The following is a 72,089-nucleotide window of genomic DNA, read 5'->3' as shown; positions in this document are numbered from 1 at the left end:
TTGGAAAGATAATATATGAGCTATTGATTTTTTATTTAATGTTTATATTGCTCAAACTCTATGTTGTAGAGTTCTTTTAGAACTCTAGAGGATCCAAACACTAGCCTTACTCAACTGAACCAAGATAATTTAGTATTCCAAAAAAAATTATTAAGGAGATTTTTTTTTGTTACAGCAAAATTTAAAATCTATAGCGATATGATGAAAAAATTAGAGTATGATTTTACAAAAACAACCTTAGAATATTATAGAGAGCTCCACCAAAACATGACATGTTATTCTTTTTAATGTTAATTTTTTTAAAAAAAAATAGTGTTTAACATAGATATAATTACATATAAGGTGTTTCAATAAGTGAAGATTGCATTCTGATTGTGAATAAAAAACCTAAATTATTGAACTATGTAAACTGAATATAGCTTTTGCTACATAATTCGCAATATATAATTTTTTTTTTACCATTGATAGTGTTTAGAATATTTTTTGAAATAAGTTTCATATACAATATAATTTTACAACATGAAAATATGTTTATTTAGATGAACAAATACGTATTATTTATTATTTATTGTAAATACATATAAAATTAACTATAAAAATAGCGTATTATATGTAACAATAGCAATTATGCTTTTCAAGATCATACTTTTAAAAAATGAGTTATATAAAGATAAAAAATACAAACATATAGTTTTGAACCTATAGCATAGCATGATACATTACATGAAGAATCAAATGGAAGTTTGTGAACTACATTGCAGAGGTATTAGGCAATTGACTAATTATTTTATTCCTAGAATATTTTTTATATATATAATTATTTATGTTTTTATTTTTCATATACCTATATGTCATTTCTTATTCTTTTATCAACGAACTTAATTCTACTAAGACTAATTGAGAAATCAAGGTTCGAGTTTCTAGACTATTTGAGGTCATAGATCATAAAAGAGGGGAAGTTTGATAAGTATTGATATGGTCATGATTGATGTGTATATCTTTTCTCTTAAATAGTATTTTTATTAATAAAGGTTAGTTCTATATTTAATTTAATTTATTCATGATACCATAATTATGATCTTCTTTTTTGCTTTCCCGTCTTCTATTTTATATGCATTAGTATTTTTGTGCTAATAACTAGAGGTTAAAGTTGTGGCAAACACTCATATTTTTTCTCTATTTTTTTCGTCCTGCATTTACTAATTTTTACCCTCTACTTTATTCAAATATCATTCGGGTATTTTTCATGTTAAAAATGTGTTGACTATTGTTAGTCATACCAATTATTGGGATACTATTTAATAATAGACTTAGCTACAATATTCAACTGAACATTAAAAATATAAAAGTTATATATCACAATAACAAATCTAGAAATTAAAGCATAACAACAAATACTTTTTTTGTCTTTTTCTAATGCAACAATGAGTTCGGGCATGGTTTGTAAGAAAATAAAAAAAGGGTAGTAGCATAGAGGTTTAAAGTAGAGTAGGGGATAAGTTAATCCTTAATAAAGTAAACGCAACTTTATGAGGCAATTTGAGTAATTAATGATGGTTTTATTAACATAAAGTAAAAACGATGTTGTCAACTATAGTTGCTTTTTTAACCAAAAATAAAGTGCAGATAGATGAAACTACTCAAAGTGGTAATTATTGCAATAGAAAAAGAATAGAGAACTTATTAACAATTGGGTTGAAATATCTCATTTCACATCAATAAAAAATCAACAATGTTAGCAAAAAAATTACAAAAATAAAATAAACAATAATCCGTGCAATGCATGGACTTCCAAACTAGTATTAACAATTAGTAAATAAAGATTGGCATACAAGTAACACAAATTGCAAGACATTTTTTTATTCAATTTCACACACATGAACGACACATAAAAAAAAAGGAAAAGAAGCAAGGATCAGGGAGTAGACAAAAGCCCAAAACATGTGTTTGTATGCCTTCTTAGGCAAGGCAAATGAACATCAAACGGTTGAAGCATAGTCCATTGGACCATAAGGCTCAAACATCTCGGCCCACAATCCTTTCTTTCTCTTTGGGTTTAAGCCCATATCCTTGCAAAGCTGATCATTGTACCAAATGTGCAGTGCTCCAATGCAAGATCTCCTGTAGTACTGGCCAGAGTATCTCTTCATGAATTTGTCCCATTCTAAAACATCTTTCTCCATTTTTTGAACGTTTGGCAATTTAAATTTCCCATCAAGCAATTCAAATAACCAACGGCACCTTAATTCTGAAGTGTATAAGTTTGCAATGCTCTCTGAAAATCCAATCACCGCTACTTGTGGAATCCGTGGATGGATACATTCTCTATAAGTAGATTTCATTATAAACTTCGGTAAGTTGAATTATTAAACTATATATGTGCGTACATATATATAAAAATCTAATAAAGTTTCGGTGCTAGCTTGTTTATTGAAATATATATTATCGTACCATCTCCTTATTCCAAAATATCCTTATAATATAGTAATATACTCTTCCGGTCCGTTTGATAGTCGTTAATAAATTGTGGTAATGAGAATAAATTTAAAGTGTAATTTTATTAGAGAAGCACCCTTAAAATCTCTTCTCCTTGGAGACAAAAACTCAAGTTTACGGGTAAGATTGCTTACCCATGAAGAAAAAATGCCTCTCCATGGGCAAGCAATCTTACCCCTAAACTTGAGTTTTTGTCTCCAAGGAGAAGCAATTTTCATTATCACTCATTACCACCTACAAGGTGGTATTGGATGGGAATGAAAATTCAAGAAGGAAAGTGGATACTTTAGGATAAATTAGCATTACCATAGGAATAGATAATGATATTCTTCACAAATTTACACACAAATTCATTTCCATTACCACTATTTATAACCAACTACCAAACGGGTCGTTGGAGTTTTAGAGTGTCTCAATGATATGCTTATCGATTTATCGTTATTTCTTTGCCAATTTTTTTCACTATAACCAAAAAAACTACTGAAAATGTGTAGCATACCTGTATAAAGGAACTGCATTGTTAGAAGAGCCGAAAATGTAATCCTGAAATTTGGGAGATGCAAAGATGTCTTTAAGCTTCTGATCTCCCCTAAATCCAGTAGCAAAAATAACCAAATCACTCTTAATAGGCTCTTTTGTTCCAACTCTATCATCAAGTAAAACACCTTCGTTGCAAAAAGTAAACGTTGGAGATCTTTTCAAAATGATGCTTCCTTTCTCAGCATTATCATAAAATCCTTGTGGAACAGTTGAAATTAAACAAGAATTCATCTCTTGTAAGAAGCTATGTTCCGGTACCATGCCGAATTTCTCGAGTTGATGCTTCTTCTTAATATCACTCTCCACAAATTTACTAATTCCCCATCTCTGTTTTTGAATAATAACATAATTATCATAAAATCACATATTAGTGCTGAATGCATCAAAATAACCTTGAATAATCCGCAAATTGAGAACATATTATATACAATAATTATCAGTTTTGATAAGTGAAAAGAATTTATTACTCAGTAGATTAATCATTGATTCAATCCAGTTCAGTAAAATTCATCGAAAAGAACGTACCAAAGGTGAAAGTAGCGAGGCTACGAGCCCGAGTAGAGCGCCTTCTCCAGGCTTATGAACCAGGAATTCAGAGAAGCGATTCAAATACAAGTTTGCAAGAGGAAATCCCCAAGGAAAATAGTCTGGTACATTCCAATGTGGAGTCCTACATATTACTGTACATGGATTTTCTACTCCTGTATCACATCATTCAAATATATGTATAAATACAAAGATGTAAAATGGAAAATATCAACTTAGTGAATAATGCATTACAACTGATATAGGTCATATAGATAGGTGCGTTACCATTGGCAATTGAACACTCCATAGCAATATCAAGTGCAGATTTTTGGAAGCCGACCACGGTAACTTGCTTTCCCTTAACCAAATTTCTAGCACTTTCAAAGTCCATGGCTGAATAATCCATAGAATGCATCACCTCACCTGCAAATACTTCTGGCCCTTTTCCCGAGGGGAACTCTGGCATTTTTGGTACATCACTGAATCGTCCCAAACACAAGATCACGAAATCTACTTGCATCACCTGTGTCATTTTTTTTTTGACATGATTATATATGTTATATAAAATACAGGCATTGTATACAAATTCATCTAAAAGTTTATGATTCTAGTTTCATAGTGCTAACTATTCCATTATGCACCATATAAGAAGTAAAGAAGGGTGAAAAATAAAGCAAATGAAGAGATCCCAATTTAGAATTACTTGACATAGTTGTAAGGGATACTGGGTGATGAGATTCGAACCCGTATACTCTATCACGCCCCCTCACGCAAGAGCTCTTTGGGCTTGAAGTGTGGATGCAGGGGGTGATGAGATTCGAACCCGTGACCTTTATGTCACACTGGCTCTTGATACCATGTCAAGGGACCAACTCAACCAAAAGCTTAACCTGATGGTTAAAGCCCCAGGAATAGATTTTATACTCTATCAGATACCACTTATATATGATCACATTATAAGGTATTCGGATCAAATTTCAATAGATACTATATGTCATTGTCATCTTGTAGAAAAAAGCAAGTTCATAATGATTATACCTGAGACCAAGCCAAAATAGAGCGTGTGAAATCAGTACATGTACATACATATCTGTGATATCTCTATGTAGTTCTAAATCTTGTAAAGCATGATTTTCTTATCCACTATCCCAACTCCCAAGGTTATAGACAAGTTTTGAACATTATGCACACGTGGTACTAAATTTAAATTTAGGCCAACATTACTATTTGCTTGACACTTGTGTCATTAGGTTCCTGTTAGTCCATTCGCTGGAGATAGTGGGAAAACTCTTCATAGTAAGACGCAAAAATTATTAGCTTCCTATTTATAAATTTTACAACTACAAACATCAAATATTATTTACCAAAATTAGGAGATAAGAGTAGTGATTGTTATTTCCATCTAGTGTGTGTAGCCTACTAGTTCGTGGATGTCATCTAGCTTAGTTTAAAGCATTTTGGGAGTGATATCCAAACCCTGAAATCGAATCCCATCTATATCATTACGATTAGTCGTTCATTTACACCAAAAAAAAAAAAAAACTGCGGATATAGCCTACTAGCCTGGAGAGGTTCAACTTTAGGCTTCACAAATAAGTTTCCATTAAGGCCTTAATAATATGAGTTATGAAATTTCAATGATCTATAATACCAAAACTTCAACATAAAAGTTTTCTTAATTTAAAGACCTTTTTGTTGGAATTAGAGACCTATTAAAATGGTCATTTTATTCAAAAAGATTTAATACGAATTTTTTTTTTGAAAATGATCTATTATAACAATACTTTTTATTATTACTTGAGACCAACTCAATGTTTTTTGGCATTGACTTTTTTACCCCTACCTTTCTTATTGATTGGAACAAACCTATGTTTATTTATCCTAATCCCCTAACTCTACTACACCGTTTTCTCTTGCTTCCTATTTTAAGGGAATAGGATAGGAAAAAAAAGAGGTTGGTCTCATCTAATAAGAAAGGGAAGGGAGGAAAAAGTCAATGTTGGAAAATCGACTTTTTAACCAGCAAAGATTGAGTTGTTTTTTAAGTAATGAAGGTAATTATTATAATAGGTTTTTTTTACCAATTTTTGTTTTTATTTTCCAATAAACTATTCTCTCTGTTTTGTATTCTACTCTAATGGTGCACGTTTGTCAGTGCGCTTCTTTGACCTTAAATATCTTCTATTATGTATTAATAAAAATTATAGCAATTGAATATTACTAAAGTATTCGTTAGGATGAATATGATTATATTTTTAAATATATAATAAAAAGAATTTAGAAGGTTCTATCTATACAAATATGACGCTCTCCCTAAGAAGTTTTAGTTCATGTAATCCATGTACAATAAAAAAATTAAGAAATTGCATAGTATAGGTTTGATCCCAAGACCTCAAGTACATATATACTCCCTCCGTTTCCTAAAGATCTTCCCTCTTTTCGTTTAAGGGTGTTTCCAAAAGATCTTCCCTCTTTTGCTTTATTCCTTATTTGGTAAAACAAATTTTCCTATATATCATCTCATGTCACTATCATATGGTCCACCATTACATTATTAATTCAATTTTACTCCCTTTCTCTCTCCTACTTTAACCCCTTTTTATTTGTTTATTTATCTTAACCCCTTTCTCTCTCCTACTTTACTCACACCATGCCCCCACACAACTTGATTTTCCTTGGTATCTGTAGGAACAGTAAGTGGGAAGATCTTTAGGAAACGGAGGGAGTATACAACAGTTTTAACCACTAGGCTAAGTTATATTTAGTGATATTATCATAAAGTATTATATTGATAAATGAATTTTTTCTTACCCGAGGCATAGCCCGGACCTAATAACTGGTTTAATATGTTAAATGGTGTCAAGATTGGAAGGAAAAAAAAAACAAAAGAAGTACCTAAAAATAACCAAATATAAAATGAAACTTCCTTGCTTACCATGAAAAGTTTACTATAAAACAGAGGAAATAAGAAGTGAAATTGCCGAACAAAAGTAAAATTACCTCAGTTGATTGGTTCTTAAGATCTTGGGTAGTAACAACCCATTTACCCTTATTACCAAAGGGGTCACCATTGCCACCCCAAAGCGCCCAAGATTGGATCTCTTCATCAGAAGGACCTTCATACTTAATACTCACAACCTTAGTATTAAATCTGATATGCTTAAGCAAATCAAAATGATTAGCATAAGATTTAAGATAATCAAATACTTGGTTTTGGTCAGGAAAAACAGTTTCTACAGAAGAAGGCCAAGGGAAATCAGAGAATTCATAAAGTGGTTTAGGAGTTTGGAGTTTAGTAGTTTCCACAGTTTTGGTCCAAACACCACCAATGGTGCTTCGTGACTCAAAAACTATGGGATGGTAACCCTTAGCAAGGGCATATTTGCATGCTAATAGACCACTAATACCTGCTCCTATTATCCCCACTTTCCTTTCCATTGTTTATTTTACTTCTTATCACTTTCCTAATTGAGGTCCCTACTCTATATATACTATTTATGTATGTATGTGGCACCGCCCAAAACGGTCTAACCAATGATTTATTAATGTATATATCATATGTAGGATTAACTTTATATTAGAACCAACTGGGGTTGGCGTGAGTGGTTAAGGGCCTCTCGCTCCTTAACCAAGGTCTCGGATTCGAGCTTTGGGTATGGAAAAAATCCCAGCTGGGAGGGATGCTGCCCTTTGAAGTACCCATGCAAACTCCCGCGGGAGATTAGTCCACTCGCCAAAGGCGGTGGGAAACTCCTCGTAGTAGGACCAAAAAAAAAAAAAAACTTTATATTAGTACTAACCTAATAATTATATGTCAAAACCAATTACAGTGTATATTAAATTAAAACATAATCTGTATTTATTAGTTCATTTTTTTTCAAGATTTAAGAGTAAATAGATTTAAATTAGTCATATTTATATAAATCATTTCTATTATAAAATATAGTAATAAATCATCATAAAAATTACTATATGTAGTTTCTATGATCTTTGTTTTTTATTTTTAACTTTATAAATAAAAATTTAAATCCCTTAAAAAAGAAAAATACTATGGTATGTCGCTAACTCGCAATAAGTAGATCTAGCCCACCTAATAACAAAAGTGAGAAGTGCTGACCAATTAAGCTTACGTAGCTCCAAAAAAAAAAAAACAAAGGGAAAAATGACACAAACATTTCCAGATTTGGTCGATTCACTTTAAAAGGTCTCAACTTTTCTCATACTAGTCTCAACTTTGCAGATTCTCTTCTTTTCAGCTTAGTTACTTCACTAAATCGATTGTAATGCTTTAAATTCTCTATTAGACAGATAGCTCGCTTCCTTTAGTAATTAGGAAGGTAATACACTAAGAATTGTGTGTCATCCGCTATTAACATTTGTTAATTTAAATAATGTGTCAATGAGTGTCATATGTTTAATTAACTAACTAGTTCTTATCCCGGATTATACACCCCGGATTATTTACCAACGTGTATTTGAAATCTTTAAAAATAGAAATAGTATCTTGTCTTTAAATCATTTTATCCCTTACAAAGACCAACATGAGTATTGTAGTAAAGTTGGTTAATGCATTAGCATATCAAATGAGAGGTCATGGGTTCGAGTCTTGAAACAAATATTTTTATTGCTTAATGTCTCATTTGATTGTGTGGGGGAGGGGAGATTACATGTATCAGTATGGCATTTGTTTCTTCTTGATCTTGGTACCATGACAACGGCTACCTATAACGCTACTTATGACTCCAGTATTCTCATCACCATTCATGGACTCACCCATAACCTCGATTGCAGAGTCCTCTGTACTTTGGCTATTCAACTCCATACTGAAATCGTAATAACTTAGCTCATTATTCTGATTTAAGTTGTCAACCACATTCGAATCATCCACATTCTTGTCTTTGCATGCCTCTTTGCTCTTAACTTCACCATCTGAACTGATGACTACCCTTATAATCATCATAGTGCTAGACCTAAAGTTGAAGTACTGAATAGACTTTTCCTTCCTTAATACGTGATAATCTTTCCTTAAAATGGGAATAAAAGAGCCCGACCTCCTTCGATTAGCAAACCGATACTTGGGCTCTGCCATATTATTATTTTCAAATTTGAGAATGTTCTCAACATCCTTCATTCTTTCTCCCCTCACCTCTTCCCTCATCTCAATTGAAATTTTTTCCCCTTGCGCACTTAAACAAGTTTGTGCTCCTATGTCTTCTATAGCAAATAAATCATTTGCTCCATTACCATCGAAACCCAAATAAGGGTCATTCCCTTGCACATTGTCTTGCTCAAAATTATCATTCTTCTCCATACATATTTTTACCTTCTTACTTATGAAAGAAAGTCCTATTCCTAAACTTGTTGGGATGTCATTCTGAAGATGCATTTTTTAATTCCCCTTGAAAAGAAAGCTTTTGGTCTCTTCGAGTTTCATGCATACATTTCTAGGTGCAATGTTGGCAGCCATCAACAAGTCCTAATATGCCCAATCCCTTTTTCCTAGTTCTATAGCAGCCATATCTCTTCTAAACAAAGCTTTAACATTATTTAGGTCGAAATCCAAGACGATTGAACAAATTCGACCTACTTGCTGCAACTCCTTTTTTTTTGCTAAAAGAAGCTCCAGAGTTTAAGAGAACGCAAATAGCCAACTCAAAACATTCAACCATCTCCATTTCTTCTACATTCATAACAAGCAAGAATGACCGCTACATATCCATATTTCTCCAAGGCATCATCGGTTTTCTTTTGCTTAAAAAGTGAATTACCTTCCTCCTTTAATTCTTTTGCAAGACAAAAAGAACACCCTACGAATTATTTGAACTGGCAATTAAATCAAACAAAAATTCATCTTCATCCTATAGTTTGTCCCCCTCGGTGAGGAGTTGATTAATTTCCCCCTTAAGTCTCTTATAAGCTTCCAAGGAAAACATCTAAAAGACTCAATCTAACCAAAACACTAGACAAACTAGAAATCACAAACGAGCAAAAGTATAAACTCAAGATGCTGAGTGTTTAATTGACTTAGCACAAACAAACTCAACACATAAACTTACAGGAATAACCAATAGGAATGTACTTAGATCAAGCTGGAAAATACCAATATAACCACCTTGAATTGCCCAAAGAAGATAACCATCCAAATAAAAGATAGTTATGGTTTATTCATACGTCTCGGTTGATGCAAAGTTGCTACGAAAGAGAAACACCGACTTCTAATTGTAGTGTTAAAGACAAGAAGCCTCTGGAGATAAAGGCTCGCTGGAGACCAGAGGGCAGGTTCGGTTGCTGGTGGCCTAGAGGATGTGATCATTGGTGGGTACTTGTGGGAGCCTGGGAGGGGAGAGGTTTCGAGAGAGAACTTGTTTCTAGTAGGTTGTTTTTGTGAACATTATTCATTACTTAGTTTTATTCATATTGGTGGAGTTGGTCTTAACTCTTAAGGAATCATAAAAAAATAAAACATTGAATCATCCATGTGTCTCTTTTATTCTTTTTTTCGTGATTTTTTATGAAACAAAAAAGATGAATGACAATTATTGGGTGATTTTTTAAATCTAAAAAATTATCGGAATATGTAATAAAGACACACATAGGATTTGTTCTTGCCAACTTATTTAACTTATTAGAACTTATCTACACTTAATTATTATACCATTATTGTGCGTGTGTCAAACGTTCACTAGTACATAATTGTCAATTTGCGTCGGCTTATTTGCGTCGCACCCTTGAAGAATTGACACAAATTTCCAATTTGCATCGAATACTATTAACATTCTGATGAAAATACCATAAGCACATGAATAGGATAAGGATTTGCATCGCATGGTGAACGAAAGCCGACACACATGTGTCAAGTATTTGGTTTTTGGATCCCAACATATGCGTTGGACCTTGAGGCCAAACGACGCAGAAGCTTCGGATACAAGTATGTGTGTCGGACTCGAGACCCATCCGACGCATATACTTGTCACTAGCCTCCAACCTCATATCAGCTATATGCATCTCGTACACCATTCATAGGACGCGAAACTTGACAGCCTACTCACCTCAGCTATATGCGTCGGATCCGCCTCTTATCCAATGCACATGGTTATTACTTAAATTTACACCCAACCTGGTTGCCTACGAAGCACTATCCGCGTCGAACTTAACTTACATGCGACGCATATACCTTATGTGCGTCGCATGTAACGTCGCATCCGACGCAGATACCTTATATATGTGCGTTGCATGTAACGTTGCATCCGACTCAGATAACCTGGGCCCAACCTCTTTTATCCAACGGGCACAAACACGAAGCCCCACTAAACAAACCCTCTCTCACTCGCACTCGTCTCTCCCTCTCTCATGTGTATTCGTCAAACCCCCTAACACTCGCACGTCTCTGTCACAACCACCCATCTCCCTTGCCGGCGAATTCTCCGGCACCCATCTCCCTTGTTGGCAAATCTACACTCGCACTTCACTTTTTTTCCGTTGCACCCATCTTTCTCTCCCTCTCGTTTCTTTGCGCAAAGCCTCTTCCTCTCGTTTCTTTGCGACAAAGCACAACCACTGACACTCCCTCTCTGCACTCGGATCTCACAATTCGCTGCACTCGACTCTCTCTCTCACAGTTTGTTTCTTTGCAGAGAAGCACAACCATCGGTGGTTTGCACTCATCTCTCTTAGTTATTAGTGGCAGTTTCCGTCGGTGTCCCGTGAATTTTTACAGGTATTTTTCTTATTCAATCACTTCTTCTATTTGTGATTTTCAGTTGATTTTTGCTTAGAGTTATTTGAGCTTCAAAAGTGTTATGTAATTTAAATTTTGACATTAACGTGAAAGTTAGTGTTACTTTGCTTTTCTATGCATTCATTTTGATATGAATGTCTGAATGTGAAAACTTTTGTGCTTTGAATTTGTAAATTAATTCAGAGTTTGACATCATTATGGTGATTGTTGTTAGTTTGCCCTGTTCTAAGGTTGAAGGTGAAATTTGATTGTAATGGTGGGACTACAATGTAGTGTTGGGATTTTTGTAAATGGTGGGAATATTTGTTCAAATTTTAGTCTATTCATGTATATAATCTTTGATAAATTTTGTTTCTTTGTGATTAGTTTAATAAGAGTATATTCTCCAACCCTACTAGGTTTACTTTCTAATTGAAATTATAGTTTTCGATTATGAGTTAGATTTTTTGAATGCTCACTTTAGAATTTCAAACTTATATGAATTTATGTTATAGTTTTCTATTTACCCTAAATTTGTGAAATTTAGTGATATGTTGAGTGAAAATCCAAACTCATCTAGTCTTTTAGTGATATATTGTGTGACGATCCAAACTCATCATAGAATGGGTCAATCCCTTCATCCTTTAACATGTCTTTGGTCGGTATTTGTATTTGGTTTGAGGTGTACTGATGGAATATGAGATAATGCATGATGCATCCGATGATTTTTGGCAGCCACGTTCTTAGGCCGAGATTACTGATGGAGCTAGTAGGAAGAAAAGAGCGAGCAAGCCTAGAGGTCCTAAAAAAGGGATAGGTTCCAAAATCGAGGTCCAAATAGTACTTTGTGGGATCATTTGATACGTCCGACGATTGGGGAGCATGCTGGTGTGTACAAGACACATTGCGGCAAAATCAATAGAAGCAAAGTATATATCTTGCACGATAGTTGGGATGATGTTCCACAAGGTATAAACAATACTTTATGGGAAGATGTTAAACTAAGTAACCTAGGTATTTTTAAAACCATTATTTTAATTTCATTGAGATCTTGTTCATTATACTAATCGTGTATTATTGGTGTATTTTGTGTATTGAAGAGAGAGTTGGGAATACAAGAGGATGAGAGGATGAAACGAGATGTGTTGACTACTTATGATAAGCAGTGGAGAGATTTCAAGTCAAAATTGGTGAGTCGATGGATCACAAAAACAAGGGGCCTAACAATGATACACAATTGTACGTGCTCTATCCTTTCATCATGCAAGCTAGAGATTTGAGACCAATTTGTGACAAAGGGTAGCCATGAGTTTAAGCTATATGATATGTACGTTACAATCACATAATATATTATAATCAAATTTTTTTTGAATATTAACTAGTTACTTGTTTTCATATTAGGCTAAAAGTGAAAGAGGCAGAAAGTCTCAGACTGCCAACATTCGTCCTCATTTATTAGGTCAAAAGTCATATGCAGAGATTATTCCCATTTGGAAACAAAAAGATTATATCCCTTCATCCTCTATAGCATCATCTGTTGACTCATCTCTATCATTAGTAATTTCCTCCTTGGCGGATCAAACTTTGCCATGGCTTCTCGCGAGATCGAAAAAAGATAAGGAAGAAAATCTTTTCTTGCCTAATGAAGAAACACAAAAGATAAAAGAAACCATTGTAAGCATTCTTCAAATTTTGTGATATTTTTTTGTCTAATTACTCGTATTCTACTAATCATATGATTTTTTTTAATTGTACACAACATGATTGGAAAAGAAAAGAAAAGGAAGGAGAGTTTGTTCCTGGTAAGATGGATGATGCTCTATCACATTCTCTACATAGCAAAGACCGTCCTGGGCATGTGTTAACAGCTGGGCATAGCATGGGGATTACATCTGTTTGGGGATATCTTGATCGGAGTAGTACTACTCGAAAGGGTAGGGGCATGGATGATCAGGAGATGGAGGAGTTCGAGGCTAGAGTGAGCCAAAGAGTTAGAGAACTGACGATTTAGGAGATGAATACAAAGATAGATGCATTAGTTCAAGAAATGTTCATGGCTTTTACGGCGCAATTAGATCTTCAAGTACCAAATTAAACAAGGAAAGATGCGTTGGTCCGAAGTCCTCACACTCAAGTTGATCCTAGTAGCTGTCACTAGGGGGGCAATGATCCATTTGTGAACTTTCAGGTATATATTCATTTTATATCTTCTAAAATTATGATATTATGCTTCTAAGACATTATTAATGACATTGTATTCTCATTAGATGTTAAGAGTCCAGTTTCGTGTCGTTTGACATTAGTGAATGTCTCAAGGCTGATCAATGTAGCTGAGGGTACCGTTCATCCAGAAATGGAGTCATCATCACATCCTACGAATGTGAAAGTGAGTTCACTCATAGAATGGGTGAAAGATTTTGTATTTTTAGTCTTAGATAATCAAGTAAGTTATGTTTAATATCTTGATTTATATACTAAGTAAGCTTGATTTATATATGAAATAATCTATATACATGTATAGTATGAATAAAAAAGAAGTCGAATTGAATTTGGAACATTTGCCTAAGGAAGGTGCGATGAATAATAAGAAGAAAAAAAAAAGTTGGTAGTGATGTTTGCACCGATGAGTCTGCACATAGGTACATATATCCTTTTATTGACTTGTCATTCGAGTATATGGATGATATTGTCAAGGATATGCACCGATTCTTTTGCAACCGAGCCTCAGAAGAACACTTTAGTACGCAAGTTCTGAAGGGAACCGTCTTCAACTATGATAGTGATAAGATGATCGATCATTCTCTCGCGACAAGATGTTTTTCAACTTCTCACGGGATCATGGTTTAATGTATCCATTTTGTAGATATTTATGATGTGAGAATTCTCAAACTCTAAACTAATTAACATTCATATCTATTTTTATTGTTTCTTCTAACTAAAAGTATTTGGAGTGTAGGTATTTAGAAGAGGAGTCTGAACCAAACGGTACTATTGGTTTCATGTGTCCAAGTATGATTTCGGTGACCATGATGCGCAATCAACCAGATGTCGTGATCAACTACATGTCAAATTCAATGAAAGCGAATCAATTAGGGCCCGTTCCTTATCATTTTTTGTTTTTAGTTTTCTGTTTTTTTTTTAAAACTAAAAATCAAACACAGGAAACTAGAAAAAGTGGTTTTCACTTTTTAGTTGTCAGTTTTCAAAATCATCGTGTTCCAATTAATTTGATTAATTTGTTATTCATTATAGGACATATATCATATGACTTTGAAAATTAAAAAACCAAAAAACATAAAACCACGGTAATACCGAACGGGCTCTTAGATATATGTTTCATTCTATATTCGTATATTCAAAGTATGTTAGTTAATCTAATCTTTACTTTATTTTATCTTTATGAACTTGTGGTTATATGAGTATCACATTTTGTTTCATGCCTTAGGGAACATTGGATTTGTCTTGTCATTTGTCTATTTAAAAAAGCGATATAATATTTGATTCGCTCTAGAGAGAAAGAAAATTAGCTATCAAGATGTCGCTAAATACGTAAGTTCATAGTTGTTATATGTGTTAATTATTTTACATGAATTTAATGATATTTTAAATAATTTATAAATGTTTATAGTAATTAATCTTTACAAAATTTCTATACTTAGTGCATATATAAGTTTCACGCGCCTTGAAGAATCCAATAAAGGAACTAAATTGTCTAGGATAACTGTCGGTAAAACTCTTATTGTTTTGTATTTGATACACATTTTATAATTCTATTTAGGATTTTATTTAAGATTCTAATATATATCTTAAATTTGATGTAGTGTGCTCAACAATCGAGAGGAGCGGAATGCGGCTACTTCGTGATGAGATAAATGCTTAAAATCGTTCGCTTGCACTATGATTCAAATAATTTACAGGAGGTATATGTATGTCGTAAATTTTTTATTTATACTTATAGAATTTTGAATTATAATAACTAATTTAATATATTTCTAGGATTTTCCACCAAGTCCTCGTCCATACTCCATAACTGAGATCGACGAACTCAAAGAAAGTTTTGCAAAATACTTTGTAGCGGTCATCAAAGAAACAAATGTTAGTATATATGTACTTATATGTTGAACAATATTTTGTTGATTGAACCTTGTTGGTTGCTTGATTGCAATATTGGTTGTTTGATATGTACTGGAGCAGGTTTTGGTTATATATGCTAAATTTTCCCAACGATTTCTTGGGTTGTCCATATCACATAGGAGAATCTGCCGAATTTTCTCCTCATGATTATTAATATAATGTTCTTTTAATTTTGAAATTTAAGCTTTAGTGTATGAAAAACCAACAAAAAATATGAAGCTGAAAGAAAAGCAAAAGACACTTATTTGCATCACACATGGCAAAACATGCGACGCAGATGAAGGTCGTTTAATTTGCATCGCATATACCGCCATGTGCGACACAAAAGATTGAAGTCGGGATGCTCACATGGCTTGGCTACACTCATCTGCGTCGCATGCGTGCAATGTCGAAACATGTGACGCTGATGAGTGTAGATGGGCATTGGCTTGGCGTCATCATCTGTGTCGCATGTTGTGCTATATGCGACACAGATGACTGACACAAATGACTATTATATGCATGGAAGAGGCGTCATGTGGGTCGCATCTTACGCCGCGTCCGATGCAAATAGCTCATCAACCGCGTCGTTTTAATGTCCGACACAGATGATTGTTTCCTTATTTGCGTCGAGACATATGCCGACGAACCGATGTCTGACGCAAATAGTTAATTATGTACTAGTGGTTATTTTTTATTATTTTTGTGGAACAAACTATTATGAACTTATTAGACCTTATTAGATCTTATTTGAACTAATTTTTTTCTTTTAGGACTGATATAAAGTGAAAAGAACAGACTCATATATGATGTATTGAAGATATATGATACTTTTAGCTCTATTAGGCGAGGTTTTATTTACTTTTTTTTTTTGGTTGATTATTGTTGCAAATATACAATTAAATTATTTTTAATATCGTTTAATTAACCTCAATGGATGAAAAAGTTAACAAAATTATTTAAGATTTGAAATATTTAGATCAATAACCCTAAACATTAACAGTTGGTCTTGTACGAGATTTTAATTTAAAACTTGGGAACTGCTCACGCCCAATAGAGAACGGACCACCTTTCTTAATATAGTGACTAGTTTAATAATCTATTTAGTGACCAGTTTAATAATTTACTTGATGATCAGTTTAATCTATTCAACGATCACATTCTTTAATACATTAATAACTGTTTAATCCATCTAGTAATCAGTTTAATCCATTCGGTAAGACTGTCGGGTCATTTTTAAAAAGAAAATCTGCTGTAATTAGAGATTGAAAAGGAAACAAAGGAAGGAGAATAGTAAGGACGATTAAGTTAGTGTGAGATGTCTAGGGATATTATCAGTTTAGAGTGAGATGAAAAGTAGGCTTGGATTTGTCTAATTTCATGTTAAAATTAGAGTGACTATTCTAATAATTTGTAAAACAGTGAAAGATGAGGTCATTACCCAGTAACGGACCAAACTGGATACATGGGGGTACAACTATATCCCCAATTTTTTTAAAATAAGCTTTTGAAAAAAAATCACGCTAGAATTTCGAATAGAGGAGCCAAAAGCAAAAACACGGGAATTATGCTCCTCTCCTTCTCTCTCATGCTCCTCTCACTTCGAAAACACAGTAACACACAATCACACTTCGGAGTCCGGCGTAGACCCAACTGTTGTCAACTACTGACGCAGGCACTTCAGCGAGACTTCGATGCCTAGTTCACTTTAGTCGACTCACGACTCACACAATAAGTTTTGTGTTAGGGTTTTATTTTTGTTTTTCAATCTTCAATTTTTCCTACTTTACAAGTTTATATATTTAAGATTCTTAGATTAATTAAATATTTAGATGTAAATTGTTGAATGTTGACATTGTTCATTAATTAGTTAGGACTTGCTTATTGAAATTTGAAATTGAAATTGACAATCAATTAATTTTTATAAATTCAATTAGGAAATGACAAATGATACACCTAAGTCAAGTAAATTAAAGGAAATTGTTGATGACTATGAATAATTTGGATATTTTGACTCTAATTTTTATGTATTGATCAATCTTTGTAAAAATTTCTCTACTACTTTTTGTATTTGTTGTACCTTCATATTTCCATATTCAAATTTATGGCTCCGCCGGCCACTAACATTAACCCTAAACTTTATGAAAATTTAGTTTCTCAACATACCCTTATCTCTACCTTTAAACATTTGATTTATTTTGATTGCCGGCATCAAAATCTCCATTAACAATGATTACTAATTATTTGAGATTTTGAATATTGGGAATGTTGCATCCCGATACAGAGAGATATTAGAATAATAAAGTCCACACGTCTCACATGCTTTCAATTAATCTTTTCAACATGTTCTTTAAAGAACCCAAGCGCACGTCGCTACGTTCTAGCAATTATATCTTCCATACTTGTGGAATAGTCCTCTCATAATTAGTACAAACTACAAAGTCTTGCAACCTTTTTATCAAAGATTGGAGCATCTCTATTACGGGAGGGAAAGAAAAATGGTGTTCCCTTGAAAATAGTAAATTATTCTTGATGATTTAATAGAATGAAAAAAAAAAATTACAAAAAATAATAATTTAACAACTCTTTCTCATCTGAACTTATCATTTTACATGTTAAAAATTGTTTATGCATCAAATAAATCAATCAAAAAATTGAATACACAAAATATCTTGAGCTTTTTTCTTAATAAGAGAAGATGGTGTACATGACGTCTATCTGAAAAGTTTCAAACACTCATTACCTTCAATGCTCGTTAATTTAGCAAACCAACTCATTATGTCTATTCTTTTTGTTAAAAATTCATTTACAAAAGATTAATATTAAAAATCACTCATAACCTTTGTTAGTTTTTCACATTAGCGAGTTAATATATCTAAATTCATCTAATTGTTAATCATTCACATTTTATGTGTAATTATAATCATAATACGGATGAAGTATATAATAGATTAAGACGTTTTACCAAGCAAGGCTTGACCTAGTGATAAAGATTTGGTCTCATGACTTCAAGGTTATGTGATCAAATCCCACTAGAGAGCTCTTTGGGGTGAGGTTTCCCTTGTCATCCCCCCTCCCCCCAAGAAGTCTTACCTGCAAACTTGGCTGGTTAATTATACCTGTGTGAGGTGCCAATCTCGTCGTATCCTTCATCTTACCAAATTTATAAAAAAAATTAAGAGGTTTTGAAATTAACGCGCGCATCATATACACACGGCTAGTATTATTAAAAAAAAAAAAGATGGGAGCTAGCATTAGTCATTTATATCATACTATAATTCCTCGTTTAACGCTTCCCTTAATAAGTTAAGCTCAATTAGTGGGTTAATTCTTATTATAAAACCTTTGTATAATTGATCCTTGTACAGTTGCACTGGCAAGACATAGAACTGGAATAGTCCTAAAATCTTATTGTTATTTGCTAGCGAAGCCACAGCTTACGTGTCCGTTGACTACATATGACATAACAATTGATTTTTTCATCATTTGCAGTTAGTTCTTTGTTCAATTTTATAGACAACAACTCATTCTATTATATAAAAAAACTAATTCTCCTATTATTAATATCTAGGTTTTGTTATATCGGGAAATGGAATATTGAGATACTCCTCCAGTTGATTGCCATGAAGTCCGCAAGACTCGTCATTAATATTAGCGTCAAAGTGGAAATAGTGTAGAACGTGAGGGCGGAACAATAGGAACAATGGAGGAATGAATAATGATATACTAGTATAAAACTCCTTCATTACAAAAAGATCCTTTCATTTACAATCTTGATACGAGCCGTATGTGTTAGCCTAATGATGTTCCTTAGATCGAATCTCAGCTCTTGTAAGGAGGAATCTCCAATTTCTCATCTTTCTTACAAGCGACTTCATCTTACCTTACTTTAAAAAAAAAAAATACAATACTGATACCATTTATAACCATAGATAATCTTCTAATATTCTTATGCGTATATAGGGGTGTAAGTGGATTGGACTGTATTGGACTTTGCCAAATCTAAATCCAGTCCAAAGTTTTTTGGACTCGAGAAATTGAGTCCAAGTCCGATCCAAATATTTTTTGAGTCCAATCCAATCCAGTCCGATAATTTTTTCTTGAGTCCGAATCCAGTCCAGTCCAGTCCGATTATTATTATATCTTTTTTCTCGATTTAGATTCAATGATTCACAACGTTTTTTGAGATGCTTGAGCATTTGACATCTGATTCAATCTTCAATATCCATAAATTAGATTGAAAGCTTAAATTAAAGTAAAACACTATGAATAAAAAGTTGAATTAGATGCTTACCTTGATCTAAGTTGAGATGAAGCAGAGAGACTAAGAATTAATCTGAGGGAGAAATAGAGAATGCGAGAGTCGAGACAGCAGCGAGGTAGAAAGAAAATGAAGAGTAAGAGGAAGTGAGTAGTAAGGACTGAGGAGTGAAGTGAGATGGAATTAGTCGACTACTAGTCTACTACTACAGTATTGCTAGTATAATTTACTTATTTAACAAATGGAGCTAAGTGCAATAGTCTGGTGCCAGTTGAAATATTTAGAGAGGGAAGGTTGAAAACTCCAAAATTTTAAAATAGTATCAATTTTTTTAATATATACATTATATATGTATTAAATATATATTATATATAAAAATATTATTGGACTGGACTGGACTTATTGGACTCCAAAGGTATGAGTCCAAATCCAGTCCAAAAATATTTGGACTCGAAAATTTCAGTCCGAGTCCAGTCCGAAAAATTTTCAGTCCAGTCCAGTCCGACAAGTTTGGACTGGACTGGATTGGACTCTGGACTTTTCGTAATCTGCTTACACCCCTATCCGTATATATTTATATTGATTCATCTTAATGAATACATTACGAAAATCAAATATATGTAATAATAATAATATGTAATAATATGGTTAATCATAATGATACAATACATGCATTAACAATCGTACAAAAGAAATTTTGAACATGTTTTTGGAATGTAAGGGGTGGAAGATTAGTGCGGTCTTTGACCCACAACAGACACATATTGTTACAACTAAATGAAACGAAGGATATGCACTTCATAATCTGCAACAAAATTATAAATTACATTGTGTTTCTATGTGGCCGTGCGTTTGTTAGCTACATCAACTCATTTTCAAAAGACCACATATCACTCGTTTTTTATCAAAATTGAGATTTTTACTAGGCATTACAAAGCTACCAAGCCTAATTTCCATGTCCAACCTAATCTTCCCAAAAGGTTGAGTATACTATGAGAAATGTCCATTTCAAATTGACCCTTAGCTTGTACGCAAATCCTTCCTTTGTGCACAAATCCTTCCAAAACATCTTGTTTTCCCTCTATGAACCCTTTTATGCTTAATATGTGGGATGATAAACTTGAAGGCAACACCTAAAACATAAAAACAGAAAAGGGTGCATTATTAAGTTCTAAAAAGATAACTAAAATACTAATGATCGGGGTCACTCTTATGAATCTTGGAAAGTATGGAGAAGAAACATCAAAATTCAAATAAAAATAAGAAAACTGTGAGTTCTCGTTTTGATGGTCTTGCAAAATTTAAGCTCGATCATGTTCTGGATCACTTGCATTTGAGTCTTGTGAAGGTTTATAGAAGCAAAAGGCTTTTCCAATCGTGAAACTTTGAGGAGAGGGAATAAGATGGGGAAGGAAGGAACTAAGTCGAGTCTCCTTAAAAATGAATATAAAGAGAACGAGTAGAAACAAAAGTCTCATCAACTACTTCTTCAACATTATTAGACTATAGGGTTCTCATCCAAATCTCAATCATCATATATATTGGTTATAGTCATGCAAGAGTAATTTGATTATTGATAATTCGACGCAATGTTGATCTTTTGCTAGATTCGACGATGTTGTCCATCATAGAATCATACCTCTTTAACAAGGATATTTTCTTTGAGTGAATTTAGAATTTCATAATAGACATGTAGTTCACAACTAGAGACATCTTCTAAATTTGAGAAAGTAGTATTTCCATGGTCGCACCTATAAGTATCTCTCGATAGCCAAAAGAAACTTCATGCTTCATCAAAGTATTGGGATCGAAATTCACCATTAAACATAGATTTCACCATTATTCCTCTATGCATATTCAAACCCTCATACATCACCTCACAAATCTCTGAAAGCTCAAGTTTATACTTAGTTAGAAGAGTGTTCTCAAATCTCTAATAATAATTGCAAAATGCTTCATCCTCATATATATATTGACGAAAAAAGAAGTTTGCCATTTTTTTTTTGGAATTCTCGTAAAAGAAGAAAAAAAATTATATACAAATTCCTATACTCATATAAACAACACTTACCACATAAAATAAAACAAAAAAAAAGTAAACCAATAAAGAAAAGTAAAAGAAATCAGTTAAGCAATTTAGAACTAGAAAAAACTTCAATCAATAGCACAATTTCCCCGTCAATGGCGCCATTTTGGTAAGAGGTTTTTAGTGTGTCGTTGAGGCACTGAAAATCGCATTAAAATAATATTTATAACACCTAACGAACAATTACTAAGAACGTAGTAAAGGCAAGTCAAGGGTCAATCCACATGGAAATTGGGATTAATCAAAGTCTAACAAGTCTAGATTACATAATTGAAGGATTTTTGGGGGGTTTTGAATGATTTTTGGTAACGACTAATGACTAACTATTATCAAAGAACTAAGAAATAATATGAGATTAAATATCAATAAGGAAGACACTAGAGTTAAGGTCACTAGAATGAATCAAAGCGTAACAACAATTGTGATTCAAATCAAAGGGGACAATTATGCAAGGTTTAGTTTTCCTCTAAAATACTCGATTCCTCTCTTGAATGGTTCTCAAGAATGAGCGCTTACTCAATCAACTAAATTCTCTCTCGAATGACCTTTAATCAATTGGTTAAAAGATTCAACGAATTCGAAAAACCCCTAATAAAGGATCCCTTAATTTCTACCAAATATCTTGGCCTATAAATTAATTTGATTTTTGGGAATGAAAAAGAGTTCAAAATTCGATTAACAACATTTGAAATCAAAATATCAAAGCATAACTGTGATCAGTATCTATCCTAAGATTTCAAAACACCAAAATCAATGCATCACCATCTTTAGATCATCTCAATCACATTAACAATACATGTCAACCTTAATCCATACTTCAGCCTAACCCTAGATATGAGACCACTCATTAATCATGGTGTCTAAACAAAAACAACATGAAACTGATAACTTATGTAGGGCTAAACATGATTAAAGAATGATTAACTAATTAACAATAAGCATTTATGAAAACAAAATACAAGAGATCTAATAATATGGAACAACAAAGAATAAAAACTAATACTTTTCAATTTAATTGCTAGAAGATACCTTCAATCTGTAGAAGTCAACAAACTTCGAATAATTAATCCAAAATCTAAGACAAACTAACGTGTTTTTCTCTCTAATATGAACCCTAGCGTAACTCTCTAATCTCTAGAATAAAGCATAATCCAAAAATGAAAACATCCTTCATGTTTATAGTTAGGTACGAGGCTTGACAATTTTTGACAGAACATAAATGGTGCAGGAGCACCACACGAACAGGTGCAGGAGCGCCAAACACACTAATCTCAAACTGCAACAATCTGTCGAAAGGTACGGACGCACCTCAGCAAGTAGTGCAAGCGCTCCTCATCAGCTGGTGTGGGCGCACCAATTTTTCTGCTCTAGTTAGAGAATTCAACTTAAAACGTGCATAACTTTTTCGTTTTAGATCCAAATCAAGCTTATGACTAGTTGTTGGAAAGCTATCGAAACGAGCTTTCACTTACAACTAGAATCACCTTCATCCGATTTTTGGTTTGAAAATTAGGTCCATTTGAAGTTCTTTGTACAAGATTATATTGTGCAATATGCTCCTTTGTGCGAGCGGATATGGTGCATGGTGTGAGCGCACTGTTTCTCATTGTATGCTATATTTTCATTCTTTCTTTGCTGACTCTACAACTTGTGTCCGTCTTAGGTAGTTCCACCTATATAAAGAAAATGGCAAAACAGGGTGAAAGTGAATGTATTAGAAAGTTGGTCAAAAATGACTGAAAATCTAGCAAAATATCACTATGATCAAGAATGATCAAGTGTATGAAATAGAAGGGGAAATGGAGATAAAATGTCTTGGTGGTTTAAATGGGCAACCTCTTTCATAGGAACATGGCTCTTCTCTTTAAATTGATTTGGAGCTTCTTGAATGATCCTAAATCACTTTAGAGTAGCATTATTCAAGCTAAAGATAAATATACGCTGACTTTCGCAATCTCAGATTTGGAAATCCCTTCGAATGGGGGTCCTTGGCGAAGTATATGTACGTGCTACCATCATGAAGCATCCTCAAATTCGAACACTTGTGGTGTCAAATGTTAGGAAAAAGCTTAGATATGGGCTCAACATTCTATTTCGGCACGACTTATGGGCCGGGAATCAGTCTCTTAAAATTGCTTGTCCTAGGTTCTTCAAAATAAGCTCGGCCCAGGACTCTGTTGTTGCATATAATGGATTCTAGGATGGCCAAGGCTGGCATTAGTTTTTTGTTTAGGTGAGGCCCTTAAGGCCACATGATGTGATGGATAGGCAGCATCAACAACAAATTCTTGACCTCGTATGTCTCTAGCATAATAAGCCGGACTCTATCGTTTGGGCTCGTCATAAATTAAGTTAGTTCTTAGTCAAATATTTTTGCATTAGAACTCGCTAAATTTGATCCTCACTGTTCAAAGAATGTGGTAAAAGGGTTTTGACTCAACTTTTTTCCGCAACACATAAAAATCTTCACATGGTTTGTATTGCTAGGTAAAATAACCTCCAGTGAAAAATTAGTTCGACTAAATATCATCCCTTCTTCTGAGGTGCTATATCTGCTCTTTTCATGGAAAATCTGATCGTGGTGGCTTGTAATTTTGAATCTTCAATGTGTGCTCCTTACTCTTCGGATGGTATTTGACCAATGGCTTCCCCCGTAAAAGGTAAATTCTTCAAGAAGGTTTGGATTGCATCCTTTTTCATCATTGTGTGTTCAATTCAGAAGGAGTGGAATGCTCGCATTTTCGAGAATAAAGTTTGTTCATTGCCCCAAATCCACAAGTTTATCCTACTACGTCTATCACGGTGGATTAAAGGATGGGGAGATCATTTTCCATACAACGCTAATAAGGTAATTTGAAACCCTCTTTGTCTGCACTGGTCCCTGAGTTTAGCTTTGAATCCCAATCTTGAAGGCCCTCAACCCTCTCCTGTTTTGTCTCCACCCCCAATCAATGTTATGAAAAGGAATGTCGATGCATCTCTCAACACCATTTTTCGCAAATCAGCAATCAAGGGAGTGCTAACAAATCGTGCATTTTGGATCAAGTTTGTTGTGTTTTCTCAAGTTCAATCCCTCTTGTGGAAATTAATCAGCAGAAATTATTGCTATTTATAGGGTAATAATCTTCTCATCATGCGAGCACTTTGAGCACTGAATGAGATTCATCCAAAGCGGTTGAATGGTGTAATGGCGATGTTGAGGGCCCTTGGAACCTAGCATTCATTATAAACTTCACTAGAAATGCAATGGCTAGTGGAAATGGAGTATCCATGTTCTACAGACTACAAGGGGAGAGCCACAAATATGTTTACAGACGCATTAACCAAGCAAGGCTATTAAGGATGGACGAGTTTGTGGCTTGAATGTAGGCTTCTAGTGTTCGCCTAGTTTTTGCCTTGTTTTCGCCAAATTTATTTGTAATCGGGGGTCGTATCCCCCATTTCTTGCACTATGGATTTCGATTTTTAATGAAAACCACAATTATATAAAAAAAATGAGGTTACTTTTGTGAACTATTGGGTTACTCGTATTATTAAATGGGGTTAATGTATAATTAAATGAGTTAGTCTTATGATTAGATATAATTACCCTTGACGGATGAGGTTATTCGTTACAATAAAATTGATTATTAAAAGGGATTACTTTTATAACAAAAGGAAATGCTAATCAGTTTAATCTATGAATGAATGTATTACTAATGTGAACAAATGAAATTACTTTTGTAAATATTTGGAGGTACTCGTATGATTAATTGGGGTTACTTGTATGAATAAATGAGGTTTCTTTTATGATCAAATAGGGTTACTCATATAATATATTTAAGGTTAAACATAACGATAGAAGGGGGTTTACTCTGATAAATAAATGGTGTTACTTTTATATATAAAAGGGAATAACTAATTAGCTTACTCTTATGAAAGAATGAAGTTACACATATGATTAAATATGGTTACCTTTGACGGGTGAAGTTTCTCTTGACACTAAAAATAATTACTCTTATAATGGGGTTACTTTGAAAACATAAGGAAATACTAATCAATTTACTCTTATGAACAATTGAATCAACTTCAAACGGACATTCCTCACATTACACTAAACATTTTGGGAAGATTCAAGTTAATTGGAGATGAAAATCAGCCTCAATATATTAATATACTAGTTATTGACCCGTGCAAAAATGCATGGGGATTTTATGTAGATATCATTCACAACTCTGCATAGTGCATAGGAATTGTTTTTTTTTTTTTGAAGTAGTTATTTTTGTTCTAAATTTATTGAATCCACAATTATTAAAATCTATGCATTCAAAAGAATATATAATGTAAAATTATATTTCATGATATGAACATATCATTTGTTACAACATTTTAAAGTTTGAAAATCTTACAATCGTGATATATAAATTTATAAGTACTAACAAGGGGGAAACTAGCTCCTTACTTGTGTCCTAAATTCAAACAAAACCTAACTAAAACCACTAAAATAAGTAAAGTGACAAGCAAGGGTCATTCTTCTGCAAGGACTAAAGAGCACCAATATGTCTTAATTTAACAATAAGGTAAGCCCCGTCAAAAAAAAAAAAAAAAAAAACAATAAGGTAAGCCGAAGAAATTGTCAAGTTTTGGTTAAACTAAGGGTATAGACTATTGAAATCAAATTAGGAAAAACACTAGGAATGAGAAAACACCGCAATTTTAGTTCACATCCAACAACCGAGTAGAGATATTGGGATTAACACGTATTGGGGATATGCAAAGGGAATAAACAAACCTAAACATCTCTAAAATCGTTGTTATGGAGTTTAGAGTATCACCTAACTAGGCCAAGTTAGGAATTGAAATCAAACACAAGTAAATACCAATCAACAAATGATTTGTAGCAGCTAATCAATCAATCATGAAGGTTAAACACATCTCCCAATCCTAGTTAATGAACTACTCACTACCCATTATACTGCCAAAACACCCTAAATATGGAAAAACTAGCCATAAAACACCAATTCAAAAATAGCAAAGAATCCAAAAATCTACACTTTAAAGCAAAAACAAAACAAAATCTAGTGAACAAACAAGAAGAAACTAGACAAAGATGAAAACTTTAATCTAGATTAACTACTAAACATGAAGATTAAACAATAAAAACAATTAAAATAAAGCAATAAAAGAAGAAAGATAGAGAGAGAGAGAGAGAGTAAGAAATGTTCATAGATAAATTGTTGAATCTTTAAATACAAGTTTGTCACGCTTGAATCTCCAAATCTTCAATCTCTCTTTGAGTTTTCTCACTTTTTTCCTAAACTAAGCTATGGAAGCTAATCCTCCCTAAAGCCCTAAAAAATTCTAAACCTAAGAGTGGTAAATAAAATGAAACATAGTTCCTAAAAGCGCGCTAAGGGGGGTATTTATACTCCCCCTCAATTACATTGTTGTAAAAAAATGTGCCGAATAAAAACATGCGAATAACAGCAACCCAGGCGGGATACACATAGCTCGGGTGGGCCAACAGACGCGCCTGACTACCAAGAGCCATATCTCTTTCGTTTTTCATTCGAATCGAGATTGTGAGCATTCGTTGGAAAGCTATCGATCTAAAATTTCATATCCAACTTAAATCACTGAAAAATATTATTTGTAATGAAAGTTATGACTATTTTAATATGATCCTTGTGCACAAATCCTTTCAAAAGCTCTTATTTTGATAAAATTGCTCCACCCTATGCTATGTGTGTGGTATGAAGACCTATAAGGTTGATCCTACAACATCAAACACAAATAAACATTACCAAACCCTATATAAATAGCCAATATAAATAATATTCAAAAATAAGATACAAATAACTCAATTATTATAAATTACGCAAAATAAGCTAGAAAATGATAAATGAAGAGGAAGAATTACTCTAAACATAAGGAAATTTAGGTAATTGAGTGATACAAGTATCACTCATCAAGTACGTATTAAATGGAACGAAAAAAACAGCAAAATTCACGGGGATTTTTTGTATTATAAATTCAAGATTTTAGGATCTACGTTTCTCCAAAAATCATGGTGCGAATATTAGCTCGTGATTTAGAGTTTTTGTATTCATGTTAATCCGGCTTCTGACTCGTGCGTTCATTGATTGATGTAACTAATGTCATGGTTGAACATGTACTAACCACCTTTTAAAAAAACCTAAAAAGGAAAGTTGACTGAAGAAGTTTTTGCTCTACACATCGCGTCATTCAGATGCTCATGTAAAATCACAATTTGCTCAATCATGAAACCACTTCCACTCCCCTTACATAGTCCTGCTCAAACCCTCCCTCTTGTTGTCTCGCATCATTGTTGCACTGGATCAGACCACCCACCAGCCACCACTCACCAGGCCACCACTACTTACACTGGGAACAATGATAGACCACCCACCGCTCCCCTTTCGTGTTTGCTGTCGATCAACTACGAATTTTCGGAGCTCCAAAATTTTGTTGTCATTCAGCTTCAAACTGTCGTGGTTTGGGATAGTGGATTTTTTTTTTTCCATTTTTTTAGTTAATTTGTTAATTTTTGTGTTGATTAATTTTGTTTTTGTGTAATATCGTTCAATTTTATCCTCCAAATTTATCGATTTTGGTGTAATTTCATATGATTCTACATTTATTTCTTTTTGTGTAATTTCACTAAATCTTAATTTTTGTGAAATTTATTATGATTGCAGATTTTTTCTTCTACAAATTTCTTCTTTAATATGTTTTGGGATATTTCGATAAGAATGAATTTCATATCTGGTTACGAGCTCATATGTTGTTGTTCAATATAATGTCACGAGAATTTGAGATATTATTTGGTAGAATATTAAAGTGGGATGATTTGGTAGAATATTTGATAGAAAAATGGTAGAAAATTTGGTGGAAAAATGGAAAATTTTGGTAGAATATTAAAATGGGATAATTTTGTAGAATTTTTGGTAGAAAAAATGGGAAAATTTTGGTAGAATATTAAAATAGGATAATAGATTTGGGGTATAGGGTTTAACTAGATATTTTTCAATATTATTTGAAAATGGGGACATTGGGTAATTAAACGAAAATATAAAGAAGTACATGATATTCAAAGTTTAACCCTTAATTTAAATGTAATTTAATTTTTTAATTAATTATTAAATGTAACAAATTTATTAATTAATATATTTAAATAATATTTTAGATATAAAAAATAATTGAATTTTAGTAATATCTAGTTGAGTATGGCCGAGTTCGAGTTTGAATGCATGCCTGTCTGGTCAGATGAGCATATAATCTTGCCAGGTGCCGGTCAGGGCTGGATAATCCCAGGTCAAGTTTCGATCAGGTCTAGGGACTGACCCTTACAGGTCGAACCAAGTTCAAGTCAGCTCAGAATCAGGTTGATCGAGCGATCATGTATGTTTCTGATACCACTAAATATGCATAAGGATTCTCATGTGTATTTTTGTTGGCAAAGCATGGTAATTTAGAGAGTTAGAGTATCTCAACATAAGTAGTACAATATATTTTAGGGGACCACAAGGCCCACAACCAACGAGTAGAATATCACAAGTTTTTTTTTTGATCCATATGAGCCACGAAGGCGGTACAAAGTACAAAGAAGGGGAGGGGGGATTCGAACCTGTGACCTATCGTTCACAGCACCTCAATCTTAACCACTAGGCCAAGACATCCTTGGTTAGTAGAATATCACAAGTTGATAACTAACATCATTATTACACTTATATATTGCTAGTTCATTATAAATTATAATGATGAGAAGCAAATATATAAGCAAAAATAGTCATGTGCCTTGTAACTATGACAACATGATCAATGTTCAGCATAGTCCATTGGACCATAGGGTTCGAACAACTCAGCCCATAATCCGTTCTTTCTCTTAAGGTTCCAGCCCATGTCCTTGCAAAGCTGATCATTGTAGGAAATGTGCAATGCTGCAATACAAGATCCCCTGTAGTACTTGCCAGAGTACCTCTTCATGAATTTGTCCCATTCCATGATATCTTTCTCCATTTTTTGAATGTTTGGCAATTCAAATTTCCCATCAATTAATTCAAATAACCAACGACACCTTAACTCTGAAGTGTACAAGTTTGCAATGCTCTCTGAATATCCAATCACTGCTACTTGTGGAATCCGTGGATGGATACATTCCCTACAAGTTGTAAACTCAAATATGGTAGTTTTTTTTTATATGGTAAGGAGGGGTTAGGAGTTTAGGAAGCCCTTCGTAAGAGATGAATAACTATGTTTAGATATGATGTTGAAAATAGATTTATTTCTACCTTATAGCATACAGTTCATCGGTATCATTCTTTATTTTAATTTGTTTTAAGGAAAATAAAGAAACAGGTTTATGAGAATCGAAGAAGTATTAAAATTTTGCTTTTTTAATTTTCCAAATAAACATGACTCATTTGTGTATAACTAAACATAGCTCAAATACAGCTTACTTCTATTTCAAATTATTTTAAAAAACTTAAAACCAAACATTGAATATTATCTATGAGACGCTAAATTAGCTAACTTAACCTTAATTAGTATAAACACTGGTTCGAACTTATTATTGGTAGATGTATCATATATGAGGTGTGGATCACTTATTCACTATTTCGTAAATGGTTATAAATCCAACAAAATATAATAATTAACCCGGCATCACTCGCTCGAGCTAGCTTCCACTTGATGCTCTTGTCTTTAACCTTAATCGCTTGTCTTAAACTCTTGCGTCACTTTTCATAAGCTGATGGAGGATAAATTAAAGCAGCCTAAGCTAGCATTACCTAATTTAATTCAATTAGTTATAGAAGTATACTTATATGAATGCTCTAACAGATCAAAACTAGTTTCATAGTAAGATACGAACCTGTACAATGGAACTGTCTTATTGGAGGTGCCAAAAATATAATCTTGAAATATAGGAGATTCAAAGACATCTTTAAGCTTTTGATCGCCCTTGAAACCAGGAGCAAAAATAATCAAGTCACTCTTAATAGGTTCCATCGGTCCAACACTATCATCAAGTATAACACCCTCTTTGAAGAAGCTGAAGGTTGGAGATCTTTTGCTATATGTTACGTGTTGTACCTTTTGCTAAAGAGTTTTGCTAAACGTACTAAAATTTCCTACTAACGCCCTAAATACGATATTGTTATACTGTATTTATACCTTTACATTTTTTTTCTCTCTCCTCCCCCTTGACTCACTTCCCCAACCCCACCTTCTCCAATTTCAAAAGTTCCCACTACACCACCACCACCACCACCACCACCATCGTCTTCTCCACGGCACCACCACCGTATCCCGACACACCACCACCACCGTCTTCTTCTCTCCTCTGTTTTTTTCATTTAAATTTTTTTTTTAAATAAAGGCGCGCCCACCAAGGACGCCCCACCACCAGTGGAGGCGTCCTTAGTGGCCCCCCCCTTTTTTTCTGAATTTTGTTTTAAAAAAATAAGTAGGCGTCCATGGCAGGCGCTCCACCACATGGTGAGGCGCTTGCCATGGACGCCTCCACCGATGGTGGGGAGTCCATGGTGGACGCCTACCTATTTTTTTAAAAAACAATTCACTGTAAAAGAATAAAACAGAGGAGAGAGGGGTGGGGATACGGCGGTGGTGTTGTGTTGGTGGTGGTGCAGTGGTGCGGCGGTGGTGGTGCAACGGCGGAGGTGCGGCAGCGGTGGTGAGCTTTGTCAGCTTGTTTGGTTTTTTTTTCCACTCTTTTTTCACAAAAAAAAAGTTATGGGAGGTGATAGTGGTGGTGGTGGTGAAGGGGGGCGTGAAGGTGATGGTGGTGTGGAAGATGAAGGGGAATAAGTGAGGAAAGAGGAGAAAATGAAAAAAAGAAATAAAAAATACAAAAATATAATATTTTATACAAATACAAGGCATTACCAGGAAATTCTAGGGCGTTGCTAAAAGGATGTATTGTGGATTGAGGTTGTGCTGCTCAATGCTCAATGGACCTAATTAATTATTCTAACCAATTTTGCCGAGTTTAATGAATGCATGCAATACATAATTAATTTATTTCGTTTGTCTATAATAAGTATACATTGGCTCTATTCAATAGAAATCTGATAGAAATTTGGGGGCACAAGCGGAAATTTTGATTGACCCTTCATAATATAACAAAATTCTATTTTCATTGATTACATTATGAATAGTTGTACAAATATATTTGTGAGAACCCATATCTCTTACTTATCTTTTTGGTATAATTTTTATATCTACCCTTCAAATATTTTTGTAGTATATATTTTTCTAAAATTAGGGGAGTGTTGGAGATGATTAGAAAATTTTAGATTTTATAAGAATTTAAATATTGGATGATAAGGAAGATGTGGAAAAGAAAAAAAACGAAAAGGTTGTAGCACATGCTAAGAAAATATCTAAGGAAAGCACCCATCTCTATATGACAACTATAAATAAGTTGTATAGTGCAGGATGTAAGAAAACAAAGAGTGGTATACCAAGGGTGAGACACGAGCTCACCATATACAAAAGAGTTAGAGAGATTGAGACGCAAGCTCGTGCAAAAAAAAAATGAGAGTTGTTTTTATATAGGTATAGAATAAGTGTCCCACCATAAATATTATTATACAAATTTATATTGTAATTTATAATTGTGAAATGTAATATAATATCAATTTTGGGTTCATTACAAATTCCGCCTGCGTTCCAAAATTCTATCAAAATCATCATCCGGATTCTCTAGAGTTTTATTAGTGAAACTCTACAAGATAGAGTTAGCATCTGAACCATACATTTTAAAATCAAGGGTTCGTATTAGTAGGAAGGAAAAATTAGGAGGTGGATACTGTTCAAACTCTATCTCGTAGAGTTATTTTACAAGACTAGAGGATCCAAACACCATCGTGTAATATTGCTCATTACATGAAATTGGAAAATCTTCCAACAAACTATTTTTAAAAAAAAAAAAAACGAAGGCAAAGTATACTAACCTCAGTTGATTGGTTGAGGAGATCTTGAGTAGTGACAGTCCATTTGCCCTTATTACCACCCCAAACATCCCAAACTTGGATTTCTTCATGAGATGAGCCTTCATACTTAATACTCACCACCTTGGTATTAAATCTAATGTGTTTAATCAAATCAAAATGTTTAGCATAAGATTGAATATAATCAAAAACTTGGTTATGGTGAGGGTAAAGTGTTTCCACAGAAGAAGGCCAAGGAAAATCAGAGAATTGATAAAGTGGTTTAAGAGATTGGAGCTTAGTAGTCTCCAGAGTTTTGCTCCAAACACCACCAATGGTACTTCGTGACTCAAAAACTAAGGGATGGTAACCTTTAGCAAGGGCATATTTGCATGCTAATAAACCACTAATACCTGTTCCTACTATGCAAATTTTCTTTTCTATTTGTGTGTAATATGGGGTGGCAACTGGCAAGTGTGTCAATTGCCTTATCTCAAGTGGTACCGTCTCTTAAATGAAAGATAGGGTTGCTTCATATAGAGTATAGACAAGCCCAATAATTTTAAGCTTATCTTTAATTGTGTAACTCGAGCTATAAAATCAAATTTTATGAGAGAGTTTAAATAGTTCTTTTTATTACTTCCTCCGTTTTTTTAGATGTTACACTTTTTATTTTAGGAAGTTTTTAAATTAGATGTTACACTTTTATTTTGGGTAATAACTTCTCTCTATCTCTCTCCTATCACATGTTCACATGGGACCCTTTTGTTTTTCATTCTCTTTATCTCTCTCCTCTCCAAAAATCACCTAAGAGTCCGTGATTTGAAAAGCGTAACATCTAATAAAAAACGGAGGAAGTATATAGAGTAGAACACTTTAAGAATCTCGGAGCTTGTATTGGCAACTCATAGACTATAATGAGATGTTAAAATGACATCTCACAAGGTACGGTTTTGTGTCTTTTCGTATAATAAAGACAAATGTAAGCTGGAGCAATCATGCATGTGGATTTCGGACTTTGGTAAACTTTTGTACCTTTCTTCTGTAAGGAATAGTGCATGCTCTATAATTGGATTCAATCAGTTTTGGAAATGGCACCAATTCCGACGAACTCTCCATTTTCTCTCTCTATTTCTTAGTTTATCTCTCTAGTTGTGTTGAATTTGGCTGTTATAGACGAAGAAGAGAAATAGAGAACATGCAAAGAGAGAAAGCTGCCCAGAATATAGTTGTGTTGAATTTGGCATGTTATTGTTTGTTGAAGGGGGAAGGTGATTGTAGAAATATGCCTTGAATCATTGTGCATCGAAGGTGTTCGAAGAAATGCGTCAAAAGGGAGTTTCGGGGTACCACCCGATCGGGTCGGGCGAGGCCGCCCGATCGGGCCCGCAACTATGCTGAAGAATAGAAGTAAAGAAGAGTCACCGAACAACGACTCGGGCGACTTCTCCCGACCGGGCGCGCAACTAAATCTGGGGAAGTAAAATAGCCCCCGATCGGGCGGGTTCGCCCGACCCGATCGGGCGGCTTCCCGGTAAACGCGTTTTCGGGTTTTTCTGACGGGATATAAATACACTATTTATATTCTAGGGTTTTAGACTACGAAATACACTCTATTCTCTCTGTAATCTGGTTTTCCTCACATAATAAAATATTCTCCCTCTCTCTGCCGTGGATGTAGCAAATTGGTGAACCACGTAAATCTGTTGTCTGTTTTTATTGTTTTTGCATTCATAATTTGTTTCTCTCTCACGTCCCTTATAACAAATTGGTATCAAGAGCTTTGGTGATCGATCTGTGTGAGAAAGATGTCTGGGATGAATGTCAAAATTGATAAATTTTCTGGGAGGAATAGTTTTAGTCTGTGACAAATCAAGATGCGGGCTTTACTGAAGCAACAGGGGTTGTGGGCACCGTTGGCCAAGAAGGCAACGGATTCAGTTACCGCTGAGATGGAAATTCTGGAGGAGAAAGCGCATTCAACAATTATGTTGTGTCTGTCTGACGACATAATTACTGAAGTTGCGGAGCAGGACACTGCTGCTGGTCTGTGGTTGCAGTTAGAGAGCTTGTACATACGAAATCTCTAACCAACAAGTTGCTTTTGAAGCAACGTCTGTTCAGCCTGCGTATGCAGGAAGGTACATCTCTAAGAGATCACTTAGATAAATTAAATACCATCTTACTAGATCTGCGAAATATTGATGTTAAAGTAGATGATGAGGATGCTGCTTTTAATATTGTTGGTATCTTTGCCTATGTCATATGAGAATTTTGTGAATTCCTTTATTGTTGGTAAAGATAGTCTGTCGTTAGAAGAAGTAAGATCTGCTCTGCATACTAGAGAAGTCCGTCACCAGGCTTCTGGGTCTAGTACAGAGAATCAGGCATCTGGATTAGTAGTTACTGGAGGGAAGGGACAAAAGAAATCTGGTAAAAAGAAAACGAACTTTAAAAATTCGAATTCTAAGGGTCCTAAAACTACTGATATCTGTAATTACTGTAAGGAGAAGGGGCATTGGAAGAATGATGTCCTAAGAAAAAGAAACAGCAGGATAAAAGTGAAGGTTCTGCTGCTTTGGCAGAAACTGGAGGTGATTCTGAGGAAGATCTGGCCCTAGTAGTTAATAGCCAGTCACATTGTAGGGATGTGTGGGTTCTTGATTCTGGGGCATCGTATCATATAGTCCATGCAGGGAGTGGTTTCTAACTTACAAGCAGATAGATGGGGCAATGTTTCTATGGCAACAGTGCTGCCTGCAAAGTAGTTGGATAGGCTCTATAAGGGTGAGGACTCATGATGGTACATCTGTACCTTGAACGAAGTTAGGCATGTTCCATTAATGACAAAGAATCTGATATCTTGAGTCTTCTAGATAGAAGGGTTCAGTTTTCAAGGTGAAGGTGGAGCTATGAGTGTCTACAAGGGTTCAAAGGTGGTTCTGAAAGGTATTAAAGTTGGTACCTTATATATTCTTCAGGGGTCTACTTGACAGTTCTGCTGCTGTTGCATCATCTGAGATTCACAAGGAGGAGTTGACCAAGTTGTGGCATATGAGACTTGGGCACATGGGTGAAAGAGGGATGCAAATTCTGTCAAAAAGGGATCTTCTATGTGGGCACAAGGTGCAGAGCCTAGAGTTTTGTGAACACTGTGTGTTTGGGAAGCTTCATCGCAGCAAGTTTCCAAAGGCGGTTCATACAACTAAAGGTACCTTGATTATATTCACTCTGATTGTTGGGGACCTTCCCGAGTTGCATCTATTGGAGGTCACAGGTATTTTGTGTCATGATTGATGATATTCAAGAATGACTTGGGTGATTATGATGAAGCAAAAAGTGATGCTTTCAAAATTTCAAACAGTGGAAGGTTTAGTGGAAAATCAAGTTGAAAGGAAGTCAAAAGGCTGCGAACTGATAATGGTCTGGAGTTCTGTTGGTCTGAGTTCGATGAGTTCTGCAAAAATGAAGGGATTGCTCGCCATCATACTGTTAGAAACACGCCACAACAGAATGGAGTTGCAGAACGCATGAATCAGACACTTCTGGAGAGAGCAAGGTGCATGCTCTCAAATGCTGGGATGGCTAGGAGGTTTTGGGCAGAAGCTGTAAGTACAGCTTGCTATCTGATCAATCGGGGACCCCATACAGGTATTGACTGCAAGACACCTTATGAGGTGTGGTCTGGTAAGCCTGCAGATTACTCTTTGTTGAGAATTTTTGGTTCTACTGTTATTATCATGTAAATGAGGGAAAATTAGAACCTAGAGCTAAGAAGGGTGTATTTGTGGTTTTGGGATGGGTTAAGGGCTATAGAGTATGGTCACCTTCTGAAAATCGTGTCATACTTAGTAGGAATGTTATATTTGATGAAAATTCCATGCTTAACTCTCTGTAAAGTCTACTGTGGGGTCTGTCAGTGGAGATGTTGATAAACAGGTGGAGCTGCAAGTCACTCAGGCTGAGAGTGAATCACAGCACCAAGGTGGAGAAGATCAACATGAAGAAGAGCTCAGTCACCATCTGAAATTCATCAACCAAGCATAGCACTTGATAGAGCTAGAAGAGTTGGTGTGGGGCCTCCAAAGAGGTATGGTTTTGAAGATATGGTGGCCTATGCACTTCAGGTTGCTGAGGAGGTGGAGGTTGAAAATCATGAGCCATCCACCTACAAAGAAGCTGTTTCTGGAAGTGAGTCTACTTTATGGCTTGCTGCAATGGGAGATGAGATGGAGTCTCTCGATAAAAATCAGACTTGGGAGTTAGTCAAACGTCCTAAGGAGAGGAAGATTGTGACATGCAAATGGGTCTTCAAGAAGAAAGAAGGGTCTTCACCTACTGAGGGGGTTAAGTATAAAGCTCGGGTTGTTGCAAGAGGGTTCACACAAAGGGAAGGGTAGATTATAATGAGATTTTCTCACCTGTAGTCAGACATACTTCCATCAGGGTGCTACTAGCAATGGTTGCACATCAGGATCTTGAACTTGAGCAACTAGATGTGAAAACAGCTTTCCTACATGGGGAGTTGGAAGAAGAGATTTATATGACACAACCAGATGGGTTCCAAGTTCCGGGAAAAGAAGACTATGTTTGCAGATTGAAGAAGTCCTTTATGGGCTAAAGCAGTCTCCTAGGCAGTGGTATAAGCGGTTTGACAGCTACATGATTGAGTTGGGCTACAACAGAAGTGAGTATGATTGTGTTGTACCATAACAAGTGAGTGATGGTTCTTTCATATATCTGGTTCTGTATGTAGATGATATGCTTATAGCTGCTAAGGCTAAGTCTGATATTCAGAGGTTGAAGGGTCTTCTCAGTGCTGAGTTTGAGATGAAAGATTTGGGTGCTGCAAAGAAGATTTTGGGGATGGAGATCTATAGGGAAAGAAGTCAGAAGAAACTTTTCTTGTCAGAAAGGTTATATTCAGAAGATTCTTCAAGGTTTGGCATGACAACTGCAAAGCCTATAGACACTCCAAGTGCTTCAAATAATCATTTGTCTGTGGCTTTTGCACCCAAAACTGCTGAGGAGAAGGAGTACATGAGTCGGGTTCCTTATGCTAGTGCAGTAGGGAGTTTGATGTACGCTATGGTTTGCACTAGGCCGGATCTTGCACATGCAGTCAGTGTGTTAGTAGGTTCATGGGTGATCCTGGTAAGGAGCATTGGCAGGCAGTCAAGAGGATTTTTGGTACCTAAGAGGTACTTCTGATGTTGGTCTCATTTATGGGAATGATACCCAGTGTTTAGTCACTGGTTATTCGGATTCTGATTATGCTGGAGATGTTGACAGTAGGAGGTCAATGACTGGTTATGTATTTACTCTTGGTGGTTCTGTCGTTAGTTGGAAGGCAACTTTGCAGGCTACAGTTACTTTGTCTACTACTGAAGCAGAGTACATGGCATTGACAGCAGCTGCTAAAGAGGGAATATGGCTAAAGGGACTAGTTAGTGATCTTGGGTTACATCATAATCAGGCTACTGTTACTGTGACAGTCTGAGTGCAATATGTTTAGCTAAGGATCAAGTCCATCATGAGAGGACTAAACATATTGATGTGAGATACCATTTCCTAAGGAGTGAGACTAGGATTAAGGTGAAAAAGGTAGGAACTGCTGATAATCCTGCTGATAGTTCACCAAGCCGGTTCCGCAGAGTAAGTTTCAACATTGTTTGGACTTACTCAATGTTCGTGATTGTTAATTGCCCTCCTTGGGCAATTCTGGGGTCCTTAGGGACTAATCTGGTTTGATTGTCTTTTGGGACAAATCTGGTTTTCTGGTTATTGTGAGAGGATTCAAGTCAAGGTGGAGATTTGTAGAAATATGCCTTGAATCATTGTGCATCGAAGGTGTTCGAAGAAATGCGTCAAAAGGGAGTTTCGGGGTACCGCCCGATCGGGTCGGGCGAGGCCGCCCGATCGGGCCCGCAATTGCGCTGAAGAATAGAAGTAAAGAAGAGTTCGCCCGATGGCATCAAGCTGGTTCGCCCGATCGGGCGAGTAACCGAACAACGACTCGGGCGACTTTGCCCGACCGGGCGTGCAACTAAATCTGGGGAAGTAAAATACCGCCCGATCGGGTGGGTTCGCCCGACCCGATCGGGTGGCTGCCCGGTAAACGCGCTTTCGCGTTTTTCTGACTGGATATAAATACACTATTTATATTCTAGGGTTTTAGACTACGAAATACACTCTATTCTCTCTGTAATCTGGTTTTCCTCACATAATAAAATATTCTCCCTCTCTCTGCCGTGGATGTAGCCAAATTGGTGAACCACGTAAATCTGTTGTCTGTTTTTATTGTTTTTGCATTCATAATTTGTTTCTCTCTCACGTCCGTTATAACAGTGATGGTTGATGAAATAGTTGCAGTGGTGGTGGGTCGATAAGAAGGCTAATTACTTATAACTATAATTCTAATAATTGTGCTTCTGGTAAGGTTTGTGGACATTATACTCAAGTGTTTTTGCGTAATTCAATTCGTCTCGGATGTGCTAGCCTGCATGCAACAATGGAGGGGTTTTATTGACTTGTAAAGTTGCAAGTTGCAACTATGGTCTATGGTCCACGAGGAAATTATGTTGGCTAAAAATAGAGGTGTCAAAAATTAGGCCGATCTACAAGTGAATCCGCATGTGACCCAGACTCAACCTGTTTCGAGCCGAGAGTGGTCGGTTGGAAAGTCGATCCATTCCGACTCAGAGTCCACCCATGCCCAATTGAACCCGTAAAATTGGTAACCCAACTTGAATTGGGCCGACTCGTTGAGTAGTACACCTTATCAATTCAAATCAATTTTTAATAGTCTATCTAAACTGGGTCATAAACCCATTGAGTAGATGTACTATTGCTAGTATAATATATTGTATTCAATGCTCTAAACTTGAGAAAATGTATAGTGCATACACTTTTTTTTTTTTCTTCAGATAATTTCATCCAATATTCCAATGCTAAGAGCCTCCGAATTTGGATTTTATCTATCTTATGATGTTTGTGGATTCTTTCAAACCAAACAACATATAAGAGAGCAGAATTTGTTCACAATTTAGAAATAGATGAAAAATGTTTATTTATTTGGCAAGGCTAATTATATTTTGTTGAAACTTTCAAATAGAGGGAACATTAATTTGAACTTTTACATGGAAAATGATAACATAGTACAATGATAGTATAACACAATTATATCAATCTTCAATACAATGTGCACGGAAGTGCATTTCTTGTATGATTAATATAGCAAAAAAAAACATTGATCTCTTCAGCTTAATCCTTCTGATCCAACTTAACGTGAAGAGCATTTCGGAATCCTAAAATTGGATTTCGGACGATCTCTCCTCCCTTGATTTTCTCCCACCTGTTCATGCAAAACCCCCCAATATATTTATCAAAGAATAAATCCACATATCTTTAGTTAAAAACTTAAAACATGCATATGCAATTAAAATAAGAAATTTTTTGGTGGAAAACCACCTTATATAATATGAAATTTGTGAGAAACCACCTTATATAATTTTTTTTGCGAAAACAAACCTTAAACAAGTTTTCCTTTTGGCGAGAACAAACCTTATGTCAGATTCTGATCATTGACTCAAGGTTTCGGCATTGACTATGTCATAGATTTTGTTGGGTTCAAAAAGAAATGTGTCTTCCACATTACGTAGTTAATGCCGGAATCTTAGGTCAATGATCGAAATTATGCATAAGATTTGTTCTCGCAAAAAAAAAAATTGTTTAAGGTTTGTTTTCGTAAAATAATTCATATAAAGTGCTGGTTTCTTACAAGTTTCATGTTTTATAAGGTGGTTTTTGATATAAAAAAACGCATATAAATCTTCTCCAATACTCGTCTAGTTCCCCACAAAAGTTATTTGGGTTGCTGGTTTGAATTGGACCAAGTTTACCAACAAAAATGTACGTAACTACAATCTATTTATTTATCCATTGGGTAGATTACAGACTCCTAATAAAACATTAAAAAATGATTATTAGTGGTACTAAGTTTCAGTACTCTAGGCTGAATCAAGAGATTCAAGACTAACTTTTAGGCCAGGATAATGGGTTGTGTCGGGCTTTCAGGTAGTTTAGTAATCGAAGATATGTTACTCCGACACCTTCATTTACCTCAAAAACCGGGTGTCGTATCGTGTCCGATACAATACTTTAGTTGGATACTTCATTTTAAACTAAAATCTGGTCTTTTTTTTTTTTACAAAATAACCGTATCGAATACTTGTACAACCGTATCCAAGTAGACACTAAATCCGTGTCTGAGCAACATAACCCTTTTTCACTATAAGGGAGGGAAAAAGCATAGCATATTACCTGTATTTGGTAACGAGCACGTGAAGAAAAATAGTCATTAACACCTTAGCAAATTCAGCTCCAGCACATTGCCTTGTTCCTCCCCCAAATGGCATAAAATTTTTTGCTATAACATCGGGTTGCATTTCCTGTTATTGATTCATATAAATGAAAATTATATATAAGTAAGTTTCAATACGAAATCCGGAAGAAAAAGGAAGGAACAAATCAAACAAGAATACATAATCTCATATATAGGCCACCTTCCAGCGCCATGGATTGAAGGTAAGTGGATCTTTGTATACGTCAGAATTATATTGGCATGCAGAAGTGACCAACATAATAGTCCATCCTGCTGGAATTGTATATCCTGCAAATTATAATAAAGTTGATCATAATTTTATATCTGGTTCAATCCGACCTGACTCAATTCTGATCTTTAATTTCAGGGTTGTGACCTAAGACATATAGTGCATTTCGTACTTAATTTTATGTTTACATTCGGGTGTAACCATTTTTTTTTTTTTATCACCTTCAATTTGGATCCAGGATCAACTATGATGTAAAAATCGAAGCGAAAACAACATATATAAGTACCATTTATTTGGATATCTTTCAATGTTCTCCTAAGTAGTCCAAGAGAAACATTTCCAAGTCTTAAGGATTCATTAATCACCTGCATTAGAAGTGCATGATAAGTTTTAAATACTATGAAATATATGTCCATGAGAATTTTTTAAGCAAAAAACAGGATTATATAATTATTACTTGAAGAGTGAAAGTCATTGATTTGACTTCATCCCAAGTCAAGGGAGTATCAGGACTTTCTCTGCTCTTAAGAATTCTTTCATGCTCAGCCTGTTAATGACAACCATAAACTCATAAATATACAGGTTTAAATTGATCATATCTTAAAAATAATGAAAATTGATATAGACATGTGAAATAACCTCTAATTCTTGCAAAGCATGAGGATTTTCTGACAAGAACTTGAGAACTAAAGCTAATGTCGTTGAGCTTGATTCAGAACTAGCAAAGAGGAGCCCAAACATAATCTGTAGGATAAAATCTTCGCTCAAGAACTTCTCTGTATTGAGATCTTTCAAGGCATGATCAAGGAAATCCCCTCGGAATGTCTCTGGTGAAGCGCGCCGCCTCTCTTTAAGAGTAGTCCTCATCATATTCATCACTTCCCTTTGGCTCTGATCATATTACATATAAGTATACAACATATGAGCAACAGTTTTTGCAAATATTGGAAATTTTCTTGTAGTAGGAACTTGCTGAGTTGAAGAGAATACGGCCATAGTAGAAGAAAAGATAAGTAAAATTACCTTTAAGCAGCTGTAGTATGTAGTGCCCGGAATGTTTAATGGAAAGGAGAGAAGGCCTTGTGAAATATGAGAAAATTTCTCCCCTAATCTCTCCTTGCTCTTGTTACAATCATACCCAAAAAGTAGCTTTGCAACAAACTCTATGGTCATCTTCACTCCAATAAAATTGTTCAGCCAAAGAAAATTGGAAAGAAAAACTAAATCAGAACAATATGATCATATATATGCTTATTGATTCAAGTTAGCATCCAAAAGAAAAAGGGAGGAAATGTACATTTAAAGCGGCATGTTTAACATCGATTGAATCCTTAGATGACCATCCAAGTAGAGTACTTCGAACCAAATTTTCGAGGTGAGGGAGCAAACTTTCCCTAAGGCTTTGGGAGCCAAAATGGCTCAAAGTGAGGTTTCTAAGGTATTTGTGCACCATACCAGTAGCATTAGTCCTAGCTTCCCCTTCTTGTGCAAAGAGCTTAGAGAATGTGTCTAGGTACCACATTTCAGCCATCCTTCCTTCTTGTTGCACAATGTAACGATTGAAATCTGGATCAGCAGACATCACCACCGGCCTTCCTATGAGTCGGGTTTGGAAAATTGGCCCGTACCTAGTACAATTATCAGCATATATAAGAACATAAAGTCAGAATTTTAATAAACAAGATTAGAGGTAACCAGTGTTACCAAGCTAGCTATCCCAGGTAAATGTTTTGGCCCTAGGCTCGACACAGAACAATTATCCCTGCTTTGAATGCTTAAGTATTGGTTCGTGCTAGGGCCGATTTTATCTAGCTTGGTACCATTATAAACTAGAGTCTAGACCAAGCCCACCCAACCCGTCCCAGTGACCAATATATGGAGTATATTATACTTGTATTTGAATATATACCTTTGAATTCTTGTTGTGATAAAGGAAGGAAGGTCTAGGGAGTAACTAGGGAGGAGCAGTTGAAGGGTCTCTCCTATAATAGGGAAACCTTTAGACCCTGGAGGTAGAATCACTTGATTGGCACTTGAATTTCTTCTTCTTAATACCAAGCAAATGAAGCATATTGCTGAAATTGTTGCAACATATAAACTAATAATTGACAACATTTTTATTGTAATTCTTGTATGAAATGGGTTTGTAGACAAGGAGCTAGATTAAAGATTGTATTAGTAGCTTATAAATTGTAGATGATTGTTGATGTATGAACTAAATGATCGATTGGAAAACTCCTTATATAGTTTTACTTAATAGTATTGAATGAAACATACATGATCATCAACAAAAAAATATATAGTAATGGTGAAAGGTGTGAAAAATCTTGTGAAGTACGATTGCATTTGAAAGATCTAATAGATTGCATTCACAGAATCATATGAATCGGATTACGGTGATCGATCGGATCAGTTAGATCTTGGTTATTTTTGACAAGTAATTAAGTAAATATTAGATATAGAATAGCAATATTAAAGCTCTTATGGTGATGTATACATAGGTTATCGGCGATAGGGAAAGCTATACTCCCTTCGTTTCATAATAAGTGAAATATAATCGGGTACAAGATTTAATAAACATCACTTTCAAAAGTCAAAAGTCATAAAAATACCATTTTCGTTATCAAAAAGAGGAGAGAAAAAAGCAAATCACAGAAGTTTACGATGGATACTCTTGATATTTTGTGGCTTTCTTTTTTCATTTAAGGGATGTTTCACTTATTTTAAAACGTTCTAAAATAGTAAGTTTTTCAGAACGGAGGAAGTGTATTGGTCATCCTACACTAGTGACCTAGTCAGAATTCAACTAATCCCATTCTTCAAGTAATGGGATCTGCCTCTTTGTAACTGGCTATGTGCCAAGGTGTTGTGGTTTGCTGTGATATGATGATAAATTTTCGATAGGCTACGCATTTACATGTGAGACAATTCTTATGTGCTTTATTGGTTGGTATAGCATCATAAAGCCAATTAACTATAGAAAAATGAACTAATCAAACTTTTAAGGTGATTTCTTGCTCTCTTTTTTCCATGTGAGATGACGTATTTGGATTTTTTATGTCATAACAAACAGTTGGTCTTGTAAGAGACCGTCTACTTTTAATTTAAAAGTAGGCGCAGCCCAAGCCCAATATTAAGAAGAGAATATATCATATTTTTTAATATAGTGACTACTTTAATCTATTTAGTGACCATTTTAATCTATTTAGTGACCAGTTTAATCTATTCATTAATAACATTTTTTAATTTATTTAGTGACTGATTTAATCCATTTAGTGACTAGCTTAATCCATTTTGTAAAACTGACGGACTATTTTTAAAAATTGTTTGTTCTAATTCAAAATTTAGAAGGGAAATAAAAGAAGGAGAAGAGAATGGACGACTATGATGGTGCAAGATACCTAAAAATAGTGTTAGGTTAGAGAGAAATTGAATGGGCTTTTTAGGAGAACGTAGGTTTGCATTGTCTAATTTTATATTAAAATTAGACCGTCTATTATAATAATTTGTGCATAACAAAAACATCTTTATGAAATTGTGAAATATAAATATACCTTGTGGTTTAGCTTGTACGAACGATTAGAGTCATGATAAGTATTTTATATTAGAGTCTTAAATTAATAAGAAAATGAATATAGTTTCCTTATAACATTAGGTAAGTATATTATTAGTATTATATTTACTTTATTTAGGATATATTAATATAAGACTCTAATTTAATATACTTATAATATACTTAAATTGAAGTATTATACTGGTACTTTATTTAGGATATATTAATATAAGACTCTAACATATAATGCGAGGATAATCTGATTAGTTGAATATCTCATGCCCGAATCCAGTGGAAAGGTCAATGGTGTGCGTGTAATCTGATTGATTAATTTACATTGATCAGGAGTACGTCACATGAGATCAAAAAATCAAAGAATTGAATTTGGAGAAAGAGTCTTGACTTGGAAATTCGAATATCAACTTCGGTGTAAAATCAGATTCTTTCAAACTTTGTGCCTCTTATGAACAGAAAAATTCAATAGTAACAGTATAATACTTCAATTTGTTAGTCCGGACAATTACTAAGAACTAAAGTTTGATGGATTTTTCAAGCCATATTCTGATGAAGTTGAACTAAGTTATTGGTCGAGAATAAAAAAAATTGATAGCAATTTTGTGATTATATTTTAAATATCAAAAAAGTAGATAGCAATTATGTGATATTAACACTATTAGTCTATTACTTACCAAGTAGTATTTGATCTAATGGTTTGCTTTGAGACACTTTAGGGGTAGCGATTTCCCCTTATATCATTTCCCTTTACTATCAAGGAGCCTTGCCTACACAACTAGACGGAATTGACTTGAGTGAGGTTCTAGTTTGATAAAGAGCCTTCTCCTTACCATATAAAAAATATTGACAGCATTACCTAATCTTTTTGTACCTTGTAATTTACTAGTTTTGAAGCCGTTTATATTATTTTTTGCAAATTTTGTGTTAGCATTGTTGATTTTGTGTTGCTGTAAAATGAGAATTTTCAACACTATTTTATTTACATACTTCCTCTGTTTTTTTCCTATTGTAATAATCACTACTTTGGATAGTTTTATCTATTTGGACCACTCCACTTTTAGTAAAAAAAACAACTATAATTGACGATATTGCCTTTATGTTAATAAAATCGTCATTGATTACTCATCAAATTGCCTTAGTTTTTACTTTATTGAGGATTTACTTATCCCCTATACTTGTTAATTAAAGGGGTACCTCTATGCTAAACTACTCATTTTTTCATTTCCTTAAAAACCCTGCCCAAACCCAATGTTGCGGTAGAAAAAAAACGGATAATGTAATTGTCATTATACTCTTATTTCTAGATTTTTTATTGCGATATATAAATTTTATATTTATTAATATTAAACTAAATATTGTAGCTAAGTCTATTAATAAATACTATCCCGAGAATTGGTATGACTAATATAGTTAACACAATTTTAACATGAAGAACAACCCAATGATAGTTGAAGAAAGTAGAGCATACTTATTTAATAGATGCATGACAGAAAAATTATAGAAAACATGAGAGTCAGCCACAACTTCAACTTTTAAAGGCACATAAATACTAACGCATATAGAATGGAAAATGGAAAAGTGAAAAAAGATCATAATGAGGGTATCATAAATATAATTAATTAAATATAAAACTGACCTCTACTAATAATCGAAAATACTATTTAAGAGAAAAATATACCTCTTCATCCATCATGACTATTAAAGACTTATCAAACTTTCTCCTTTTTTTATGATAAGTCGTGACCTCAAATAGTCTAGAAACACGAACCTTGATTTTCCAGTTAGTTTAGTAGAATCAAGTTCATGGAGAAAAAAGAATAAAATCTGATCTATGGATATATATATGTGGAAAAAAAACATGATTAATTATGTATGCAATGAATATTCTATGAATGAAATAATTAGTGAATTGCATAATACCTTTGCAATGTCGTTGACAAACTTTCATTTGATTCATGTAATGCCACCATGGTATGCTATAGGTTCAAACTTATAAATATGTATTTTTATCTTTATATTACTCAATTTTAAAGTATGATTTTCCAAGATATAATTGATATTGTCCCACATATAATACGCTAATTTATAGCTATTTTTACATGTAATTAAAATAAAAAATAAATAATACGTTATTTTTCATCCAAATAAATAAATTTTCATAAGTTATAAAACTATATTGTATATAAACTTATTTCGAAACATATTTCGACCACTCTCCAATGGTAAAAAAAAAAAATATGATAATATTGCGAATTTGTAAAAAAAAGTTATATTCAATTTACATACTATAATCATTTGGGTTGTTTATTTAAAATCAGAATGCAATGTTCACTTATCCAAAACACCTTATATGTATTTATAGCTATAGTGAACACTATTTTTTTTGAAAAAAATAATGATTAAAAAAAATAACATGACATGTTTAGATGGAGCTCTCTATAATATTCTAAGTTTGTCTTTTAAAATCAAACTCTAATTTTTTCATCATCCAAAATTCTAATACACATGTAACTTTATCGCTATAAATTTTAGTTTTTCTTGTAACAATAAATTTTACTTAATAAATTTTGTTGCAATACTAAATTATTTTAGTTCAGTGAAGCAATTAAAGCTGAGGTTTTGAAAGATAATATGTCTAATTCTGTAAATTGAGTCTATTATAAAATGCTATTGGATTTCTCACTACTTTCTTTCTTTCTTTCTTTATATATATTATATATATATATATATATATATATATATATATATATATTCCTTGTTAGGGAAGGAAATGGGAGAAAACAACCCTAAAAAGGAAGATTGTAAATTTATTCCCATGGAGTTAAATTTATTCGGGAATTTGTTTGGTTTGTTGGAAAACATTTTCCATGAAAAATATTTTCCGTTGGAAAACCTAAATGAATATAAGTTTTCTTTTTAATTTAATGGAAAATTATTAAAGTTAAAAAGGGAAAAATAGAGATATTGGGAATGAGAGAGTAAGAAAAATAATTTTTTTTTTTGAACAAAATCTTTATAAAGAATAGAGAACTTTTTTCCACCTAAGTTTTTCATGTTACATCCCTTGTCCATATATAATAAAAAATAGAGAAAATCGTTTCCCTTCAAAAGAAACTAGAAAGAAGGAATCAATCTGAATTTGTAATTATGAAGTAGTGTGGTCTGTGGAGCTTCCCGTGGGAAAATATTAGCATCAACTGCAATATTCGGTAAATCTCCTTAATTTTCAAAAATGTTGCTGTGGTGTAGTGGTTATCACGTCAGTCTTACACACTGAAGGTCCCCAGTTCGATCCTGGGCAGCAACATTTTTTTCTCTTTTTTACTTTTTGCAAATTTTGTTTACATTGTTGATTTTGTGTTATTGTGAAATGATATTTTCCAACACTATTGTATTTATATACTTCCTCAGGTTGTTGGCACTCTCCATTTCATAAGTTATCGAACTATATTGTAGATGGATCTTATTTCGAAGCATATTTCGAGTATTTGTCATTATACTCTTATTTCTAGATTTTTTTATTGCGATATATAAATTGTATGTTTTTATATAATTAAACAAAATATTGTAGCTAAGTTTATTATTAAATAGTTTCCTGATAATTGGTATCACTAACATAGTTAACAACAATTTTAACATGAAGAACACCCCAATGATACTTGAAGAAAGTAGAGGGTACTTATTTAATAGATGCGTAAGAGGAAAATATACCTCTTCATCCATCATGACCATAACAAGCATAATAAATTTGTAATGTCGTTGACAAACTTTCATTTGATTCATGTAATGCCACCATAATATGCTATAGGTTCAAAATTATACATATATATGTATTTTTATCTTTATATAACTCAAATTTTAAAAGTACGTTTTTCAAATATATAATTGATATTGTCGAGTTCACTCATGGTACACCCGGGTGTATCATGAGCATGGTACACCCAGGGGTATTTTTGAAATAAATTAGAACTTCAGGTGCTCATTTGACACCAAATTTGCTCATATGGGCATTTTGCTCATTTACTCATTTGCTCATTTTGCTCATTTTGTAATAAAATTGTTTGCTCATTTTCTTAAATGAGTAGAAATTTTTGCTCATTTGTTCATTTTGCTTATTTGCTCGTTCGCTCATTTTGCTCATTTGGAGAAAATAGTCTTGGGTGTACCATGAGCATGGTACACCCAAGTACTATAAATATTCTCGACATTGTCACATATAATTACACTATTTTTATAGTTATTTTTACATGTAATTTAAATAAAGAATAAATAATAGGTTATTTTTCATTCAAATAAATAAATTTTCATTCCTCTCAAAAAAAATTCATAAGTTGTAAAACTATATTGTATATGAAACTTATTTCGAAGTATATTTCGAGCACTCTCCAATGGTAAAAAAAATTATAATATTGCGAATTTTTAACAAAAGTTATATTCAATTTACATAGTATAATAATTTTTGGTTGTTTATCTAAAATTAAAATGTAATGTTCACTCATCCAAAACAACGTATATGTATTTATATCCATAGAAAACACTATTTTTTTTAAAAAAAAATTAATAATTAAAAACAATAACTGGACATGCTTAGATGGAGCTCTCTATAATATTCTAATGTTGTTTTTTAAAATCAAAATCTAATTTTTTCATTATCCAAAATTCTAATACATATACAACTTTGTCGCTATAGATTTTAGTTTTTGTTGTAATAATAAATTTTACGTAATTAATGTTGTATTGCAATACTAAATTATTTAGGTTCAGTCGAGTAATTAAGGCTGAGGTTTTGAAACATAATATGTCTAATTCTGTAAATTGAATCTATTATAAAATTCTATAATCACATGTTGTACACTATACTTATAGCTTAATTATTATATTTATCAAAGAGAAAGACTAAAAAAATGTCTTACCATTCATCTAATTAAATATATTTGCATGAGTTGTAAAACTATATTGTAGATGGTTCTCATTTTGAAGCATATTTCAAGCACTCTCCAATTGTAATTGTGATAATATTTTTAATTAGGTAGCAAAAGTTATATTCAATTTATATAATATAATAATTTAGGTTGTTTATTCAAAACTATATATTCAAATATGTGTAGAACTCTATTTTTTATCATATATAAAATAAAAATTAATGACATGACAATCCTAAGCGGTGTTACGTAGTAATGAACTAGTAAATAAACTGTTATTCCTCCACATGTTCTTAGATGAAGACTTGTGCAACAATATCCTGGTCAAATAATCCTGAACCTCAACTTCGTTCCCGAACCTGCAAAAAGGGACCCACCCTGGAGGTTTGGGTGGTGGCTCCCCCTCCGAAGCTTAAGTCAGAAATCAGGAGTAATAATAAGGGAAAGTTTTAGAGAGAGAAAGTATAGAGGGAGAAAGAATTGTGACAAAGTAATAGTACACTACTCTGAAAGAATATACCTTTCTCCTGATTTCAAGGACTATTATTTATAGTGTTTGAAGTGATTGTTGTATCTTGAGGTCACCCTAATTTAAGAGCACCTAATTGGCTAAGCAATGGGAGCATGACACGTGGCAGATATTGATTGGGAGGTACATATCATCAAATCATATGCAGATGCCTTTTGGGGTTTTGGGCCTGAGTTCATGCCAAGCCAAAAAGATGGGCTGGTACTTTTCCTGAATAGCGATTTGTACTTCAACTATCGCCTTTTTGCCTTGTACTCTTATCTGCAGGCAGGACACACATGGACGTTCCAGATGAATCCACATGTCCCCAGGAGAGCCATTGATTTCTAGCTACAACACATGGTACTCTCTATTCATATGTTGTAGAACTATATCGTATATGGATCTTATTTCGAAGCATATTTCGAGCATTATCCAATGGTACAAAAATTATAATATTCCGAATTACTTAGCAAAAGTTATACACAAACTATATAATATACTAATTTAAATTGTTCATTCAACAAGAAAATCTATTTCGCTTATCCAAAGCTCCTTATATGTCTTTAACTACATGTATAACTCTATTTTTGTAAAAAAAAAAAATAACAATAAAAAATGATGACATGGCAATCTTATGTGTCGCGCTCTATTCATAAGTTGTAGAGTTATATTGTATATGAATCTTATTTCGAAGCAGATTTCAAGCACTATCCAATGGTACAAAATTATAATATTCCGAATCACGTAGCAAAAATTATACACAAATTACATAATATAATAATATAAGTTGTTCATTCAATACAAAACTCTAATTCTCACTTATCAAAGCTCGTTATATGTATTTAAATCTACGAAGAACTCTATTTTTGTAATAAAAAAAATGATGACATGGCAATCCTATGTAGTGCGCTCTATGCTCCAGAAAAGTTCCTTCTTTATATATATATATATATATATATATATATATATATATATATATATATATATATATATATATATATATATATATATATATTTGGAATCTTGACATTACTAAGACGATAAATGAATAATTTAAACTTTTTGCAAGATATATAAGAGCAAACATAGTCATGCAAATCTTGTTTGATTTGTCTTCATGAATACATTAAAAATATCAAACTTTTAGAACTTCTACAATTTTATAATTTACGATATTGATAATATAAAGATATGCATTGCGTAATTTACTATATTAATAATATATGTGCAGGGGTAAAAGTAAAAAAAAAAAATCAAACTAGAAAAACAAAAAGAATTTAAGGAATTATTATTTAAAGATAAGCTCATCATAAGCCCGATGGAGGAAATATTGGATGATTATTCGATGTCTACACCAAAATTGTAGTCTACATGTCATGTTCTTTAAGAAAGTACAATGATACCCTTTTGATTTTGGGTATTTCTCTTTAAAAAATTAACCTCTGAACATTCTTTATATTTATTAATGAAGTAATTTGAGTATCTCATAACAAAAACAAAACTGGTACAAAAATCCTCAAACCTAAGAGAACACAAAACTTCAGTAGTTGATCAATGAAAGAATTTCCCATGTTCAAAAAGTTGAGAAAAAAGGGAAAAATCTACCAAGGAAAGAATTATCACCCCCCAAAGAATTAAGTTATTCTATGTTGCAAGAAGACAATCAAAATAATGTGCAATGTGGTAAGGAAATGTAGGAAAATTATCAACCAAGATTGGCTAAAACAGCATCAACAACTTCTTGAGTAGTACTATTACCACCAAGATCCTTAGTCCGGTACTGGCCGTCTTCGATAACACGTTGCACTGCGGTCTCTAACCGATCAGCAAATGAAGGGAACTGGAGATGCCTCAACATCATAGCTGAAGACAGAAGCAAAGCCACAGGATTTGCTTTCTTATCCTCTACCAGTTCTGACTTTCCTACATTTCCTGCTGAAGCACCTTGCTCGAATACAGCATGATCGGGACCAACGTTACCTGAAATTTACCAAATTTTGTGATTCTGAATAGTGGAAAGGCTACTAAATCATATAGTTTGCTTCCATATAAAGATTTTTTTATCGGATATTTGTTATAGGCTGATTTTAAGGGTGTATCATCTTCACCTGAATTTCTCTTATTCGCCCTTGTCTGAGCTTATTATTAGCCCTTTTCAGAACTTAACTAACTCGTTTAAACTTACTTTTCTGAAATAAGTGAATATAAAGGTGAGTAGAACAATGCCTTACCTGGACTGATTATAATTGGGATAAAACTCATATTTGTCTATCAAAACTATTTTTACTTATTATAGCTGATTTTGTAAAATAATCATATAACTGACTTTTGATGATTCATTAGTGAAATTAATGTTTACTGATCAAACCCGATTTTCACCAAGTTGTACAGAACAGGGCCACCTATGCTACATGAATCCGACTTCATATATGATCAGATTGAGCTATCTTTTGGCAAGTATTCACTTTGTATCTGACAGAGGCATTCACAATGAAATGAAGATAACAAATGACATACAAGTTCAATAAGCAAAAGGAAGATATGAAAAGGCAGAAAAAGAATACCTCCTGGCATGACCCCAGTTCCTCCAGCAATACCAGCAGCAACGTTAGACACAAGATTTCCATATAGATTAGGTGTAACCTGTCATGCCAAAGACAAGAGATTACCAAATGGAAAAACAGCCCTCATCAGTAAAATGTATTATCAAAGAACACAAGGAAGAGAAAGAGGGTGCGCACCATCACATCAAATTGCTCAGGCTTTGACACGAGCTGCATGCAGCAGTTGTCCACAATTATCTCATTATACTCGATGGTAGGATACTGTGCTGCAATCTCCCGGCAAGATTCTAAGAAAAGCCCATCTGCAAGTTTCATGATGTTGGCCTTATGAACAGCAGTCACTTTCTTTCTGTTGTTCAAGTAAGCATATTCAAATGCATATTGTGCAATACGTTCAGAGCAGAACTTTGTTATCACCTAGTACAGTAGAAATAGCTTTAGGTGTTCAGGTCATAGCAAGTAATTAATATCGTGTGCAGAAAGAGAAGAACTACATGGAAGCAGCAAGAAGCCAAGAACACCCCATTCATGTATCCATGCACAGAGAGAGACATATGCTTCGGAAGGTACCAATATGACCAAGTATGATGATTGACTTTGACGATTATTCCACACAGAAATAACAACCTAATTTCTCTAACAGATTTATGTGCTTCAATACAAAGCATCCTACTATCCTAGCTTCTAAAGCATTATGATAGTTGAGACAGATTAGGAACAAGAAAAATAACATACTAATTCACAATTTCACATTGCAATGAAGATGAGAGAAGGTGTACAGACATCTAAAAACATATGAAGATTACGGAAAAGGTGTTCTAAAATGTGGTTTATGATGCATCAATTAAGAGAATAATTTCCCATGTTCTTTTGTTTGGTTTGTGAAATGAGGGAAACAATTTTCCTAATGATGGAATATAGTACCTCCAAGGATGGAAAAGTATTTTCCTTTTTAAGTGAAAGGATGTTACATTCTCCTTCCTATTCCTTTTGTTCCTTTTTCTCTTTTTCCATCCATCATCTCCCCTCCATTTCCATTTTTCCTTCTCTCTAACCTTTCTTGTGAGGAACCAAGCAAAAGAAATCTAAACCACAATTTTGTTTTCCCTAAGAACATCTTTTCCTTTAAAAATATATTCCTTTCAACCAAGCATAGCCTACATTTATGGAGAGCTTCAGTAGTATAGTTCGAAATGCAGCAAATGATACCAAGCATATGTTACCTTTGAATTATAAACTTAAATTCTATTACTTTACTCATTGACTCTATTTATAGATTGTATTGTAAAGCTACAAAGGTACAATGAATTCCCATAATTTCACGGGAAACCCCTATTTGCACACACCACATCAATGAACGCCCTGAAACCCAGAAGGCGCATTTAAGCTCAATAGTCAATATTCTATTAAAATATCCTCTCTCCGACTCTCCCCTAGAGACTGTTAGGCTCCAGCCCAAAAGGACCTTAATTATCAGAAGCACCCAAAACACGTACGCTTACTCCCATGACTTAGTAAAGCAAAGATGCAGGCTGGTACACAGAGCCTCCTTAACCAATTTAACAAGGATTCCTCCTAAGGCCCTAACCACTAAAATGTTCACAAGAACAACCTTATACTCCAGACTCAGATACATATTTATCTATTCAAACAAAGGTTTCGGTTTCTAATCATCAAAAAACCAATCAAAATCCCTTAAATGTCTTTTCCTTCTCCAATAAACAAATCCAGGCACATATACAGCCCTTTAATTATAAACCTCAAGGGCTAAGCTAAGTAGCAGTTCATAGAGGGTGGAAAGGGAGCCTCGCTCTGTAGAGTTGCCACATTTTATCAATCATCATCCCGACCAGGTAGGACTGATTTGAGAGATATGGTGAACTTCCAGGAATAATGAAACAGTAACACCACTTTCATAAAGGATTAAAATGTACGAGACAATTCTGTTACTAGACACACTGAGAGATGAAAGAAGATAGCTGACAGGGAAAAGCCTTGGCAACGGGCATACTTGCTATGGACAACGCGCATGAAAGGTGAGAACTTTTTGTGAAGGATTGTGTATTTGGCTCCATTGATCACACACTGTAAATATGAGCTAGAGAGTAAATCCTGTTTCAGAACAGAACAAGAAGGAAACTTGTGCAAGAAACACCAAAGACCACAGTTCCATACATGTTATTCAACATTAATTAGTAATAATATGCTTTGAATTGGAACAAATCTTGTTAGAAAGAATAATATGTTCATTGGCAAGGGGAATTTCCATTAGTCAATGAAAAACAGTTTCCCTGAAACTGCTATTGGTCACCCCAGGTTGAACTGATAAAACACCATGGCTATAATTGCACCATTTGCTAGTGACTAGTTTCATGGACCCAACCAATAGTTGGACATAATGTTGTCACAAGTAAATAAAACGAATCAGAAGCAGCTCGAGTCCTATAGATAACACTTTTCAATATCACCCCAAATAAGAAGAAATAGATCTGATCCTTACACTTCCTCCCAAATTGTCAAATTCAGTCCCAATTCCTGAAATGGGCATACCAAATTGTAAAATAAAATAGTCCTAGAAAAACCAGCATATATCATTCGGACATTCACCAACGTCCAAATTTAAGTCCCAGTACAGCACAAATCAAGCAAGCAACCAGCATATCAACCAAAATGTAACAAATATCAGAAAAGCTCCGCCTAAGAAACAAGAGATATAAGTGAGATGTTTAGCTTGACGAAAACAACCACCCAAAAGCCACCCATGTCTTCACAAGATAATACCCACAATAACCACAATGCTGAATTTTCACAGTACAAACTCATAGTCCCAACTTTGAACAAATGATGAACATCCAATAAAAACTTTTCAGCTCATATCAAAAGTTTAACTCACAAAATCATACAAGTATACAACCCACTTAATCAAATGTTTTCAACTAAATAAGTGCAACCCCCCCCCCCCTCCCCTCCCCCGCCTTCCAATGTCTTCTTTTTCTCTTGGTAATAAATAAGTGCCACCAACAACTTACATACAAGTATACAAACTCACTAAACAAGTAAACATTCTACGAATAACCTCCATAGGAACGGCCTCGTGTCAATAGTACTCCGCCGTATCAATATAATCTCCACTTACTTCATATACATTCCTGGCCACTACCAATGCTATGCAGTATGCACAACAAATGCATGGAACACAATAACACACAAAAAACAAACGCTCCTCTCAAAAGACTCTTTTTCACACAAAATAAAATAGAGAATAAGAGAAGCATTTCATTTACTTCCTCCATTTCATAATACTCGCTCCACTTTTCAATTTACGACTCTTAGATATTTTTTGGAGAAGAGAGAGGTAGAGAGTGAAAAGATAAAGGACCTATGTGAGAGAACAAAGATAGAGAGAGTTTAATTACCAAAAAGGAAGTATAGCAACTAATGTGAAACTTCTCGCAATTAAAAGTGTAATGAAATGAGTATTATGAAAAGGATGAAATATTTCAGAAAGAAAGTACCTCATGTCAAAACAAATGCACTACAAAAAAGAAGCATTTGATTTATTTCAGAATGGACGTACCTAACGTTAAAACAAATGCATGGAACATAATAACACAACAAACAAACATCACCACCCAAAATGAATGAAATGAAACCCACAAAATCCCCACAACAAACAAGATAAAAATCATCATCAAAGAATTCGAAAACCCAAAAAAAATGAAAACAATAGAAATCGAAAATGATTAGAAAGAATTGGAATAAAAAAAAAACCTTAAGACTTTCAACAACACCAGGAACAACCTCATGCTCCAAGCCAGCATACTCTCCTTCAGTATTCTCCCTAATGACAACAATATCAACATTTCTATGACGTGTAGGAAGTCCCTTAACATTAAAACAATGAACAAGAGAAGCGAAAAGATCAAGCTCTTTTCTCAGATGAACATTCAAAGAACTGACCCCACCACCGACAGGTGTCATCAACCCACCTTTGATGCAAACCTTATTTTTTTTAATAGATTCAACAACACCTTCTGGAATCTTCTTCATGTTACCATGAACCTCGTATTTCTCAAAAACAATAGGAGCATGCATGGTTTCCATTACTTGTTCTACTGCGCCTGTTACCAAAGGTCCGATCCCGTCACCTGGGATAAGCGTCACCGTGCGTGTATCACCGTCGCCTGGACGAGGCATGTAGGTTACCGATCGAGTGGTGCAACATCGTAGGGCGGGTGATGTTAGTTGTTTTAGGATTTGGAGGGATTGATTTCGAGCCATTTTTTTGATCCAGAATTTTGTGTTTAGTAATGGAGGAGAAAGAAAGGGTGAGAATGAGAATGAGAATTGGAGGGGATGGAGAACGTGAGAGAGGGGAAAGAGAGGAGAGAGAATGTAATTTTATACTAACAACTTGACGCCCTTGAGCCTTGAGGAGGGGGTCAAGAAAAGAGGTTCATCAATAGTTTATTGTTCAGACTTGAGTGGGATTATCAAGCCCAACCCGATTCATGGAAAGTATTGTAGATTTGTAGTTGTAGCTTTTTTGAAAAAAAAAAAAATAACTAGAAGCACTAATATTACAAACTTTTAATTATTATGTAATATAATAAATGTTTTATCAAAATTTTTATAGTAAGTCAATGTAACTTGTAATTTGTAAAATAGGTAAAACAAAATTTTAAAACCAAAATGTTTTTTTCTATCCTCCCCCTCCCCCTAACCACCCCACCAGCCACCAGCCCCTCCCACTAAGAAACTACCCCCCCACACCACGATCACCATAACAGGCAACTCCTTTCTCCGTCTTTTTTCCCCTATTAACCAATAACCACTAGTACCCCCACCCCACCGAGCTCCTTCACCCAACACCCACCACGATGTCAACTAAAAGTTTATATTATTGTAGTTAAATAGTCTCTCTTTTTTTTTGGACAATGGGAGTATTGTAGCTTAGATTGGTACTAATACTATGGAATATTGTGAAAGTGAGATGGAGATTTAGAATCGAGACAACAGTGTTTTATTTTTACTCATTTGCTAAACGACGCCCTAAATATTCCTACTAACGCCCTAAATACATATAATATACCGTATTTTTTATTTCAAATTTTCTCCCCTTCTTCATTCACATTCCCTCTCATTTTCTTCCACATACCCACTGAGCACCGGTGCCGCCGCACCACCACCACCCTGTTATTGGCGTCGCACCACCACCGCCCTACCCCACTACATTATCACCCCCCATCCATTATAGCCTTGATTACGAATTTTACAGTTCAAGACATTACTTCAGGAAGCTGAAGCTTTTGCTCCCAGAGAATAGTATTTCTAGCTTTTTAAATGTGGTACATCAGCCCAGCAACAACTGGATTTTATGTTTAAAATCCCAATTCAAAATTCATGGCTTCTCTTCTTCGTGCTATAACTGGTCACATTACAGTGATTTTTTTTTTTTAAAAAAAAAAGGGGAGGCGTCCACCATCGGTGGAGGCGTCCATGGCAGGCGCTCCACCACAAGGTGAGGCGCCTGCCATGGCCGCCTCCATCAGTGGTGGGGCGTCCATGGGGGACGCCTCTCCATAATTTTTTTTTTTTAAATTTCAATAAAAAAAAAGGGCGTCCATGGCAGGCGCCTCACCCTCTGGTGGAGCGCCTGTCATAGACGCCTCCACCGGTGGTGGGGCGTCCATGGTGGACGCCTTTGTATAATTTTTTTTTTAAAAAAATCAGTCTTCTCGTCTGTTCTAGAACTGTGGGGCCGTGATGGTGGTTGTGATGCGTGATGGTGGGGGTGGTACGACGGCGGAGACACAATTTCTGGTGTAGTGGTGTGGCGGCGCCAGTGGTGGTGTGGAAGAAGGGAATGGGAAGTGAGTGAAGGGGAGAAAGAGAATGAAGCGTATTATATGAATTTGCAATGAAGTGGTGGTGGTGGCGGCGGTGTTGGTGGCGGCAGTGTTGGTGGTGGCGGCTCTAATGGTGGTGAAGGAAAAGTGGGAGGGGAAGGAAAGAAGAGAAAAAAAATAAAAGTATAAATATACAGTATAAAAATACTGTATTTAGGGCATTAATAGGAAATATTAGGGCGTTAAATAGCCTTCATTTGGTCATTCAAAATTCCCACATCAATCAATCTATGAAAATTACATATTCCTTAATACAATCAAATACATTAGTCAATTTCCTAGGAATTACAAAAAAGAAAACTTTAGCTTCTTAGGAAATAGGACTTCCTATGAGAATTAAATTCACATGTGAACCAAAAAATAAAAAGTCACATAGGTGAATAAGTTCTCATATATTACCTAAGAATTTTCATTGTCCCCATGTTCCCCACTACCTATTAACCAAATAACTACAAGATTTATAAAATCAAGGAAATTTTTATTGCCTATATAATTTATTGTATATCAAACAATCACTTACTATAAGAAAAAATATATCATACTTCCTCCGTTTCTAAATAAGTGCAACTAGAGGTGGGCATGTGCCGGGTCGGGCCTGTTCACGGGCTCAGCCCGCAGGCTTGGGTAAATGTCGGGTCGGGCCTGGGCCCATGAGTGGCGGACCGGGCTTGAAATTTTTAAAATTTATCCCAGGCCCATGCCCACCTCTAAGTGCAACATAGAGAAGTGGCACACAGACCAAGACATCTAGAGAGAAAAAGTGGAGACCACACTTAAAAGAGAGATTTAGCAACTTAATAAAACACTAAACTAATTACCCAACAACTTTCTGCCCCACCACCTTCCACCTGCCACATGTCACCCACCACTACGCCACCACGACCACCGCCACCACCACCGGAAAACCTCTCCCCCAAACCTGCCCACCGGAAACCACCCTCCCTACCTGCCCACTGGAAAACCACCCTCTCCCAAACCCGCCCACCGAAAAATCCCATTTCCCCTCCCCAATATCGAAACCAACACCTTCCCCTGGAAACCACCCCCTAAACCAACCCTCATCCCCTTCTAAACCACCCCTAAAACCACCTTTTCAACCGAACGCATCAACCACCACCACCACCGGCATCTTCTGTCTCTCCCATCACCACCATTGCAGCAATACACCGACCACCATCAACTACCCAGAAAAAAGAATTATTCTTAGATCTCGAACCTAGAAAAATCAAATAATTTTCCTCCAATTTCACACACGAATCAGTCAATAAACCCTTAAAAATTCAACCCAAAGTAAGCAACCCAGATGTTAATTCGAACCCCAAAGAACCCGTCAAATGAGCGGCCCTTGGTGGCGTCGGGTTCAAATTGGCACGAAGAACCCAGATGCCAATTTCACACACGAAGAACCCGTGGTATTGAGGATGGTGGTGGTGCCAGTTGGTGGCATCGGGTTGTGGTGTTTTGGTGTGGCACCGTGTTGGTTGTTTGTGGTGCATCGGTGGTGTTTGGTGTGGCACCGTGTTGGTGTGTTTGTGGTGTGTTTGTGGTGGCGTCGATTGGTGTTCTGGCTGGTGGCGTCGGTGGTGAGTGGTTAGTTGGGTGAGTTGAGGATGGAGAGGGTGGGTTGAGTTGAGGAGAGAGAGAGATGGGTGGCTGAGATGAGGGTGGTTAAGTTGATTAATTAATGGTTTTTAGGTTGGTAGATGATAGATTAATTAAGTGGTTGAGGAAATAAAGTAAAGGCATTTCTATAAATAAAAGGAAAAAACTTTCCATTTTGAGCTATATTGCACTTATTATGACATTTTTCTAAAATGGAAAATGTTACACTTATTTAAAAACGGAGGAAGTATATAATTAAAGTTGATTTAGTCAATTAGTTGAACCGCGATAGACTGAAAATCGAACTTAAGAGGAGATGGCAGAGAATTATGGTTGCATTCGAAGCTATATTGAAAATGTGAACGTATCAATAAGGTTGGAGAATGTTAGTAAATAAATTTCATCTCCGTGTAAAAAATGAGTATGTGGTGTCATTTGGAGCAATTTCAAATCGAACAAGATAATTGCAAAATATTCGTGGAAGACATTCACTGTGACATCCTGAAATTCTAATGAATGTTAAAGAAAACCATTGTTGTGCTTGAAAAAATCCAATAACGACTCAATTTAGCAATTTCAAGGCATCGAAAAGCATCCAATGCCATCAACATTGTTTTCGGGTTTGATTGAAAAAATGCAGATCAAGTCGTTGAAGGCATTTGTGAGGTAACGTTCAACTAAGAGTGCTCAACAACAAAATTTGAAAGTTAACACACGTTTTTCAGATAATTCCCGTGGACACTAGAGTACTAGACCCAATAGGACTCGACTTGAAGCCATATGAGGCCATTTATCCACGCCTAAAAACGGGCATATGGCGGTATTTAGAGCTATACATGAGTTGCACTAGAAAGAGCCAATTAATTCATGTAAAGCCCCAATCACCAGAAAATCATCCTAAAGGAAAGCATCATGATTCATGAGCCACTTACCATAACATCGGTCTCAAAATAGTCGAGAAAAGGCCCAAAAAATCCAAATTTGAAGGTCAAAATACACATTTTTGGACATGCTTGGGGACCAAGCACCAAAAACTCCTATGGAATGCATCCTAGGACCATAGGGGGCCATTTATAAGCATCCGCATGCCTGAACCCGAGCATATGGACATATGGTGGCCACCGAAGGTGTTTTGGGGTGTAACTGAAAATTTTAAAGATGCACAATAAGCCGTAGAAGATATTGCTTGTTAACATTGTTTAGCTTAGCAAAGATCAGACTGTTACATGAAGAATTACTTTGTCGTATAAATATATGAAAGTTGGCTCAATTATTTTATGCAATAAGCATGAAAACTACCAGCAATCAATATCTTAGCTGATAGGCAGATGATATCCTGTAAGACAAAGAAAAATAAACAAACAGAAACCCGAAAGAACCATGATGAGTACTCCAATGCTTTGCAATGTTTTTACCCATTATAGCAAATTAGTAAAAAATCATGCACTGCAACCAATTTCAGACTGCAGAAGTTAAACTGTGCTCTGCGACTGGCATAAATCTAAGACTTTTACTTACGAACCGTACGGAACCAAGAATGATAATTCCAGCCCAAAAGAAAAAAGAACAACTTTCATGGCTTAACTTGGACGAAGTTCCAAACTCACAAACCCAGATGAGCAAATAGTTCCAGATTCAAAAGTATCCAAGTACCCTGTCCAGCGGGAAAGAAAAGAGAAGCAAACTGATATTGTGCGATGGACCGACTAAAATAATTGACCTGCAACACTGGAACTTTGTTACCTTGGATGGATTCCGTAGCTTGTCACTGTCCTTTAATTATCCCAGTTGCACACAGCAAAAAAATAGCCTTTGCCTCTTCCACCAGGAAGGTCCCAAACTTCCAACCCAAACAATTTCGACTTTAAAGTTTAAACATGATTCAAGAGCAGTACTTTTACTGTGCCATCCATCATATATAAGAACATAAAGCTTACAGAGATCTACACATCTCTTCAAAAAAAAAAAACACAACTTTTGAATTGAATCATAACTTTACTGTGGCACCAAGTAACAAGCATACATACATTCCCAAAGAACATCACGAAGTTAAGAGCGTTAACAATAATATCTGTCAAGATAGAAATCCTACTTGAGTTGTCAAAGCACTGAAAATTACTTGTATCAAGACGTATTCCCTATATAAAGTATACACGAAAAACGATGTAGATAGCAAGAAGAGAAATTAATGACATGTAATATTTCAGCACTCAAAGGCACCAGAAGAACTTAATACTGAAGACTGAAGAGTATTCAGGAGCAAAGATGTACTTACTTTTACAAACTACCAACTTGTTTCCCTATATCTTCAATAATTCAATAAGGACTGATGCTTCAGAAAATCCTCTGCGTTCTCATTCACTTCAAATTCCCCTGGCAAAGGATGGCAAAGATACCAACCCAATAAAACAGCTTTCAGAAAAGCAGAAGAATTCCTCATGCTCTGTCAATGTGCTGCAGGAGCAGAGTCAGCACCCAATCCCATCTTCTTTCCTAACAAAGCAAGCTGCTCAACAAACTCAGCTCCAGTGAGAATCTCTGTTGTTCCATATATAATATGCTTGGCTGGTTGCTGACGAGATGCAAGCTCTTGCAGGCTTGCGTTTTCCATGTAGTTCCCACCCCCAATCATGAACACAATAGCCTCCTTGAAAGGTCCTCTGAGATGGCTACCAGAACTAGACTTAGGAGCACGAGGATCAAATAGCAGGTAGGACTCAACCTCTGGGTTAGGTCTCCCTTCCATCAAAGCTTCAACTGTCCTCGCCAAAGCTAGCTGCCGGTCACCTGACAACAGATTTTTCATCCCAGCAGCCAAGAGATTCCCAGCCCAGTCAACTATGTTACCTCTACTAGCAGAGCTAACAGAAGTCAATGGAACATTCAAAGACTTGATCTTCTTCACATATTGAAATGCACTGGTATCAACCTCAGCTTCCCTGAGTTTTGTTTCCACCATTTCTGCTTCAGATTGCGGAACAGTCTCCAGAGAAATAAGATACATAATGGCAAACCGAAGCTTGTCCATCTTGGACCCCTTCCCTGTAAGCACACCCAGTAACTCATTCCAATCAATACTACCCCTAGCCATCATGTCATACTCTTTCTTAGCGTAAGAATCAAGTGACCTCTCCTTGATCTCACCCAACAACACAGTCGCAATATTAGTATGCTTATCAATCACTTGCTTGCGCTCCGTCAACTTAGGCAACGAGTTGACCGCACTCATCAAATGCTTTGTGTTCCCAATCAAATCCGTTCCATCAAACTCCGCCCCGCCTGAACCACCAGTCCGCCTATTCACCTCATCCACATCCTTCTTATACTTATTCAACTGATTCTCAATCTCAACTGCCACCTCCGGAAACTCCAACCCACCATTAGCCACCCAAAACGAATCCAACCCATCCAATTCAAACGACTTCATCCCACCCTTCTCGCCCTGCACACTCACCCTATTAAGCTTCAAGCCAAGCACATCATGAACAAGCGGCTTATACCTAAAATCATGCTGAATCCCCATCGCCAACTCAAAATTCCTATCAAACAAACACAACACCGGCCTTTGAAACGACGAGGAGAAATTTCCACCCTCACTAAACAAATTGTTCTTAGCCAACAAATGGTCCCTAAGCCTCTGATCCAAGGCAGACGCCACCATTTCAGCGGCCCCGCCCTGCGGACACCTAATAACCGGCACAACAGACAATGTAGCTAAAACACAGAACAATCCATCTACAATTTTCTCAATAATCTCCTCAATTTCCTTCTGTTCAGCTTTAGGATCATTCAATTGCACATAACAATTACTATAAGCAAGAGAAAACAAATTATCCTCTAACGTAACAAAATCCAAGTACTGATCGTGTACCTTGGAAACCCTAGAAACGGCGTCGTTCGATTTAAGGAGTCCAGATGCAAGATCCTCCAGCAAATTGCGAGGGATTGAGGAAGAGAAATTGAGATGAAACGTCTCGTATAGAGGTACAGCAGCATCTGAAACGACGCGTTGAAGGTTTGAAGGAGTTGGACGAATGAAGTAAACTGCAGGAACGTCAGGGATAGGTTTTCGAGGTTTGTCAATGAGGAAGTAGAGAGTGACGCCATGATTACGTAAGTCTTTGACATTGATAAGAGGAGAGAGAATATTTTGAGAAGATTTGTCGTAGATCAAGATCTTGTAGACTTCTTCATTTGCTTTTCCAGTTGATGAATTCACTGGTTGATTCAGATTCAACATTCTGATTATACATTCTGCAAAAAAAAAAAAAAAAAAACAATTGGATTACCAGAGTGAAATTAGATTGATTGATTTAAGATTGAGTTTCGAAAATTAGGGTTTTGTTTACCTGTTTGTTTTTGCCGAAGATTGAGAGACATATTTTGCGATTAGTGAGGTGTGAAGTAGTTGATGAAGGTAGCAAAAATGGCGAATCGAGATGGTGGAAGGCGCGTTTGTTTCGATGATTTTAGATCAGGGAGGAGAGAGTAGGGAATTTTATTTCATCTACACAATAAAGATGTCACCGCCAAAAATATGGATTATGGACTTAATGGTAATTGGCACAAACTTCACACTCTATTTTCTCTTAACTTAAAATTTACGTTAGTGAAATTAATTTTTACTGCTTGAAATTGATGAACCAGAATCAAATTGATTAATATTGATTTGGGTGCATTTGGAATTTATCTAATTTGAATTTATTAGATGTAGATGGACTTGATCAACTTACCAAAATTTTATAGCATTTCTAATATTAGTTAGATTCTCTGGTGGAAATACGGGAAAACTCCATTCAATTCTCGATGGAAACGGAGTTTTGCGAATTCTCCCCGGAACTAGAAGATCATTTTGAGATCTTCGAACATATTCGAGGGTTCAATGTAACTATTGTCACTTCAGCCAACACACAAGATGAGACTTTACTACCGTGGAGCGGCTTTTTGCAAAAAGATGAGGGAGAAACTCAGTAAGATGTCGGAAAATCGAAATATACGAGATCACAAACATTGCTCGCAGCTAAAACTAAAAGACGTTAGAAAGCTTTGGGGGGATTTGATTCCCTTTGCTCGCCCGGTCAACCACGCAAAGTTCAAACCTCGCCGGAGAGAGAGAAGCGAATTGAAAATCAGCCTGTGATTTTTTTTTACCAAGGAGAAAAAAACTAAGCTAACCCTAATGCGGGGCCAACATAAAATGTTATTACAGACAATAAGAGAAAAATCAACAGGAGAGGAAATAAGTAGGTAGGAAATTGAGAGTCGTGACTCTTATTGGCCATGAATTCAGCAGGAATTGATTGTTACGGGTTTAGAGGAAGGGTTGAAGTGCTACGCCTACTAGGTCATGCACTAGGCTTTTTTTTTTTAAATGTAGTTATGCACTTAAGCCCTATCCAGATACATAATACAAGGCATATTACTATTCGGTTATATTAGATTTTTGGATCTAATTACCCTTAATTTAATCTGAAGATCCAAATTTTAAAAAAATATGAATTTGAATCCAATCCGAACTCAGTTTGAATCTGATCGGGATTACTAATTCGGATTTGATTGGATTGGATTTCGGATTTATCAGAATAACTTTCACCCCTAATTGAGAAACTCACTATATCATGCAGAAACTTAATGTACCATTCAGATATTCACTATATCATGTAAAACATACATCTTTCTATATGTTACAGCATGTGTCACTATATACTACACAACCTACATCTTCCTACATGTTGAAACATTAAAATTAAATCATCCAATATATCGCATATAATTTTACTACATGTTTTCCGTTAATAAAATCCACCATATATTGTATATAAATTTAAATTTATTACATCTCTATAAAACTCACTATATGAAGTAAATATCAATTACCAAATCGGTGAACAGTAAGTTAGTGTGCACCGGGTCCATTTTATGTTTTTTTATTCTCTTTATAAGGTTGTGGACTCGTGGGAGGCTATAGAATGAGATAGATTATTCTTTTAGCAAATATAAAACCCATCTTGAGAATAGTTATATCTAAATCATAATAAATTCATTAGTCCCATAGTTAAAAAAAAAATCAAACCTAACTCCAATACAACATGTGTTAAACTATGTCTTGAATTATTTATCTAACACTAGGATTAACCTAGCACGGTCAGCGAGTCGGGATCCAGGGGTGAAACGCCCTGGTGGGGGTTAGGGGGAAACACACCCAAACTTTTTGGCATATGTTCACTAGTAGGAAAAATGACGATTTGCGTCCCCCCAAGTGCGTCGCACTACAACGAAAACGACGCAAAAAGTGAATTTACGTCGCATGAGAGCCAGAGTGCGACGCAAAACAACTACTCACAACCAGCAGATACGAGCAATATGCGTCGGATCCAGATAATGTGCGACACATATCGCTCATGTGCGTCGGACCCCGAGGCCCATCCGACGCACATTGTTGATAACTATCTGCGTCGCACGTCGTTGAGGTGTGTTGCAAATTATTAATTTGCATCGGATAAGCCCATGCGATGCACATCAGTTGGGCCGCCCTCTTAACCTAAAACTTCACTCGTCAGTATGCCTCTTAACCTAAAACTTTAGTTGGACGCACATCAGTATCCCTCTTCCCCATCTCCCAGCCGCGTCTTCCTCTCTCCCTCTCTCCCTCTCTCTCTCTCTCTCTTTCACTTGTCGAAATTCATCATCTCAGGCAACTCGAAGTTCGTTCGTTTCACTTCTAGAAGTTCGTTCGAAGTTCGTTTCATATCAAAATGTTTCATTTCGTTTGGCCGCCCTAACAAACATCATCTCAGCATTTCATTTTTTTCTTTGGCCGTTGTGAAGGGCGTCGTTACAGTTCAAGGGAGCCGAACTATTGGCCGTTGTGAAGGCAGCACTAACGGTGTCGAAAGCAAAGAAAGCACCGATGAAATCGATCAGGTATTCTTTCTTTTTCTTTATTTTTCTTCGTTTAATTGTTTCATTTCGTGTTTTGCATGTGATTCATGGATTTCAATTCAGATCTAAGTTCTATGGAATTGAGTTTTATTATCTGATTTTTTTGTTTAATCGTTTCATATCTGATTTTTTTTGTTTATTTTTATGGCATTTATCCTAGTCTAGGGTTTATTTTTCAGTTCTAAGATTTTCTTTCAAATTTTCAGTTCTGAAATTCCTTTTCTCGTTTCAGATCTGAAACTTTCAGTAAAAGGTCCGATGAAGGTATTCCGGCAATCTACCTCGAAATTAGTTCATGAACTTTGATTTTGATTCTTAATCTTTTCTGCACCGAGGTTGAATTTTGATTCTTAATCTTTTTTCGTTTTCAGACCTGGTTCTTCTCGAAGTCTTTTCTCCGGTGAAATTTCGACTGTAGTTGCGTTTGAGGTGAAGATCTGGATTTGCACCACCATCTGAAATTTCGACTGTAGTTTCTATGAAGATTACATGAAATTCTTTCTTTTATGAAATTTCAGTAATTCTGTAATCTTCTTTATTTTTCTGTAATTTTATTTAATTGATTTTCTGTAATTTATGTATTCTTTTTTGTGTAATTATCTCTTTTTCTTTATTTTTTGTAATTTATTATTACAAATCTACGATTTTTTTGTGAAGAAACCAAAATCTTTATTGCAAGTTTGCAACAGCCTCATTCCTAGTTTTTTTTAACTAAAAAAAATTTAAAAAAAAATTGCAATGTGCGTCGCACGTAGCCCAAGGTGCGACGCAAATCACTCATTTGCGTCGCACCCTAGGCGATGTGTGACGCACATTACCCTTTGAAGCTTGGTGTTGGGCTGGGGAGAGCCATCTGCGTCGCACCGTATACAACGTGCGATGCAAATAGCTAACTAATATGCGTCGTTTTCGCATACGACGCAGATCAATTTCAGGTCATCTGCGTCGTGACCTGTACCGTCGGACCCAAGTCCGACACAAATAGGGGTCCAGGGTCTGACGCAAATCAATGTTTTTGTACTAGTGGTTGTTTATTATATCGAGTTTGTTTTAGTTTCGGGTTTAGGCCCATCTATTTAGGATAATTAGTAGGGAACTATATAAACTCTATTATAAACCTGTGTCTCAATATTTTGTAATCCGTAGCTAACACATTGTTAGTGAACCATGTTAATTGCTGTGACATTTGTTCATTACTATTTGTTTCATTAATTATATCTATCACAACAACCTAGTATCAAAGTCGGATAGGTTAAGGTTTGAAATTATGCAATTTTACCATATACAATGATGTTTGCTTTGAACGTGAAGATCGACAAATTCGCCAGGAGGAATAGTTTTAGTCTATGGCAGATCAAGATGCGAGCCATGTTGAAACAACAGGGCTTGTTGGCGCCTTTTTCTAAGACAAGGAAGAAGGCAGCTCGGATGAAGAATCAACTAGCCTGGAGGAGAAGGCTCACTCGACAATTATGTTATGCTTGGCTGATCATGTCATCATTGATGAAGAAACTGCCGCTGGTTTGTGGTTGAAGTTGGAGAGTCTATACATGACAAAATCTCTAACCAACAAGTTGCTCTTGAAGCATTGTCTGTTCAACCAGCGTATGCAGGAAGACACATCTCTCAAGGATCATTTAGATCAACTGGATGATATCTTACTAGATCTTCATAAAATTGATGTTAAAGTAGATGATGAGGATGTTGCTCTAATTCTGTTAAGTATCTTTGCTTTATCGTATGAAAATTTTCTGGATTCTTTTATTGCTGGGAAAGATACTCTATCATTGGAAGAAGTAAGATATGTTCTTCATACTAAAGAGGTCCGTCCTAAGGCATCTGGTTCTTGGACAAAAAATCAGGCATAGGGATTAGTTGTTATTGGCGGTAAGAGACAAGGAAAATATGATAAAAATAAATCGAATCATAAAAATTCGAACTTTAAGGGTCCTCAAATCAATGATGTCTGTAATTACTGTAAGGAGAAAGGGCATTGGAAATATGAATATCCTAAAAAAAAACCAGCAGGAAAAGAATGAAGGTTTTGCTGCTTTGGCATAAACTGATGGTAACTCTAAGGAAGATCTAGCCTAGTTGCTAACAACCAGTCACATTATAGGCATGGGCATCCTATCATATTAGTCCATACAGAGAGTGGCCGTATGAATAGATATAGAGGGGTAATGTTTCTATGGCTAATAGTGTTGCCTTCAAAGTAGTTGGAATAGGCTCCGCCAGGTTGATGAGTCATGACGGTACATTCTACACCTTAAACAAAGTTAGGCATGTTCCGCTGATGACAAAGAATCGGATATCTTTGAGTCTTCTAGACATGAAGGGGTTTTAGTTTCCAAGGTGAACGAACATGGAGTTATAAGTGTCTGTAAGGGTTCGAAAGTGGTTATGAAAAAACGGTACCTTGTATCTGTTACAAGGTTGTAATGTGACAGGTTTTGCTGCTGTTGCATTATCTGAGATTCACAAGGTGGATATGACCAAGGTGTGGCATATGAGGCTTGGACATATGGGTAAAAGGGGGATGCAAATTTTGTCAAAAAGGGATCTTCTATGTGGGCACAAGGTGTAAGATCTAGAGTTCTACGAGCACTGTGTGTTTGGGAAGCTTCATTGCAACAAGTTTCCAAAGGTTGTTCATAAGACAAAGCACACACTTGATTATATCCATTTTTATTGTTGGGGTCCTTCTCGAGTTGAATCATTAGAGGTTACAGGTATATTGTGTCGATAATCGACGATTATCCAAGAATGACTTGGGTGATTGTGATGAAGCATAAACGTGAGGCTTTCAAGAATTTTAAGCAGTGGAAGGATTTGGTGGAAAATCAAGAAGCTGTAAAGAAGATCAAAAGGCTGAAAACTGATAATGGTATGGATTTTTGTTGGTACGAGTTTAATGAGTTTTGCAAAAATGAAGGGATTGCTCACCATCATACTGTCAGGGATACTATACAACATAACAGGGTAGCAGAACACATGAATCGAACACCATTGGAGAGAGCGAGACGCATGCTCCCTAATGTTGGGTTAGATTGATGATTTTGGACAGAACCTATAAGTACGACTTGCTATCTAATCAACCGTGGACCTCACACAGGCCGGGTATTGATTGTAAAACGCCATATGAGGTGTGGTCTGGTAAGCCTGTATATTATTTTTTGTTGAGAGTATTTGGTTCTACTGTTTATTATCAGGTAAGTGACGGTAAATTAGAACCTAGAGCTAAAAAGAGGGTATTTATGTGTTTTAGGAGTTGAGTTAAAGGTTATTAAACACCTTATGAGAGTCGAGTTATACTTAGTAGAAATGTAATTTCTGATGAAAATTCTATGCTTAACCCCATGTGAAGTCCAATTTGGTCCCAGTTAGTAGTGATATTAATAAACAGGTGGACCTCTAAGGAGGTATGGTTTTGAGGATATGATTGTACTGCAGGTTGCTGAAGAGGGGGACACTCATGAGCCATCCACCTACACAGAAGTTATTTCAGGTAGTGAGTATGCTCAATGGCTCGTTGCAATAGGAGATGAATGGAGTCTGTGGATGAAAATAAGACTTGGGAACTAGTCAAATGTCCTAATGAGAGAATTGTCACTTGCAAATGGGCCTTTAAGAAGAAGGAAGGAATTTCACTTGTCGAGGGAGTCAAGTATAAAGCTCGGGTTATTACAAGAGGGTTCACGTAAAGGGAAGGGACTGCTTTTAATGAGATTTTCTCACAAGTGATCAGACACACTTCCATCAGGGCGTTACTAGCAATAGTTGCACATAAGAATCTTGAACTTTAGCAACTAGATGTGAAAACAGCTTTCCTACATGGGGAGCAGCTAGATTCATATGACTCAACCAGATTGAGAAAGTCCTTGTATGGGTTAAAACAGTCACCTAGGCGGTGGTACAAAAAGGTTTAATAACTACTACCTCTGTTTTTATTTAGTTGCAACGTTTTGACTTTCACGCTTGCCAATGTACAATTTCAAATCGTTTTATCTCTATTTGTATGTAAGTAAAAATTATAAAATTTTGATATTATGAAAGCTTACATTGAAACGAATCAAACAAGACCCCACATGACTATATTTTGTTTAACATATAAATCAATAAATGTGGTCAAATAAGAGAACATGAATAGTGCAATTTGTCAAACGTTGCAACTAAAAGAGAACGGAGGTAGTATATGATTGACTTGGGTTACAGCAGGAGTCTGTATAATTGTTATGTGTATAGATAACAAGTTGGATGATGGATCGATGATTTGTCTGGTCTTGTATGTAGATGATATGCTCATTGTTTTAAAGTCCAAATCTGATATTCAAAAGTTGAAGGGTCTTCTCAGTGCTGAATTTGAGATGAAGGATTTGAATGCTGCATAATAGATTATGGGGATGGATATTTATAGGGAAAGAGATCAAAGAAAACTTTTCTTGTCACAAAAAGGTTATATTCAGAAGATATTGTCAAGTTTGACATGCCATCAGCTAAACTTATAGATACTCTTAGTGCTGCAAATATACGTCTATCTTCTGCTTTTGAAGCCCAATTTGATGTTACTTGAGAAGGATTATATGTCTCGAGTCCCATATGCTAGTGCATTTTGAAGTTTGATGTATGATATGGTCTGCACTAGACCAGATCTTGCACATGCTGTTAGGGCTATTTAGAGTGCGGTCTGGACCGCACCAAACCGCAACCCAAACCGTTTTTTTGCGGTTTGGGTTGGTTTGCGGTTTTAAAATTGCGGTTTGGGT

At 35.2% G+C, this 72,089-nt stretch overlaps 5 protein-coding genes and 1 non-coding gene across 6 annotated transcripts; 1 reads left to right on the top strand and 5 right to left on the bottom strand.

Moving 5' to 3' along the window:
* Positions 1–1,761: 1,761 nt before the first annotated feature.
* Positions 1,762–7,033, bottom strand: LOC104903829 (probable flavin-containing monooxygenase 1). Its single transcript, XM_010691953.4, has 5 exons — positions 6,565–7,033; positions 3,850–4,087; positions 3,562–3,737; positions 2,996–3,363; positions 1,762–2,325 (listed from the first exon to the last, which is right to left on the bottom strand). Exons 1-5 carry the CDS (start codon positions 7,000–7,002, stop codon positions 1,980–1,982), a joined length of 1,566 nt encoding a protein of 521 aa, XP_010690255.1. The 5' UTR covers positions 7,003–7,033; the 3' UTR covers positions 1,762–1,979.
* Positions 7,034–29,226: 22,193 nt separating this feature from the next.
* On the bottom strand, positions 29,227–33,812 carry LOC104903828 (probable flavin-containing monooxygenase 1). Its single transcript, XM_048637159.1, has 3 exons — positions 33,729–33,812; positions 30,614–30,840; positions 29,227–29,902 (listed from the first exon to the last, which is right to left on the bottom strand). The coding sequence occupies exons 1-3, from the start codon at positions 33,810–33,812 to the stop codon at positions 29,560–29,562; spliced, it is 654 nt and encodes a 217-aa protein (XP_048493116.1). The 3' UTR covers positions 29,227–29,559.
* A 5,796-nt stretch (positions 33,813–39,608) lies between these two features.
* LOC104904168 (beta-amyrin 16-alpha-hydroxylase CYP87D16) lies at positions 39,609–43,576 on the bottom strand. The gene is made up of 9 exons (XM_048637158.2): positions 43,215–43,576; positions 42,603–42,933; positions 42,329–42,478; positions 41,945–42,196; positions 41,763–41,852; positions 41,592–41,670; positions 41,258–41,364; positions 41,016–41,143; positions 39,609–40,047 (listed from the first exon to the last, which is right to left on the bottom strand). Exons 1-9 carry the CDS (start codon positions 43,418–43,420, stop codon positions 39,957–39,959), a joined length of 1,434 nt encoding a protein of 477 aa, XP_048493115.1. The 5' UTR covers positions 43,421–43,576; the 3' UTR covers positions 39,609–39,956.
* Positions 43,577–48,107: 4,531 nt separating this feature from the next.
* Positions 48,108–48,180, top strand: TRNAV-UAC (transfer RNA valine (anticodon UAC)). Its single transcript has one exon. It is a non-coding gene; the product is annotated as a tRNA-Val (tRNA).
* Positions 48,181–51,591: 3,411 nt separating this feature from the next.
* Positions 51,592–57,596, bottom strand: LOC104903827 (isocitrate dehydrogenase [NAD] regulatory subunit 1, mitochondrial). The gene is made up of 4 exons (XM_010691950.4): positions 56,642–57,596; positions 53,048–53,287; positions 52,871–52,949; positions 51,592–52,286 (listed from the first exon to the last, which is right to left on the bottom strand). The coding sequence occupies exons 1-4, from the start codon at positions 57,149–57,151 to the stop codon at positions 52,012–52,014; spliced, it is 1,104 nt and encodes a 367-aa protein (XP_010690252.2). The 5' UTR covers positions 57,152–57,596; the 3' UTR covers positions 51,592–52,011.
* Positions 57,597–62,478: 4,882 nt separating this feature from the next.
* On the bottom strand, positions 62,479–64,926 carry LOC104903826 (SEC1 family transport protein SLY1). Its single transcript, XM_010691949.4, has 2 exons — positions 64,731–64,926; positions 62,479–64,635 (listed from the first exon to the last, which is right to left on the bottom strand). The coding sequence occupies exons 1-2, from the start codon at positions 64,759–64,761 to the stop codon at positions 62,828–62,830; spliced, it is 1,839 nt and encodes a 612-aa protein (XP_010690251.2). The 5' UTR covers positions 64,762–64,926; the 3' UTR covers positions 62,479–62,827.
* Between the last annotated feature and the right edge of the window lie 7,163 nt (positions 64,927–72,089).

Source organism: Beta vulgaris, chromosome 9 (assembly GCF_026745355.1).
Source record: "Beta vulgaris subsp. vulgaris cultivar EL10 chromosome 9, EL10.2, whole genome shotgun sequence".
NCBI lineage: Eukaryota > Viridiplantae > Streptophyta > Magnoliopsida > Caryophyllales > Amaranthaceae > Beta > Beta vulgaris.
This window is presented reverse-complemented; position numbering and strand designations above follow the sequence as displayed.

Excerpts from the sequence above, each read along its gene's own strand:
- LOC104904168 (XM_048637158.2), bottom strand. The coding sequence starts at position 43,420 with ATGTTGTCAATTATTAGTTTATATGTTGCAACAATTTCAGCAATATGC. Across the intron at positions 41,853-41,944 it reads ATGCTTTGCAAGAATTAGAG|GCTGAGCATGAAAGAATTCT; the intron begins GTTATTTCACAT and ends TGTCATTAACAG. Across the intron at positions 40,048-41,015 it reads GTGCTCGTTACCAAATACAG|GTGGGAGAAAATCAAGGGAG; the intron begins GTAATATGCTAT and ends TTGCATGAACAG.
- LOC104903826 (XM_010691949.4), bottom strand. The coding sequence starts at position 64,761 with ATGTCTCTCAATCTTCGGCAAAAACAAACAG. Across the intron at positions 64,636-64,730 it reads TCTTCGGCAAAAACAAACAG|AATGTATAATCAGAATGTTG; the intron begins GTAAACAAAACC and ends TTTTTTTTGCAG.
- LOC104903828 (XM_048637159.1), bottom strand. The coding sequence starts at position 33,812 with ATGGAGAGTTCGTCGGAATTGGTGCCATTTCCAAAACTGATTGAATCC. Across the intron at positions 30,841-33,728 it reads CTATTCCTTACAGAAGAAAG|CAAAAGGTACAACACGTAAC; the intron begins GTACAAAAGTTT and ends AAAACTCTTTAG. Across the intron at positions 29,903-30,613 it reads AAGACAGTTCCATTGTACAG|GGAATGTATCCATCCACGGA; the intron begins GTTCGTATCTTA and ends TACAACTTGTAG.
- LOC104903827 (XM_010691950.4), bottom strand. The coding sequence starts at position 57,151 with ATGGCTCGAAATCAATCCCTCCAAATCCTAAAACAACTAACATCACCC. Across the intron at positions 53,288-56,641 it reads GTGTTGTTGAAAGTCTTAAG|GTGATAACAAAGTTCTGCTC; the intron begins GTTTTTTTTTTA and ends CTACTGTACTAG. Across the intron at positions 52,950-53,047 it reads CTGAGCAATTTGATGTGATG|GTTACACCTAATCTATATGG; the intron begins GTGCGCACCCTC and ends TTGGCATGACAG.
- LOC104903829 (XM_010691953.4), bottom strand. The coding sequence starts at position 7,002 with ATGGAAAGGAAAGTGGGGATAATAGGAGCAGGTATTAGTGGTCTATTA. Across the intron at positions 4,088-6,564 it reads TTAAGAACCAATCAACTGAG|GTGATGCAAGTAGATTTCGT; the intron begins GTAATTTTACTT and ends AAAATGACACAG. Across the intron at positions 3,738-3,849 it reads GGAGTGTTCAATTGCCAATG|GAGTAGAAAATCCATGTACA; the intron begins GTAACGCACCTA and ends GATGTGATACAG.